Source organism: Canis lupus, chromosome 4 (genome assembly GCF_003254725.2).
Source record: "Canis lupus dingo isolate Sandy chromosome 4, ASM325472v2, whole genome shotgun sequence".
In the NCBI taxonomy this organism is placed as follows: Eukaryota; Metazoa; Chordata; class Mammalia; order Carnivora; family Canidae; genus Canis; species Canis lupus.
This window is the reverse complement of record NC_064246.1, coordinates 36,658,696-36,719,218: the sequence shown is the minus strand read 5'-3', so window position 1 is coordinate 36,719,218 and position 60,523 is coordinate 36,658,696. Positions and strand designations below refer to the sequence as shown.

The 60,523-nt window shown below is 41.4% G+C and overlaps 2 protein-coding genes across 6 annotated transcripts; one reads left to right on the top strand and one right to left on the bottom strand.

Annotated features, from left to right (window-relative positions):
* Positions 1-22,692: 22,692 nt before the first annotated feature.
* Positions 22,693-58,497, top strand: ZNF346 (zinc finger protein 346). Of its 5 annotated transcripts, XR_003130713.3 has the most exons (8): positions 22,693-22,920; positions 36,252-36,355; positions 37,569-37,661; positions 39,413-39,557; positions 43,845-44,078; positions 50,632-50,722; positions 51,743-51,836; positions 54,384-54,426. XR_003130713.3 is itself a non-coding variant. In XM_025434338.3 (7 exons), exons 1-7 carry the CDS (start codon positions 22,746-22,748, stop codon positions 54,469-54,471), a joined length of 885 nt encoding a protein of 294 aa, XP_025290123.1. In that variant the 5' UTR covers positions 22,695-22,745; the 3' UTR covers positions 54,472-58,497. The 5 variants fall into 5 exon arrangements, 4 of the variants coding, with proteins under 4 accessions (XP_025290125.1, XP_025290123.1, XP_025290122.1 ...); XM_025434338.3 differs by lacking the exon at positions 50,632-50,722 and having other exon boundaries at positions 22,695-22,920; positions 43,893-44,078; positions 54,384-58,497; XM_025434337.3 differs by lacking the exon at positions 50,632-50,722 and having other exon boundaries at positions 22,695-22,920; positions 54,384-58,497.
* Positions 46,824-50,505, bottom strand: LOC112651633 (normal mucosa of esophagus-specific gene 1 protein-like). The gene is made up of 2 exons (XM_035715421.2): positions 50,485-50,505; positions 46,824-47,468 (listed from the first exon to the last, which is right to left on the bottom strand). Exons 1-2 carry the CDS (start codon positions 50,503-50,505, stop codon positions 47,136-47,138), a joined length of 354 nt encoding a protein of 117 aa, XP_035571314.1. The 3' UTR covers positions 46,824-47,135.
* Positions 58,498-60,523: the final 2,026 nt, after the last annotated feature.

Below are 60,523 nucleotides of genomic sequence, written 5' to 3'. Positions count from 1 at the left end.
ACACACACACACGTATATATGTGTATTATATATCCCAAGTCTATATACTAGGAATATCTAGAAGCAATGACACCCCGATAGGAATGAGAACACCTAGATCGCAGATCTCGGTTTTTAAAACCATTCTCTACTATACAGAACTAGGACTCCTCAAAAAATTGGCTAACTCCAGAGAAAGAACAAGAGGAGTCTGATCATCTGTGCAAGAAAGTAAAGAAATGCTCAAAGAAAGATGAAAACATGTCAAACATATAGGACCAACTTGAAGCAGTTTCTAGGGTCAATATGGAACAATATAAAAAATCAAAATAAATAATGATAGTCATGGACTGTAGCTCATTAAATAAAATAATTCTTGAGTCTATATTGATATAAATACATAAATAAGGGAAAAGGGACAGCTCTTCCATTAGGTAGAATGTCAATTAATAAATGTAGAAGGAATGAAGGAATTAGAAAACCACCATTTGACAACCAACAGAGTAACAATTAAGGCACTGTCACATGTGAATACTAAAGCTAGTGGATACAAGGTTGATAACCAACAATATGTTTATGTAATCTCAAAGAATGTCCTCACAAAATCATAATTAATTACAAAGGGAAAAATAGTAACTTTACAGTGGAGAAAACTGGCAGGCACCACCTAATCAAGTAATCAGAGTTATCATCACTAGTAATGAGACACATCAATATCATGTACAATCTGATATGCCTGTGCTATTGCTGCCAAAATACATACATAGAGAAACTGAAACAAACCCAAACTGAGGGACAATGGCATGAAAGACAACAAATGAGGAATTCATCCAGATTAAAGGAAACTAAAGAGACATAAAAATTGAATGAAACATATGATCTAGAATTCTCTTCTGCTTTTATAAAGGAAATTATTGGGATCATTAGTGACATTTAAATACAGTCTATAGGGATCCCTGTGTGGCTCAGCGGTTTAGTGCCTGCCTTTGGCCCAGGGTGTGATCCTGGAGTTCGGGATTGAATCCCGCGTCGGGCTCCCGGCATTGACTCTACTTCTCCTTCCTGTGTCTCTGCCTCTCTCTATCATCATGAATAAATAAATTAAAAAAATTTTTTTTTAAATAAATAAATAAATACAGTCTATAGATTAAATAATACTATTGTGTCAATGTGATTTTTTTACAATGATAACTATACTGTGATTCTATATGAAAATGTCTTTGTTTTTAAGAAATGTACAAAGGGGCGCCTGGGTGGCTCAGTCAGTTAACCATCTGCCTTTGGCTCAGGTCATGATCTCAGCATTGTGAGATAGAGCTCCTCATCTGTCAGGTGGAGGTCCATCAGGTCCGGGCTTGACCGGGAGTTTGCCTAAAGTTTTCTCTCTCCCTCTGCCCCTCCCCCTGCTCATGCCCTCTCTCTCACTCTCTCTCTAAAGTAAACAAATAAATCTCTTTTTTTGGGATCCCTGGGTGGCGCAGCGGTTTGGCGCCTGCCTTTGGCCCAGGGCGCGATCCTGGAGACCCGGAATCGAATCCCACATCGGGCTCCTGGTGCATGGAGCCCGCTTCTCCCTCTGCCTGTGTCTCTGCCTCTCTCTCTCTCTCTCTGTGACTATCATAAATAAATAAAAATTTAAAAAAAACTTTAAAAAAAATAAATAAATAAATCTATTTTTTTAGTAAACAAATCTTAAAATAAATAAATAAATAAATAAATAAATAAATGTAGAGCATCATGAACAATTAAAGAAGTACAAAATAAAAGTTCCACAGCATATTTGTTAAATTAGCAAAAACAAAGCAGACAAAACTCAATGGTATCAAGACTGTGAGAAAATAAGTATATTTCTTCATTGTGAATGCACTGGAAACAGGTGTAATCTTTCCAGAGAGAAATTTGGCAATAGCTGTCAAGAATCATAAAAATGATCATACTCCCAACCTGAGTAATACCACATTGGGGAATACATCTTATGGAGAAGACTCAAAAGAGAGAAGCACACACTTGAACAAGGATGATTATAGCCAAACAGTATATTTGCTAAAAACTAGAAACAATCCAAATGCTCACCCATGGGAGAGAGGCTAAATTGAAACAGGCCATATTAGAGCAATATAATAACAGTTATTACATTCCCACAGGGAATATCAACAAGAGGACCTCATAGGAATATGGCAAGAACCGTACCAAATAAGGATAAGCTAAAAACAGTAGAATCCCAAGAGATTCATACACAATGCTGACAACTAACAGACAATGTGTATGTAGATGTCAAAGAGACAATTTGTAACAAGTAGATAATCTGGAGTTGAAATCTTTTTTAAAAAAATATTTTTATTATTTAATGAAATCCATGTATCCATGTACATGGGAGGGGTGACCGTGGCCAGAAGCCAGGGACTAGAACCCCTCAATCCTCATACACAATGTAACAGGTTCTCTCCCTTTTTCAAAATAATTTCATTGATACCCTATGATCCAGCAACTACAGTACTAGGTATTTACCCAAAGGACACAAAAATACAGATTTGAAGGGGTACATGCACCCTGATGTTTACAGCAGCATTATCAATAGTAGCCAAACTATGGAGAGAGCACAAATGTCCATTAACTGATGAATGGATAAAGAAGATGTGGGATATACATACAATGACTATTACTCAACCAACAAAAAGAATGAAATCTTGCCATTTGCAATGACATGGGTGGAGCTAGAGTATATTATGCTAAGCAAAATAAGTCAGACAAATACCATATGCTTTCACTCATACATGGAATTTAAGAAACAAAACAGATGAACATAGGGGAAGGGGGTAAAAAAGAGAGAGGGAAGCAAACCATAAGAGACCTTGTTTTTTTTTTAAGATTTTATTTACTTATTCAAGAGAGACAAAGAGAGAGGAGCAGGCTCCATGCAGGGAGCCTGATGTGGGACTTGATCCTGGGTCTCCAAAATCAAGCCCTGGGCTGAAGGCAGCGCTAAACCGCTGAGCCACCTGAGCTGCCTGAGTTGCCCCACCATAAGAGACTCTTAATGAGAGAGAACAATCTGAGGGATCAAGGAGGGAAGTGAGTGGGGGATGGGCTAAATGCGTGATGGGTATTAAGAAGAGCACTTATTATGATAAGCACCAGTGCTTGGGTGTTATGCTATATGTTGACAAATCAAACTCCAATAAAAAAATACAAAAAAAAAAAAAAGCACCAGTGCTATATGTATGTGATAAATATAACCAGTGTTTTATGTAAATGATGAATCACTAAATTCTACTCCTGAAACTATATGTTAATTAACTAGAATCTAAATAAAAACTTGAAAAGGGAAACAAAAAACTCATTTCTTGAGTATTGGCTTTTTGTTTTTTTTTTTTTTTTTTTTTTTTTTTTTTTTTTTTTATTTATGATAGTCACAGAGAGAGAGAGAGAGGCAGAGACACAGGAGGAGGGAGAAGCGGGCTCCATGCACCGGGAGCCCGACGTGGGATTCGATCCCGGGTCTCCAGGATCGCGCCCTGGGCCAAAGGCAGGCGCCAAACCGCTGCGCCACCCAGGGATCCCGAGTATTGGCTTTTTGAACTACAGGCAGCAGAACTTGGGTTTTTCAGTAATGGTTCCACATCAGGATAGACAAGCTAGGGATCCCTGGGTGGTGCAGCGGTTTGGTGCCTGCCTTTGGCCCAGGGCACGATCCTGGAGACCCGGAATCGAGTCCCACGTCGGGCTCCCGGTGCATGGAGCCTGCTTGTGTCTCTGCCTCTCTCTCTCTCTCTCTCTCTGTGACTATCATAAATAAATAAAAATTAAAAAAAAAAAAAAAGGATAGACAGGCTAAGAGATCCTCAGGTCTGAAAACCAAGTCCTCAGGCCCTAGAGTAGGAGTATCACTCAGAGAGAAGCTTGTCACTGGTCCCATTTTCTGCAGCTCCAGAGCCCTAGCTTAGATTTTGCTTCCAGGGAAAAGCAGGGAGGAGGAGAGAACAGGTAGCTCCTACTCTCTTCCCAAAGTAACTGAACTTGGGAGTTTAAAGTCATTTAAAACAAAGCTTGGACAAATTCAAGCCTAACAGTGCCCATAAGAAACACAGTGGCTGTAGTAAAAGTTATTTGGGAGAAGAATCAAGATGCAAGATAAATTACAGGCCAGCTAGTCCACAGGAAAGAGCCAAGGAATAATACAGCTGGGAGGAGCATTCTGACTGGAGTCAGAATAAATAAATGCTGACCTCAGGAACTATTATTTCAAAGGACCCAGATTTGATTGGATAAATTCACAGAGTAATTTATGCCCCAGTGCATTGTTGAAAACACAGCAATCCGCTGGCAATTAGGAAACTTTAACTGGGTAGGATCAAGAAAAGAGATGAATAATAGAGTCCTACCAAAGTCACTGTCATCCTAAAAATAAAAAATCAAAAGCTATGTCTCCCTGAGGTACAACATCAGAGGCTTAACACTGATATGGGGGGCTGGGAAATAGACTTTAAAGTAATCCAGCCAATCACTAAACAAATAAACAAGCGAATAACAATAAGTCCTGGAGGGTTGAAGGGACCAGTACTCAGAGTTGCTGTATTAGTCAAGTCATTTTAAGGAATTGGTCCACAAAATTAAAAAGGCAGACAACTCCCAAGTTCTTAAGGGGTAAGTCAGCAACCTAGAAACCTAGGAAAGCTAATGGCCCTAGTTCCATTTCAAGACCAAAAGCATCAAGAGAGCCAATGGTGTAGTTCTCATGCAAAGGATAGCAGAGGGCAGCCCGGATGGCTCAGCGGTTTAGCGCCGCCTTCAGTCCAAGGCGTGATCCTGGAATCTCAGGATCGAGTCCTGAATCAGGCTCCCTGCATGGAGCCTGCTTCTCCCTCTGCCTTTGTCTCTGCCTCTCTCTATGTCTCTCATGAATAAATAAATAAAATCTTTAAAAAAAAAGACTATTAGAACTAGTAATTGAGTTCAGTAAGGCTACAGAACACAAGATCAATAAACAAAACTAAATTATATTTCTATAAACTTGTAATGAGCAATCTGAAAATTAAGACAACAATTCCAGGATGGATGGATGGCTCGGTCAGTAGAATGTGTGACTCCAGATCTGGGAACCATGAGTTTGAGCCCCATGTTGGGTGTGGAGATTACTTAAATAAATAAAACTTGAAAAAAAAAGAAAAAGAAAACAGTTCCACTTACAATGGCATCATAAAGGAATAAAATACTTAGTGTGACTTTAATAAAAAGACATATGGAACGTATTCTGAAAACTACAAAACATTGTTGAAAGAAATTGAAGAGGATCTAAATAATTGGGAAAACATCCCAATTATTGTGGGATTGTGCCCAATGGGCACAATCAGAAGACTTAACACTGTTAATATGAAAATACCCCCAAACTGATCTACCAATTCAACACTATCTCTATCAGAACCCCAGTGGACTTCTTCATAGAAATTGACAAACTACTGCTAAAATTCGTATATAATTGCAAGAGAAGCAGAACAGCCAAAACAATACACTTCCCTATTTTAAAACTTATTATAAAGCAATGATAACCAACACAGTGTGGTACTGGGCAAAGGATAGACATACAGATCAATGGAATAGAATTGAGAGTCTAGAAATAAAATCAACTACTATGATCTAATGATTTCTTTTTTTTTTTTTTGATCTAATGATTTCAATCCAACAATCTTGCAACCAAAATTGGATCATCCCAAGACCATCCAATAGGGAAGAATAGTATTTTCAATAAATGGTGGTAGGACAACTGGATAACCACAAGAAAGAGAATGAAGTTGGACCTTACTTCACACAGCATACAAAACTTACCTCAAAAACAATTGAAGAGCTAAAACTATAAAAATTCTTAGAAGAAAACATGAAAGTAAATCTTCATGACCTTAGATTTGTCAATGATATCTTGAATATGACACCAAAAGCATAGGAAACAAAAAATAAACTGACTCCAAAATTTAAAACTTTTGTGCATCAAAGGACACTATCAAGAGAATGAAAAGACACCCCACAGAATGGGAGACAATTCTTGCAAGCCATATATCCAATAAGGGATTAATGTCTAAAATATTTTTTTAAAACTTTGAATCTCAACAACAACAAAACACAACCCAATTCAAAAGCAAAGGTCGGGGATCCCTGGGTGGCGCAGCGGTTTGGCGCCTGCCTTTGGCCCAGGGCGCGATCCTGGAGACCCGGGATCGAATCCCACATCAGGCTCCCGGTGCATGGAGCCTGCTTCTCCCTCTGCCTGTTGTGTCTCTGCCCCTCTCTCTCTCTCTCTCTCTCTGTATGACTATCATAAATAAATTAAAAAAAAAAAAAAAAAAAAAAAAAAAGCAAAGGTCTTGGGGATCCCTGGGTGGCGCAGCGGTTTGGCGCCTCCTTTGGCCCAGGGCACGATCCTGGAGACCCAGGATCGAATCCCACGTCAGGCTCCTGGTGCATGGAGCCTGCTTCTCCCTCTGCCTGTGTCTCTGCCCCCCCCCCCTCCCCTGTGTGATTATCATAAATAAATAAAAAAAATTAAAAAAAAAAACAAAAGCAAAGGTCTTGAATAGACATTTCTCCAAAGATGATATACAAAGGTCTAATATGGATATTAAAAGATGTCCAACATTATTAGTCACACCAAAATCACAATGAGATACCACTTCACATACATTAGGATGATTGTTATTTAAAAAATGGAAAATAACAAGTATTGTCCAGGATGTAGAGAAATTGGAACTCTATTACATTGCTAGTGGGAATGTAAAATGGTGTAGCACTGTGAAAAACAGGTTGGTAGTCCCTCTGAAAGAAACAAAATTAGCAGATAATCCAGCAAGTCCATTCCTTGGTATAGGTCCAAAAGAATTGAAACCAGGGTCTCATAATATCCAAAATATATAAAGAATTCAATAAAAAAGGGGGTGCCTGGGTGGCTCAGTAGTTAAGCATCCTACTCTTGATTTCAGCTCAGGTCACAACATCAGGGTTGTGAGATGGAGCCCCACATCAGGCTCCACATTGGGCATGGAGCCTGCTTAAGATTCTCTCTCACCCTTCTCTTGCTGACCCTTCCCCCTCTCTCCCTCTCTTAAAAAGAGCAAATAATCCTATTTTAAAATAACCTCTGGATTGTGTATAAGCTTCACCTAGCTAAAAAAAAAACCAAAAACAAAAATTTTTTAAAATCCCTTAAGTTGAGGGGCACCTGGGTGGCTCAGTGGTTGAACACCTACCTTTGGCTCAGGTCATGATCCCAGGATCCTGGAATCAAGTACCTCATCAGGCTCCCTGTCGGGATAAATGAAATCTTTTTTTTTTAAATGATAAATAAAAAAACAAAATAAAATAAAATAAAATAAAATAAAATAAAATAAAAAGATAAATAAAATCTTTTTTTTTAAAAATTCCCTAAGTTGAAAATAAATAGAAATAAGTTAACTAAACTGAGTATCAAATTGGTTGCCACATAAAGAAGTCCCAGATATACTTCGAGGACTTTAGAAAACAGTATTTTTGACTGCACATCCTAAGTGGGACACAATGAAAGAACAAAAAGATCTATAAAGAAATTTTAAACTTCCCTCTGCTCTTTTATTATTTGTAGTAATTTCAGATTTAACATTTTGACTTTTTTTATATTTTAGCTTAAAGCAAAGAAATAATTATGTTAATGAAATTAGGAATCAAGATTTTCTTTTTCTTTTTTTAATATTTATTTATTCATTCATTCATTCATTCATTCATAAGAGACACAGAGAAAAGCAGAGACAAAGGCAGAGGGTGAAGCAGGCTCCCCATGGGGAGCCCGATGTGGGACTCAGTCCCAGGACCCTAGGATCACAACCCAAGCCAAAGGCAGACACTCAACCACTGAGCCACCCAGGAATCAAGATTTTCAGTGAAAGACATTTATATGTATAATTTTGAAATCAAGGAAATGAAATGAAAACACCCTAATGTTAAACCTGAATGGAAAAATACAAACATGAACTAATTATTTTATTTTATTTTTTTTAACTAATTATTTTAATATGTATCTTTAAATGCTATCCACCAAAATGGACTAGAAGCAATGTCTCTCCATTAATAAGGGTTTTCTATCATCCAGATTGTAATGTCTAATTATCATTCCCCACTAAAAATGAACAAACAACACAAGGTTCTTTAGAGGAATGGCTGAATCAAAGTCTGGTATATGGAAAGTGTAAGGTGAGCCTAGGCTATCTTATTTGTGCCAGAAAGCAAAGATTTATAGAATATCAAAAAGATTTATAGAATATCAAATATCAAAGATTTACAGAATATCAAATATCAAAGATTTATATATCAATAAAGATTTATAGAATATCAAATATCAAAGATTTATAGAATATCAAATATCAAAGATTCATAGAATATCAATAAAGATTTATAGAATATCAAAAGGGCCAAACTTTAAAGAAAAACTATTGGAATGAAAGATCAATCAATAGCCAGAGTCAGGGATCCCTGGGTGGTGCAGCGGTTTGGTGCCTGCCTTTGGCCCAGGGCGCGATCCTGGAGACCCGGGATCGAATTCCACGTTGGGCTTCCGGTACATGGAACCTGTTTCTCCCTCTGCCTGTGTCTCTGCCTCTCTCTCTCTCTCTCTCTCTGTGTGACTATAAGTAATAAATTAAAAAAAAAATAGCCAGAGTCATAAAAATCCTAGGTTCAAAAAGAATAGTAATTCCTTTTCCCTTTGCCTTCTTCTATTCCCTCCAATTCTTTTCCCCTCCTTTCTTGAAAATTAAGTTCTAAAAAAAAAAAAAAAGAAAATTAAGTTCTAAAGCAATAAGGTGGTACAAAAAATATAGGCGTTTGTACCTGGGATGGGAAGAGCCAGTGGCTCAGAGCATAATAATGGAGCCCCAAGGGTAAGGAGAACATTTATGGAGGAGAGTTGCCAGGGTGGGGAGTAGAATCCAAGTGGGATAAAAAGAACATCCTGCAGAGCAGCCACCTAACATGGAGTATTATAGCCTGTGCGGTGTAAGGAGGTCAGCACAGTTTAGGGAGTCAGAGACTAAATGAGGTAAGAAAGCTTCATCCATGGAGGTATAACCTATTTGGGCATGTCAAGAGCCTGAACAGGGTAAGAAAAGGTGATCCACAATGGGATGCCATAGTATGTCTACTGAGAAGGGCAAAGAGCAGCACCACCCCAGTGATGATAAGCATACCTAGTGCCTAATCTATGGTTTCTAAATACCGTTGGAATAGCACTAAATAGCACTAAAATGCTCCAGGAAAAATGACTTTGGAAAAATGACTGATTCCATTCCATCATATGGCTGAGGCAGGTAAAGTGTGAAATGAGCCTGGAGTATCTTGTTCTTCCAGAAAGCAAAGAAGTATATAAAGGATGGTGAGAGGAGCACCTGAATGGTTCAGTTGGTCAAGTGTCTAACTCTTGATTTCAGCTCAGATCATGATCTTAAAGTTATGAATGGAGCCCACATCAGGCTCCATGCTCAGTGGGGAGTCTGCCTAACTCTCTCGCTCTCGCTCTCCCTGTCTCCCCATCTCTCCTTTGCCCTTTGTCTCTCGCCCAACTCACATCCAGGCACACATGCACATGCGCTCTCTCTCTCTCAAATAAATAAATAAATCTTGGGGCACCTGGGTGCCTCAGTGGTTGAGCATCTGCCTTTGGCTCAGGGTATAATCCCAGGGTCCTGGGATCAGGCTCCCCATGGGGAGCCTGCTTCTCCCTCTGCCTGTGTCTCTGCCTCTCTCTGTGTATCTCTCATGAATAAATAAATAAAATCTTTAATAAATAAATAAATAAATAAATAAATAAATAAATCTTAAAAAAAAAGAATGGGAAGAACCTGAAAAAAAGAAAATGGAAAATAAACAGGCGTTGGCAAAAATGTGGGAAAACTGTAACCCTCATGCATCGCTGGTGGGAATGTAAAATGGTAGAGCTGCTATAAAATATAAAAAAGTATGACAGTTCCTCAAAGAGTTAAACATCAAATTTACATATGGTTCAGCAATTCTACTTCTAGGTACATATCCAAAAGGAGTGAAAGCAGAGATTCAAACAGATATGAACACCAATGTTCATAATAGCATTATTCACAAAAGCCAAAAGTATCCATTGAATGATGAATGAATGGTAAACAAAATGTGGTACACATATACATTATATATACACATATACACATATATATATACACACACGAATGGAATTTTATTCAGCATTAAGAAGGAAATTCTGATGTACCATGGATGAACCTTAAAAACATTATGTTAAGTTCAATAAGCCAAACACAGAAGGACAAATATATGATTCGACTTACATGAAATACCTAGAATAATTAAAGTCATATAGACAGAAAATAGAATAGTAGTTATCAAGGGCTAAGGGAGTGGGTAATGGAGAGTTACCATTAAATGGGTACAGAGGGGATCCCTGGGTGATTCGGCGGTTTGGCGCCTGCCTTCGGCCCAGGGCGTGATCCTGGGTTCCCGGGATCGAGTCCCATGTCAGGCTCCCTGAATGGAGCCTGCTTCTCCCTCTGCCTGTGTCTCTGTCTCTCTCTCTCTCTCTCTGTGTCTCTCATGAATAAATAAATAAAATCTTTAAAAAAAAAATTTTTTTTAATGGGTAGAGTTTCAGTTTAAGATGATGAAAAAGTTCTAGAGACAGTGGATGATGGTGATAGTGATGGTAATTTTGTACAATAATATAAATTACTGAATGCCACTGAACACTTAATAATGGTTAAATTGATAAATTTTATGCTATGTGTATCTTTTTTTTTTTTTTTATGATAGTCACACACACACACAGAGAGAGAGAGAGAGAGAGAGAGGCAGAGACATAAGCAGGCTCCATGCACCGGGAGCCTGACGTGGGATTCGATCCCGGGTCTCCAGGATCCCGCCCTAGGCTAAAGGCAGGCGCCAAACCACTGCGCCACCCAGGGTTCCCTATGCTATGTATATCTTGCCAGCATTTTATTTTGTTTTAATATTTTATTTATTTATTTATTTATTTATTTATTTATTTATTTAAGAGAAAGAGAGAGAGCACACAAGCAGGGGTAGGGGCAGAGGGAGAGGGAGAAGCAGACTCCCCACTGAGCAGGGAGCCTGACTTGGGGCTGGATCCCAGGACCCTGGCTGGGATCATGACCTGAGCTGAAGACAGATGCTTAACCAATTAAGCTACCCCCAGTGCCCCACCAGAATTATTAAAAATTTTTAATAAGGGATGCCTGGGTGGCTCAGTGGTTGAGTGTCTGCCTTTGGCTCAGGGTGTGATCCCGGGTCTGGGGATCAAGTCCTGCATCGGGCTCCCTGCAGGGAATCAACTTCTCCCTCTGCCTATGTCTCTGCCTCTCTCTCTTTCTCTGGCTCTCATGAATAAATAAATAAAATCTTTTCTAAAATGTTCTCAATTGTAAAGTGTTAAAAATGTAAGATTACTATTAAAAAAAATTTAAATGAAGGCAAAACAGGGCATGTTTTGACAATCAAAAACTGAGAGAATTCATCATGAGCAGACCAATACTACAAGAAATACTAATGGAATCTTAGGTGAAGGAAAATGAGCCAGATGGAGACATGGGACTACAAAACAGAATGAAGAATATCTAAAAGGGTGACTAAATTGGTAAACACACTGACAATTTAAAACAAAAATAATGTCTTGTGGGATTTAAAACAATACATTGAAATAAAATATAGGACAACAAAACACAGTATGCAGAAAGTGTTAAACAATTTTAAAGTGCTAGCATTTTTCAGAAAGTGTGGAAAAAAACTAATTTTAGGGTAGACCATGATGAGTTAAGGATGATGAGTTAAGTCATGATGAGTTATATTATAACCTCTAGAACAACCACTGAAAGAATAATCAAATAATGATCAAATATCTGAATAGTTAAATAATAAAAAATAAAGGATAAAAAAATAGAATGAGGGATCCCTGGGTGGCGCAGCGGTTTGGCGCCTGCCTTTGGCCCAGGGCGCGATCCTGGAGACCCGGGATCGAATCCCACATCAGGCTCCCGGTGCATGGAGCCTGCTTCTCCCTCTGCCTATGTCTCTGTGCCTCTCTCTCTCTCTCTCTCTCTGTGACTATCATAAATAAATAAAAATTAAAAAAAAAATAGAATGATAAAATGTATTATCCAATCCAAGAGAAGGCAAAAAAAGAAGAGAATAAAGGAACAAAGAATAGATGGAGTGAACAGAAAACAGCAAAATGGTAAAAAATAAACTCACTATATCAGTAAACAGAAATAGACTAGACACTCATAAATAAAAGAAAAGGACTGTCATACTGGATTTTTTGTTGTTTATTTTATTTTATTTTGTCATACTGGGCTTTAAAAATTCAACTATATGCTATTCACAGAGATGCATTTTAAATATAATGTCATCAAGGTTAAAAGAACACATAGCAACAGGATAGAAAAATATGTACTATGTAAATACAAACAGAAAAGAGCTAGCTAAGCTAAATTAATATCAGATAAAGTAGACTTTAGAGGGCAGCCCCGGTGGTGCAGCGGTTTAGCGCCGCCTGCAGCCCGGGGTGTGATCCTGGGGACCTGGGATCGAGTCCCACGTCAGGCTCCCTGCATGGCGCCTGCTTCTCCTTCTGCCTGTGTCTCTGCCCCCCCCCCCCCCCTGAATAAATAAGCCTGTAATTAAAAAAAAAAAAAAGTAGACTTTAAGTATTACTAGAGATAAGGAAGAGCATTCCACACTGATAAGAGTCTAACTTTTATAGTTAGACTCTTTTTTATGTTTTTTACTTTTTTATGACGTTCCTATTATATATTCAGAAATAAAATAAATGGGATCCCTGGGTGGCGCAGCGGTTTGGCGCCTGCCTTTGGCCCAGGGCGCGATCCTGGAGACTCGGGATCGAATCCCACATCGGGCCCCCGGTGCATGGAGCCTGCTTCTCCCTCTGCCTGTGTCTCTGCCTCTCTCTCTCTCTCTGTGACTATCATGAATAAATAAATAAAAATCTTTAAAAAAAAAAAAGTAAAAAAAAAAGTAAAAAAAGCAGAAATAAAATAAATGAAGCAAAAAAACCCCAACAGACCAAAAAGTGAAGTAGAGGAATTCAGTCACAGTTGGAGATTTGAACACATGCACCCCACCTCAATAATCGATAGAACTAAAAAAATTTCAGTAAAGATATAGACTATCTGGGGATCCTCAGGGATGAGTGGCTCAGCGGTTGAGCCTCTGCTTTCGCCTGAGGGCGTGATCCTGGGATCTAGTCCCACATCAGGCTCCTTGCTCAGGCTCCTTGCAGGGAGCCTGCTTCTCCCCCTGCCTAAGTCTCTCTCTCTCTCTCTCTCTGTCTCTCATGAATAAATAAATAAAATCTTTAAAAAAAATTAAATTATGTCAACGTGGTTGATGCTGTATTCAGATAGTCTATATCTTTTTTTTTTTAAGATTTATTTATTTATTTATTTATTCATGAGAGACACAGAGAGAGAGAGGTAGAGACACAGGCAGAGGGAGAAGCAGGCTCCATGCAGGGAGCCCGACGCGGGACTCAATCCCAGGTCTTCAGGATCAGGCCCTGGGCTGAAGAGGGCACCAAACCGCTGAGCCACCAGGGCTGCCCGACATAATTGAATATTTATATAATGCTACACACAACTGCAAAATACACATTCTTTTCTTTTTTAAAGATTTTATGTATTTATTTATGAAAGACAGAGAGAGAGAGACAGAGACATAGGCAGAGGGAGAAACAGGCTTCCTGCAGGGAGCCCGATGTGGGACTAGATCCTGGCACCCAGGGATCACGCCCCAAGCCAAAGGCAGATACACTCAACCGCTGGGCCATCCAGGTGTCCCTACACATTCTTTTCAAATACAAATGGAATAGTCACCAAAAAGACCATACACTGAGCTATAAAACAAATCTTAAGATCTTGAAAGACTGCGCAGCCCCGGTGGCTCAGCGGTTTAGCGCCACCTTCAGCTTGGGGTGTGATCCTGGAGACCTGGGATTGAATCCCATGTTCGGTTCCCTGCATGGAGCCTACTTCTCTCTCTCTCTGCCATGAATAAATAAATAAAATATTTTATTTTTTATTTATTTATTTATGATAGTCACACACACAGAAAGAGAGGCAGAGACACAGGCAGAGGGAGAAGCAGGCTCCATGCACCGGGAGCCCAACGTGGGATTCGATCCCAAATTTCCAGAATCACGCCCTGGGCCAAAGGCAGGCGCTAAACCACTGCACCACCCAGGGATCCCAAATAAGTTCTTTTAAAAAATGTTTTCAGCTGAGTGAAGTAAGCCAGTCGGAGAAGGACAAACATTATATGTTCTCATTCATTTGGGGAATATAAATAATAGTGAAAGGGAATATAAGGGAAGGGGGAAGAAATGTGTGGGAAATATCAGAAAGGGAGACAGAACGTAAAGACTGCTAACTCTGGGAAACGAACTAGGGGTGGTGGAAGGGGAGGAGGGCGGGGGGTGGGAGTGAATGGGTGACGGGCACTGGGGGTTATTCTGTATGTTAGTAAATTGAACACCAATAAAAATAAATTTAAAAAAAATAAAATAAAAAAAATAAAAATAAAAAAATAAAAAATGTTTTCAAAAGCCTGAAGTCTTACAGAATATGTTCTGTGATCACAATGGATTAAATCAGAAATTAACAATAAGAAATCTAGAAAACCCCAAATATTTGGAAATGAGCAACTCATTTATACAAGGTTCAAGATTGGACAAAATGAATCTGTAACAATAGTATTCAGGATGATTCCCTTTGGCTGAAAAGAAGTATAGTGAGCATTCTGGGACTTGAAATGGTCTACATCTTAATATGGGTAGTGATTACACAGGTGTATTTATATATAAAAATTTATTCAATATTTGTACTTGTATCCTTTATTCCATGTAAGTTATACCTCAGTAAAAAAAAGTAAATCAGAGACACCTGGCTGGCTCAGCAGTTGGGCATCTGCCTTCTGCTAAGGGCGTGATCTTGGGGTTCCGAGATCTAGTCCCACATCAGGTTCCCTACATGGAGCCTGCTTCTCCCTCTGCCTTTGTCTCTGCCTCTCTCCCTCTCTGTCTCTCATGAATAAATAAGATCTTTTAAAAAATGTTTGAAAAAATAAAAATTAAAAAAAAATGTTTGATGAGTTAAAAAAAGGAAAGAGATTAAAAAAATAGAATAAAAAGACCTACCACACAGCTAATAGCATTTACACCCACTAGATTGGCAAAAGATAAAGAAGTCTGACAGTACGAAGTGGAGAGAATGAAAATCAATAGGATGGGATCCCTGGGTGGCGCAGCGGTTTGGCGCCTGCCTTTGGCCCAGGGCGCGATCCTGGAGACCCGGGATCGAATCCCACATCGGGCTCTCGGTGCATGGAGCCTGCTTCTCCCTCTGCCTATGTCTCTGCCTCTCCCTCTTTCTCTCTCTGTGACTATCATAAATAAATTTAAAAAAATTAAAAAAAAAAAAAGAAAATCAATAGGAACTCTTATACTTTGCTGATGAGAATATAAATTGATACAACCACTTGAGAAAACAATTTGGCATTAGCTTGTAAAGTACAACATTCATAAACCCTATCAACTAGCAATTCAATTCTTAGGTATATATTCTAAGAAACTGCTGTCCAAATGCACCAGGAGTTAAATATAAAAATGTTGGGGTACCTGGTATCTTGGTTGGTAGAGCATGCAACTCTTGGGGTTGTGAGTTTGAGCCCTACACTGGGTGTAGAGGTTACTTAGAAAAATTAAAAATCTTTTTAAAAATGTTAATAGTAGGGATCCCTGGGTGGCGCAGCGGTTTGGCGCCTGCCTTTGGCCCAGGGCGCGATCCTGGAGACCCGGGATCGAATCCCACGTCAGGCTCCCGGTGCATGGAACCTGCTTCTCCCTCTGCCTGTGTCTCTGCCTCTCTCTCTCTCTCTGTGACTATCATAAATAAATAAAAATTTAAAAAAAAATGTTAATAGTAACCTTGTTCATAATAGCAAAAATTGAAACATTTCAAATGTCCATCAACAGAACAGATAAATCAATTATGGTATACTCACATAACAGAATATTATCCCACAATGAAAAATGAATGAACTAGGGGTGCCAGGCCAGCTCAGTCAGTGGAGCAAGTGATTCTTAATCTCAGGGTTGTGAGTTCAAGCCCTAGGTTGAGTGTAGAGCCTACTTAAAAAAAAAAAAATTATAGGACGCCTGAGTGGCTCAGTGGTTGAACATCTGCTTTCAGCTCAGGGTGTGATCCTGGGGTCCCGGGATCAGGTCCTGCATCGGGCTCCCTGCATGGGGCCTGCTTCTCCCTCTGCCTGTGTCTCTGCCTCTCTCTCTCCGTGTCTCTCATGAATAAATAAATACAATCCTTTTTAAAAATTAATAAACTATACTTACTTGCAACAACATGGATATTAGAAACTTAATGTTGAGGGGCACCTAGGGTTAGTCAGTTAAGTGTCTACCTTCACCTCAGGTCATGATGCCGGGATCCTGGGATCAAGCCCTGCATTGGGTTCCCTGCTCAGCGGGGAGCCTGCTTCTCCCTTCCCTCTGCCTCTCCCCCCACTCTATCATGCTCTTTCTCTCTGTCAAATTAATTAATTAATTAATTAATTAATTAATTAAAAAATTTTAAAGAAACAATGTCGAGGGAAAAAGGGAAGTCACAGAAAAAATACAAGTAGTATGATACCATGTTGTGAAGATCAAATGTAAGCAAAATTAATATGTTGTTTAAGCATATACATAACTTTTTAAAGCAGAGCAATTAAAAACAGAAAATTCAGAATAGTGGTTAAGAATAGGTGGGGTGATGGGGCAACTGGGTGGCTTGGTCAATTAAGCATCTGCCTTAGGCTCAGGTCATGATCTCACGGGATCTGCTTCTCTCTCTACCTCTCCCCCTTCTCATGCACTCTCTCATGCTCTCTCTCTCTCTCAAATAAATAAATAAATCTAATCTTAAAAAAAAATAGGTAGGGTGAGGGGAACCTGGGTGGCTCACTTGGTTGAGCATCTGACTCTTGATTTCAGCTCAGGTCATGATCTCAGGATCTTGAGTATGCTTGAGGGTTCTCTCCCTCTGCCTCTACCCTTCCCCTAACTCATACATGCTCTGTCTCTAAGATAAACAAATCTTAAAAAAAAAACAAAAATCAGAGTCAGGGTTAGGCAAGGTGCCTGAGTGACTCTCAGTTAGGTGTCTGACTCAGTTTCAGCTTGGGTCATGATCTCATGGGTCATGAGATCAGGCTCCACGTCCAGATCCACACTCAACAGAGTCTGCTTGAAGATTCTCTCCCTCTGCCTCACCCCCCACTCTCTCCTTCTCTCTAAAACAAATAAACCTTAAAAAAAAAAAAAAAAGAATGCATGGGGTGATATGGGGTGCCTGAGTGGCACCGTCTATTAAAGGTCCAATTCTTGGTTTTGGCTCAAGTCATCATCTAAGGGTCATGAGATCAAGTCACATGCTCAGCTGGCATTTGCTTAAGACTCTCTCTCTGCCCCTTCCCACTCCCAATCCACCCCTGCTCACATGCATGTGCTCTTACCCTCTCTCTCAAATAAATAAATAAATAAATAAATCCTAAAAAAAAAAAAAAAAGAATAGGAGCAGTGATAATGTTCTAGTCAGACTGGATGATGAATTCATGAGTTTCATTATACTATTACTCTTTATAAGTTATATCTAATGTATATGCATTAAATATGATGATTTAAATTTTTTTAAATAAGGAAAAAGCAGTAGAAAGTGTTATAGAAGCACAGAGAAAGGAGTTGGTTACTTCTTCCTAGAAGAAGAGGAAAAGTTAAGGAGAATTTCATTTAGTAGGTGTGTCAGGGATCCCCATGATCACCCAGGTTTGATGACTGACTCAAGGACTCATAGGATTCAGTATACAGCTGCACTTATGGTTATGATACATTACAGCCAAAAAATACAAAGCAAAATCAACAAAGTATATCAAGTGTACAAGACAAGATAGTGTAAGGGCATTAAATGCAGTATGAAGAGGGATCCCTGGGTGGCTCAGCGGTTTGGCGCCTGCCTTTGGCCCGGGGCGTGATCCTGGAGTCCTGCGACGGGCTCCCCGCATGGAGCCTGCTTCTCCCTCTGCCTGTGTCTCTGCCTCTCTCTCTCTCTCTCTCTCTATGTCTATCATGAATAAATAAATAAATCTTTTTTTAAAAAATGCAGTATGAACAGTACATGCACAGGCAAAGAGCAGAGCTATGAAAGGATGCCCCAGCCAGGAAACAACCCACAAGGCTGAAAAGCTCTCAGTATGGCTGGAACACAAGGTGCTTGCGAGAGTATCAGAAGAAGGGAATGGATAGGGCACTAGGTGGCTCTGTCAGTTAAGTATCTCCCCTTAACTCCGGTCATGATCTCAGGGTCCTGGGATCAAGCCCTATGTCCAGCTCCCTGATCAGTAGGGAGTCTGCTTTTCCCTCTCCCCTGCCCCTCTCCTTCTGTTCCTTCCACTCCTCCTCTGACCCTCCCCTCCCCCTGCTTGTGCTTTTTCTCTCTCTCAAATAAATAAATAAAATGAAGAAGAAGAAGAAAAAGGAGGAGGAGGAGGGAGTGGAGAAGGAAGGAGTCAGACTTTACAATGGGCCTCTTATTCCACAGTAGGACATTTTAACTTTCTCCTATGAGCAATAGGAAAACATTAAGTATTGTTGGTAAGGGAGTATAGTACAGTGCCTGGATGTAATAGGCACCTTATGTTCTCCAAAAATTAAGATGTTGAAGTCCTAACCCCCAATGTGATGCTATTAGGAGGTAGGGCTTTGGGAACTGATTGGGTGCCTTTATGAAAGAGACCCTAGGGAACTCTCTCACCCCTTCTGCCACGTTAGGATAGAGGGAGAAGATGGCTATCTATAAATCAGGAAGACAGCTCCCACCAGACACCAGATCTGCCAGGACATTGATCTTGGACCTTCAAGCCTCCAGAACTGCGAGAAATAAACTGATATTTAAGCCATTTGGGCTATGGTATTTTGTTACAGTAGTTCAAATGGACACAAATACTGACATAGTATATAGTAGGCCCAAAATAAAGTCTGTTGATTTGATATTACTATGCCAGTTGAAGATCTATATCAATTTCTTAGCAATCTGTCAGTAGAGATGACAGAGCTTCACTGTATCATTTAAAGCCACCCTAGGGGCGCCTGGCTGGCTCAGTCAGTTAAGCCTTTGGCTCAGGTCATGATCCCAGGGTCTGAGATCCAGCCCCACCTCAGGATCTCAGCTCAGCGGGGAGCCTGCTGATCCCTCTCCCTGCCACTCCCCCTGCTTGTACTCTCTCTCTCTCTCTCTGTCAACTAAATAAAATCTTTTTTAAAAATTAAAATTAAAAAATAAACTAATTCACTCTGATCCATAGTCAAATGCACAATTAATTGAAATAGGTTCTAAAAATTATGGGATCTAAAACTCTAGATCTAGAAAAGTAGGGTTTAGGTTCATGGAGATGGAGACTAGAACCTAATATTAGTTTGTAAAATTATCAGAAAAATATAGTTTTCAGAATAGACTGATAACAGCTACCATTTATTTTGTGCTAGGCAATGTGGTAAGTAGTTTATGGAAATTATTTTGGTTTATCTTTACAACCACCTTTAAAGCAGATGTCATTTCCTCATTTTACAGATGAAAAAGCTAATTTACAAATATTAAATGATTTACCTAATATTGCATAGGTCAAGACTGCAGAATGGAGCTGTTGATATCAAGCTGAGTATCTCATGGCTTTAACTGATGGCCTGTTTATATCTCAGAGATTATTGGAATTAATCCCAATCCTGCTGGCTCAGACATTGTCAGAGTACAAGACATCATGGCCATCCATTGTACCTCACATGGCTCTGAACATCCACTCCTCCTGTCCCAAGGGGGAGCTCAGCAGGGCCTGGAATAGTTGGGAGTCCCAGGACCACCAGTGGGGTAATGAGAAAAGCTGCCTTATCTGTTTAGTCTAACTTGCCATACAGATATGCTCATTTTCTAAGTGGGCTGTGACATGGAAAAAGTTGGAAAGCTCTACTTGAATCTAATTCTCCTCCTTTCCCTTCTAAAAACCATCTGGAAATCCCAAACCAGTAATCAACAAACATCCCTACATCTTCAATCTGTTCTTGGAAAGTCACTGATTTAAAATTTGGCAAGTCCTGAAGACAATGCTTCCCTGCAGCCTTGAAGATACTATAAAATGACCCATCCTGAGCCATGGACTAGGATTGCAGCAAAGATGGGGGGGTGGATGTCATCATCACCCTCCTTCCCCCAGCCAACGTCAGCATAGCTTTGTCACTGTTTTCCTCAAGAACAAACCCTGCTGTTCAGACCAATTTCAGATTCTGAGTCAAATAATGTTTGTACACATCCTGTTAGTAAAACTTAATTTATGGTCACTTCTAACAACTAGAGATGTGTTCACAGAGCTGAGAAGTAGAAAGCCTCATGGTAGTGTTCACTAGAGAATAAATCTAAATTGTTTTGAGCATCTAATCAGATTGAGAATGAGGGGAAAGGGACTATTTTTTGCTCCATTTTGTCAAATATACATGCTTGAATTCTGGGAATTTTACAAAAATGTCCTTCATACCTTTGGATTTCTAGCTGAATAACTCTGCTATGGAAATGTGGGCAACTAGAAACTTTCTATGAGATAAATAAGTAATGTATAGTCATTGTTTTTTAGGCTAGTCATCTGGTATTGGCAAAAGGACACAGATTTGCAGCCTGAGGACTGGTGTTCAAGCATAAGCTCTAATATTAACTAGCTGTGTGACCCTGATAAAACCCTTACCTCTCCCAGTCTGTTTCTTTATTGTCGAATAAGAAAGAATCCTTCATAGGAGAACTACCCTGGGGATTAAATGTTAAAGGTGCTTTGTAAACTATAACACTACACAATTATCAACCATCTATTGCATTGTAATAGATGAGTCAGGCATGAGGTCTGACACAGAGCTGATGCACAATATTTATAGTATAAATAAGTAAACCCCACTGGTGAGCTGGGTGATCTCAGGCAAGAAACATCTCAGTTTCTCTCTTTTGCCTTCTCTGATAACCACCTCCCCCTAGTTCATTGGGCTCCAGACATATAGTCCTTTTTCCTGTTCTTCCAGCAGAGCAAGCTCACCCCTGCCGCAGGTCCTTTGGACCTGCTGTTCCCTCTTCCTGAAACATTCTTCCCCAGCTCTTTGCATGACTTTCCAGTTCTCATCAATCCAGTCTTAGATAAAATGTCATTTATTCAGAGGCTTTATTATTCAGTGAGTAATATTCCTTCCACGTCATTCACCCAATATATATTCCTGTTTTATTTTCTCCTTAGCACTTATTACTATCTGTTGACTTATTACACTCTCCTCCACTAGAAAAAAAAAAAAAAAAAAACACTATACTAGAGCTTCCCTGTCCACAACTGTATTCCAATGCCCAAGATAACATCTAACTCATAGTAAACTCTCAATAAGCATTTGAATAAATGAAGTTGAAATATGATAATTATATTAAAAGTTTCATTTTCATTCATTCAACAAATATTTTGTATGTACCTATGAGAGCCCAGGTTCTATTTCAAGATGCTGGGGATTCAACTGAGAACAAAATAGACAAAAATCTCTTTCTTGGGGTATGACTACTAGTGGGGAAACAAAGAAAAAACAAGGTTAAAAAGTAAAAACATACTATATCTGATAATGTTAAGTGTTAAGAAGGAAAAAAATAATAAAGCAGGAAAGAAGGACATGAAATATGTGTGGAGGTGTTAAATTTTAGATAGGGTAATCAGAGAATGAAATGAGAGGCTGAGCCCTGAGGATATACGGGGGAAATGCATTCCAGGTCATGGTAACTGGCACAATAATGAAGGTGTTGGAGAGTAACACAATAAAGGATGAGACAGGGAGGTTAGGGGAGTTGGACTGTATAGAGCCCTTTGGCTAGACTAAGACTTTGGCTTTTACCAAGAGCGAGATGGTAAACTGTTGAAGAATAGGAGCATCAGGGTATCATGATGCGGCTTGTTTTAAGAGGATTGCTGGGGCTGCTGTGCTTCGAATACCTGAAGGGCAAGGGAAAGGACCAGTGAAGACGCTACAATAACCTTGGCAAGAGATGATGGCTCCCCAAGACTCGGGGAGGAGGAGTTGTGGGGATGGAAGATGAAATTTTGGATCCGACAGTCACATTGGGAGAGTTTAAGGGGGAGGTCTGCTCTGGGAGTTAGAACTTGAAACTCAAATGGTATTATTTATTATCAGCAGTAAACCTATCATGCAGATGGAGTCCTGACTCTACCACATCCTGGTAGCAAACTGTTGAGTCGACTATTTCTAGGTTCTGGGCCTCAGTTTCCCTAAGTAAAACGGAGAAAGTGTTCCCACATAACAAGGGCCTTCAAGAGAATGAAATGAGAAGTGTTGAAGGCTGACAGTGAGCAAGGTGAAAACCTTTGGCTTAAGACTGCACGAACCTGTACCAGAGGGAGGGGGCTGCTGTTAAACCAGAAACTGACTTTCAATTCCACAGCACACACTCCGAGAACCCCCAGCAGCGACCAAAGAGAAGCGTGTGGGCCCCCTACCGCAAGGCGGTCCGCAGAGCCCAAACCTCGCGAGATTTGTTGGCCGGGCAACGTCCCACATCTCGCGAGACCAAGGTTTATGAGTGACTATCGGCCGGTTAGGGCTTGCTGGAAAGATGGAGTATCGCGGGTTGGGCACCGTAGAGGCCGCGGACAGTGGAGGGGCCCGGCCATACAACAGCTCCGAGGAACGAGAAGGACGGGAACCGGACGGGCTGCGCTTCGACCGCGAGAGGGCGCGCCGCCTCTGGGAAGCAGTGTCCGGGGCCCAACCAGTGGGGAGGGAGGAAGGTGAGTCCGGGGACCTCAGAGGCAGCGAGTCCAACCGCCCGCTCATTTCACGGGGAGGGGCGGGAGCGCGGGGCGGGAGCACGGACAGCCCCCGGGTCTCCGGTCACACCCCCTGGCGCCCGGCCCGCCCCCTTGCGTGACGCGCCCCGGGACTCCTGGACTCGTGCACCCCAGCAGGGCCTGGGTACCATGGGCCAGGCACCCCGAAAATTGAGGCCGCAGCACCACAGGAATGAGGTCTCCGGGCTTAAATGGTCAAGGCCCCTCTCGTACTCCGGTCCCTCCATTCTCACCCACCAGAGCGCAGCTCTTCTTCAACTCTTCTTAAACGACTTTCATTCCTATCCATCCCTTCTCGGAGACCCACGGAGCCTTCCCCGCCAGACTACTAGCCCCCCACCATTTCTCACAGACTCCATCGTCCCAGTCCACAGGTTCCCCCACCCCTATGTCCCTTGCCTCCTTTGCATCCTTTCTCTCATACCCCACACTGCCAAGGACTCCAGAAGGTCTTCTTTTTTTTTTTTTTTAAACATTTAAGATTTTTTTTTTTTTAAGATTTATTTATTCATGAGAGACACAGAGAGAGAGGGGTAGAGAGAGAAGCAGGCTCCACGCAGGGACCCCGACGTGGGACTCGATCCCAGGTCTCCAGGATCACACCTTGGGCTGCAGGCGGCACTAAACCGCTGAGCCACCCGGGCTGCCCGTCCAGAAGGTCTTCTTAACCCTATGTTCCTCCTGGCCTTGGTGTCTTGAACCTGATTTACCCCTGTTTCTAGGTGTCTGGTCTCTACTGCCTGGGTCCTTTTTATGAGGTGAGGGCCGGGAGACTGAGAAACTGGCCAGAGTATACTTTGGCTCCAGCTTCTTTGTATCCCATGCTTGTGCCAAAGTTGTGGAGAACAGGATACAGGAGAGGCCACTTCTGGGCTGAAAGCTTCCCAGCTTGCTCTGCATTTGACCTGGCACTGGGTAAAGTGGAGATAGAGGAGGATGGTAAAAGCTGGCCTGACTTGGTTGTGTGACCTCTTTCATAGTCCTTAGCAGTTAGCTGCTTAACTCTTAGCCAGAAGTACAAGAACTGTTTGGCCTGTGCTAATCCTGTCAAGTAATCTATAGGGAAATCAGATAATTTGTTTACTTGGTGAGCAGACTAATCTTGGAAAGTTTAATGTATTGCTTGTGAACTGATTACCCTGGAATAAAATGGAATTTTGGCCACATCCAAGGAAGGTATGTTTACATTTGGGGTGGTACACAGACCTATGCCCTTTTGTATGCTTCTCCAATTTAAAAACTAGTCTAGTCTGACTCCTAAATTAATATGGGCCCTCTTTCTGCCTCATAATTTCAAACTTGTTTGATACAAATCCTCCCCCAAACACACCCCAATTTTCCTTTCACTAATTTGACAAACATTCATTGATACCTGCTCAGTACCCAGGATGGCTGGGCATCAGAGCTACAGAGATGAGGAAGATACTGTCCTTGTCCTGAAGGGATTTTATAGTTCTAGTCCAGGAAGCAGACACCAAAACAGTTTCAGCTTAATGTAATGGGTGCAGTGAAGAAGAATGTATAAGAATTGGTTGTGCACAAAGAGGGAGTGACCTTTGTCCTTGAGGGATAAGAAGGGATCGCTTGATCTTGAAGCAGAGAACACAACAGCTGTGCTCTAAAAAGTGAATTGCTTATGTGTCTATGAATGTACAGTGTCACTTAGGACCCAGCTCATTTTTCCTACTCTCCTCACTTTCCAATAATTATATGAGGCCTAAGTAGATACCTGTAACCCCAAGTTCTACTCCTCTTTGTTTTGTTTTTCTCTTAGCAACTTTTTTTTTTTTTTTAACATTTATTTATTTATGAGAGAGAGAGACAGAGAGGGAGAAGCAGGCTCCATGTCGGGAGCTCGATGTGGGACTCGATCCCAGGACTCCAGGATCGCGCCCTGGGCCAAAGGCAGGCGCCAAACCACTGAGCCACCCAGGGATCCCCTCTCTTAGCAACTTTTATTGATAATTTATATACCATAAAATTCACCCATTGTAACTGCACAATGCAATGATTTTTTAAGTAAAAGTACAGAATTGCGTTTTAGAATATTTCCATCACTCCTGTTAATTCCTTTGTGCTTCTTTTTTTTTTTTAATTTTTATTTATTTATGATAGTCACACAGAGAGAGAGAGAAAGAGAGAGAGAGAGGCAGAGACACAGGCAGAGGGAGAAGCAGGCTCCATGCACCGGGAGCCTGACATGGGATTCGATCCCAGGTCTCCAGGATCGCGCCCTGGGCCAAAGGCAGGCGCCAAACCGCTGCGCCACCCAGGGATCCCCCTTTGTGCTTCTTTACATTAAACCTCCACTCTTACCTTCTGCCCTAGGCAACCACTGTACTCTATAAATTTACCTATTCTGAACATTTCATATAAACAAAATCATACAATATGTAGCCTTTTGCATTTGGCTTCTCAACATGTTTTTGAGGTTCAGCCAAGTCGTACTGTGTATTAGTACTTAATTACTTTTTGTTGCTAAATAGAATCCCCATTGTATAGATCTTGCTTTTTTTTTTTTCTTATTTTTATTTTTTTTTTAATTTTTATTTATTTATGATAGTCACACAGAGAGAGAGAGAGAGAGGCAGAGATACAGGCAGAGAGAGAAGCAGGCTCCATGCACCGGGAGCCCGACGTAGGATTCGATCCTGGGTCTCCAGGATCACGCCCTGGGCCAAAGGCAGGCGCCAAACCGCTGCGCCACCCAGGGATCCCGATCTTACGTTTTTAAATTTTTTTTTTAAGATTTTATTTATTTATTCATGAAAGACACAGAGAGAGAAAGGCAGAGACATAGGCAGAGGGAGAAGCAGGCTCCATGCAGGGAGCCTGACGTGGGACTCGATCCTGGGACCCCAGGATCAGGCCCTGGACTGAAGGCGGCGCTAAACCGCTGAGCCACCTGGGCTGCCCTAGATCTTGCTTTTTTATCCTTTGACAGTCTCTGCCTTTTGAGTGGGCTCTTTAGACTATTCACATTTAATTTCATTATTGATATGGCTAGATTTACATTTTCTACTTTGCTGTTTATCTCCTTTACATTTTTTTTTTCTCTCCTTTACATTTTGTTCTTCCCTTTCTCCTTTACTGACTTCTTTTAAGTATTTTTTAGTGGACCATTTTAATTTCTGTTAATATTTTTTATACTTTTTTTTAATTTTACTTTTTAATTTTATTTTCTTAGTACCCAAGGGACTACAGGATGCATCTTAACTCATCACAGTCTACTTCAAATTAATACTAACTTAATTCTGATAAAATATAAAAACATTCTTCTAATAGTGGTCCATTCCTCCCCCTCCTTTGTACTATTATTGTCATATATATTACATTGATATGTTATAAGCCTAATTATTCAGTGTCATAATTATTGATTTATACAATATGTCCTTTTTTCTTTTTTTTTAAGATTTTACTTATTTATTCGTAAGAGAAACAGAGAGAGGGATCCCTGGGTGGCGCAGTGGTTTGGCACCTGCCTTTGGCCCAGGGCGCGATCCTGGAGACCCGGGATCGAATCCCACATCGGGCTCCCGGTGCATGGAGCCTGCTTCTCCCTCTGCCTGTGTCTCTGCCTCTCTTTCTCTCTCTGTGTGACTATCATAAAATGAACAAAAAAAATAATTAAAAAAAAAAGAGAGAGAGAAACAGAGAGAGAGAGGCAGAGACACAGGCAGAGGGAGAAGCAGAAGCAGGCTCCATGCAGGAAGCCTGACATGGGACTCGATCCCAGGTCTCCAGGATCACACCCTGGGCTGAAGGCGGCGCTAAACTGCTGAGCCACCTGGGCCACCCAGTATGTCCTTTTTAAAAAGATTTATTTATTTATTTATTTATTTGGAGGGGCAGGCAATGGGGAGGGGCAGAGGGAGATGAGGAGAGAATCTCAAGCAGACTCCACTGCTGAGTATGGAGTTATATGCAAGTCTCACTGTCACAACCCTGAGCTCACAACCTAAGCCAAAACCGAGATCAGGTGCCCAACTGACTGTGCTACCCAGGCACCCCTATACAATATGTCTTTTAAAGAAGTTAACAGAAGTAATTAGGAAAACAATATTTATAATATCTTTTATATTAACCCACATATTTACCATTTCTGATGTTCTTTTTTTCTTCCTCTGGATTCAAGTTATACTTACTACCACTTCCTTTTGGCCAAAAGGGCTTCCTTGGGATCCCTGGGTGGTGCAGCGGTTTGGCACCTGCCTTTGGCTCAGGGCGCGATCCTGGAGACCCGGGATCGAATCCCACATCGGGCTCCTGGTGCATGGAGCCTGCTTCTCCCTCTGCCTGTGTCTCTGCCTCTCTCTCTCTGTGACTATCATAAATAAATAAAACTTAAAAAAAAAAAAAAAAACACAAAAGGGCTTCCTTTACTATTTCTTGCAAACCAAACCTGCTAGCAGTGAATTCTCTCAGTCTTTATCTGGGAATGTCTTTATTTTGCTTTTAGTCTTAATAATTTTTTAAAATAATATCTTTTTGTCATCTCATGGGTTGTGAGATTGAGCCCCGTGTCGGGATCCACATTCAGTAGGGAGTCTGCTTGAGGATTCTCTCTCTCTGCCCCTCCACCTGCTTGTGCTGTCTCTCTAAAATCAATCAATCAATCAATCAATCAATCAATTGCTTTTTTTTTTTTTTTTTTTTTTTTAAGAAAGATAAAGACAGGAACTCTTTAAAGTAACAAGAGAGTGGGATGCCTGGGTGGCTCAGCAGTTGAGCATCTGCCTTTGGCTCAGGGCATGATCCTGGAGTCCTGGGATCAAGTCCCATATCCAGCTCCCTGCATGGAGCCTGCTTCTCCCTTTGCCTGTGTCTCTGCCTCTCTCTCCCTGTGTCTCTCATGAATAAATAAATAAAATCTTAAAAAAAAATAAAGTAGCAAGAGAAAAATGACTCATCATGTATAGAGAAATAATTTGATTAATGACTTAACTTCTCATCTGTAACAATGAAGACCAGAGGGCAATGGAATAACATATCCAAAATAGTGAGAAGATCAAAACTGTCAACCAACCGCTCCATGTCCAGCAAAACTATCCTTCAAATATTATGCTAAATGACAGAAGCTAGTCACAAAAGGCCACATATTATACAATTCAATTTATACAAAACATCCAGAATAGGCACATCTATAGAAACAGAAAGGGGATAAGTAGTTGCAAGAGGTAACTAGTAGTGGGTATATGGTTTCTTTCTGGGGTGATGAAAATGTTCTACAATTAGACAGTGGTGGTGATTGCACAATTCTGTGAATATACTAAAAACTACAATTGTATATTCCACAAGGGTGAATTTTATGGTATAGGAATTATGTATCAATAAATATGTTATTTTTAAAATTTTTTTATTTATTCATGAGAGACACAGAGAGAGAGGCAGAGACACAGGCAAAGGGAGAAGCAGGCTCCATGCCGGGAGCTGGATATGGGACTTGATCCCAGGACTCCAGGATCATGCCCTGAGCCAAAGGCAGATGCTCAACCGCTGAGCCACCCAGGCGTCCCACTCTCTTGTTACTTTAAAGGGTTCCTGTCTTTATCTTTCCTTTTTTAAAAAAAGTTATTTATTTATTTATTTTAGAGAGACAGCACAAGCAGGTGGAAGGGCAGAGAGAAAGAATCCTCAAGCAGACTCCCCACTGAATGTGGATCCCGACATGGGGCTCAGTCTAACCCATGAGATGACAACCTGAGCTGAAACCAAGGGTTGAACACTTAACCAACTGAGCCACCGAGGTGCTCCTATCTTTTTATCTTTCAACAATTTGACTATGATGTATCTGGGTGTAGGTCTCTTGGTATTTGAGACTTTTGGCTATATGGATTAATGTTTTTTTCTTTAATCAAATATAGAGAGTTTTCAGACATTGTTTCTTCAAGTATTTTTTTTTCTACTCCTTTCTCTCCTGAGATTCCCCATGTATATTTGTTTAGTATGCTTGATGTATCCACAGGTCTCTGAGGCTCTATTCATTATTCTTCCATTTTTTTCTCTTTCCTTCAGATTGGATATTTCTGTTGATCTATCTGCAAGTTCATTGATTCGTTCTACCACTTTGAAACTGATGTTGATTTTCTCATGAATTTTTCATTTAATTTATTGTACTTTCAGCTCAACTCTGCTTTTTTGTTTTGTTTGTATTTTGGTTTTTGTTTTTAAGAGAGAGAGAGAAAGCAGTGGGCAAAGGGGGAGGAGGAGAGAGAGAATCTCAATCAGATTGCATGCCCAGAATGGAACCCAACTCAAGACTCAATCCCATTACCCTGAGATCACAACCTGAGCCGAAATCAAGAGTCAGATGCTTAACTAACTGAGCCACCTAGGCGCCCCTCAACTCTATATTATACGTAGTCTAAGTGAAAAAGTTTTTAACACCACTTCATCAATACCATTATATTTGCTTTCTTTATGCCTTTTTTGTATGTTAAAATCTGAGCTTTTTCAGACCATCAACAATATGGATTCACAAAATAGATAGAAGCACCGAGGCTAAGTAATCTTAATGGAGCTAACTGGCCAATTCATTCTTGTAGACCACCCTGCCAGTTAGACTATACTGATTAACAAATCTGACCCACTGGTGGATTATATCCAACCTGCTTTTACTAGGATCTTTTGTTTTTCGTGGTTACTAACTATAGCTGTAGCTAGAAATCCACTATCTCCCAACAAGTCATAATAAGCACGCTACTAAATAGGTTATATCTCTCTCTGAGGACCAACTTCAAACAACCGATGAATTTCTGTGGAGCTGAGTTGAAGACTCTAAGGCCACATATGGGCCCAAGGAATAGCAAGTCATTATAGATTAGCAGTGTTCACCATTAATTGGAATATAGGAGGTAGTTAAGTCCTGCAGTGACCAGCTGTTCTGACCCTAAGTATCCTAAGGCAACTTAAGGCACATTAAGTCACCCAAAGACAGTTGTAACTTGAATTGAGGTGTCATGATCATTTTGTCTCCCAAATACTACTTCTACATTCCTTAAGTTTATGAATTATCTTGCTTCCCTACGCTACCTGTGTCCATACTTCACTGACCCTGTGAAAATCAGCCCTGTGCTAGTTTCTGCCCTACACATTTTCTGGTTGGCTACAATATGGATACAAATCCAATCTGCCAATCATGTCATAAGATTTGGAAGACAAATGCAGCGAAGACCATATCCCTATGGCTTTTGACTATTGTTACTATCAAGAAAAGTCATGGAACTATGAGATCGTCCTACATCAGTGTTCCAGCATCCATTATCCAGCTTCACAGGCTGAGATGTAGGTTCATTGACAATGGAAGCTTCTTACTTTCAGCAAGGTTACAATGAAAGCCTCAAACTATAGCTCTTCTGTCATATATAGTTCCTAGAGACATTTGTGGAGGCCCAACCAAGTACCTCCAGCCTCTCCAATGGTTTTCTAAGCATCTAATTTCTTATATCAAACCTATCCCATTCTGGGGAGATGGTTAGTAATTGGATTAAAGTTGTATATGGATATCAGGGCAACAGAGATGTACATTTAGGCCACCTTCTCAGAATTCTCTCTTTTTTTTTTTTAAGATTTTATTTACTTATTCATGAGAGACACAGGCAGAGGGAGAAGCAGGCTCCATACAGGGAGCCTGATGTGGGATTCAATCCCAGGACTCCAGAATCATGCCCTGGGCCGAAGGCAGGCACTTTAACTGCTGAGCCACCCAGGTATCCCCGAATTCTGATAATTTATGTAAGTTCTTTTTCCCAATGTGGATCTTAGCTTCCTCCAACCTTGTAAACTTCTCATGGTTTGTATGGGTCAGGAATTTAGGAAGGGCTTTGCTGGACAGTTCTGTCTCAGGGCAGAGGGCTCCAAGACTCAGTCCCAGGACCTCTTTCCTTTTCCGTCTACACTAGGCATTTTCTTTTAGTCCGTAGCCTAAAGTATGATTGATATACTGATGATTCTCAATTTATAATCTCCAGCTCTGACCTCTCCCTTGAGCTTCAGACTTGAATCTCCATTTGACTATTGATATCTCTACCCATATATCTGATAGACCACTCATGTTTAATAGCCAAAGAAAAATCTTAAGTTCTTCTCCAAGCTTATCGTCCTCCAGTTTTCATCTCATCTGTTCAGTTGCTCAAGCTCAAAACCTAGGAGTATCCTTGACTCCTTCCCCTCACTCCCCTATATCCAATCGAAGAAATTGCGTATCAGATCTACTTCTAGAATATAATTCCAAATCCACACACTTTCTCTGTCTCCATTGCCAACTTCCATTGCCATCCCCATACAGTCTGCTGACATAATGACCAGAGTAATCATTTTGAAACATAAGCCAGACCTTGTTGCCTCTCATGGCATAAAAACAAAATCCATAGTTGAAACCATAGCTTTTGAGGTGTTATATTCATTCAATGTGATCCGGTAGGCCTCACACTACCTCTCCAACTTTATTTCCCACCACTTTTGTCTCCTTCACCATACTCTAGCCACACTGACTTCCTTTCTATTCCGAATATGCCGAACTAATCCCTGCCTCAGAGACCTGGCACTGTCTCAGGCTAGAACACTATTTCCCCCAGACCTTGTGGCTGATGCCTCCTAAGATGATCTTCACTGACTATACTGCCCCCATCATTCTCTACCACTCACTTTGTTTTCATAGCATTTCTTCCTCTCTGTCATTATTTTGCTTTTTACTTAACTTTGTGTTCTGTCTTACTTGTTGATATGGCTCCAGTGCTGGCACAGAGAAGACATTCCAAATACATGTTTATGGACTATGTGGATATACTCTCTGGGCCAGAGAGGTGCATTTCATTCATTCAGTGGGTACTCACCAAGGCCCTGCTATGGGTCAGATATCATACGAGATACTGGAATACAAAGTCATAAATGACATGGTCCCTGTCCTGTTCAGTGTTTGAAGGTCAGATTCTGAATATCTTTAAAAAAGAACCTCATCTTCTTTAATTTACCTCATCTTCTTTAAAGAATTTTTTTTAAAAATCCAGCATCTCCAGGTCAGAAGAGGATGACTGGACTCTGACTCCTGGGTACCACCTCCCCCCTTATAGGCTTTGCATTCTGAGGAATCTCTCATCCTTCCTTTAAAATAAAAGCTCTGAAAAAAATAAAAATAAAAATAAAAAATAAAAAATAAAATAAAATAAAAGCTCTGGCCCAGGTGTGTTCACAGACCCCCTTCCCTTGGTTTCTCTGAACTCAGCTGAGGCTAGCAAGGTCTTTCACAAAAACTTATTGACCACTGTAGGAGAAAAATGGGGAAATAAACAGGGACACCAAGGAGCAGAAATATAGCTAGATAGCAAGCCTTTCTCCCCAAAAGGGCTGGCATAAATAAACTTTAGATTTTGTAGTAGAGTAGGGAAAGTCACCTTAAAAGTTTCCTACCAAGAAGGGCACCTGAGTGGTTCAGTCAGTTAGGCATCCGACCCTTGGTTTCAGCTCAGGTAATGATCTCATAGGTTATGGAATCAAGCCCCATATCAAACTCTCTGCTTAGCAGGGAATCTACTTGAAGATTCTCTCCCTCTGCTCGTCTCCCCATTCAAATAAATAAATCTTAAAAAAAAAAAAAAAAAAGTTTCCTACCAAGAACCTCCCTCCTGGGCATCTTGACCATGTTTTGGTCCAGAGTAGAAGATAAAAAATGTGAGCTTGCTATCCCCTCACAGTTTTCTGGACTCTGCCCCTGCCTCAGATTATTGGTGTCATGATAGAACTTATGCCTTATGTGAAATGTTGCTTCCTCCCCAAAGGTAAGGCTTAGTTCCCCAGGCCCAACAATTAAGAACAGGTTAAGCTCATACTTTCCTACAGTGTAGAACTTGTGTAATATGTTAGGTGAATTTAGATGTTTCAACGTCAGATTAAGAACAGTGAGAAAAAACTTAACGCTTATCAAGTTCTAGAACAAGAAACATTTATCAAGTTCTAGAATAAGAAATACCGGGCAGCCCCGGTGGCTTGGCGGTTTAGCGCCACCTTCAGCCCAGGGCCTGATCCTGGAGACCCGGGATGGAGTCCCACGTCCGGCTCCCTGCATGGAGCCTGCTTCTCCCTCTGCCTGTTTCTGCCTCTCTCTCTCTCTCTCTCTCTTTCTCTCTCTCTCTCATAAATAAATAAAATCTAAAATATCTTGGGGCACTTGGCTGGCTGAGTCCATGAAGCATGAGACTCTTGATCTTGGAGTTGTGAGCTCAAGCCCCATGTTGGGCGTAGAGATTACTTAAAATCCATATTTTAAAATATATATATTCACGGGTACAATATAGAAAATAATTAATTTGCTCAGAAGCATAGTACCCAAGGGGCACCTGGGTGGCTCAGTGGTTGAGTGTTTGCCTTTGGGTCAGGTCATGATCCTGGGGTCCTGGGATCGAGTCCCAACATCAGGCTACCCATGAGGAGCCTACTTCTCCCTCTGCCTATGTCTCTGACACTCTCTCTCTGTCTCTCATGAATAAATAAATAAAATCTTAAAGAGAGAGAGAGAGAGAGAAACATAGTACCCAAAAAAGAATTGGCATTAGGTGCAGCCCTGGTGGCGCAGCAGTTTGACGCAGCTTGCAGCCTGGGGTGTGATCCTGGAGACCCGGGATCGAGTCCCACATCGGGCTCCCTGCATGGAGCCTGCTTCTCCCTCTGTCTGTGTCTCTGCCTCTCTCTGTGTGTCTATGAATAAATAAATAAAATCTTTAAAAAAAAAAAAAAAAGAATTGACATTGGGATGCCTGGGTGGCCCAGCGGTTGAACGTTTTGCCTTCAGCTCAGGGCGTGATCCCGGAGTCCCGGAATCGAGTCCCACATCTGGCTCCCTGCATGAAGCCTGCTTCTCCCTCTGTCTCTGTCTCTCTCTCTCTCTGTCTCTCTCTCTCTCTCTGTCTCATGAATAAATAAATAAATAATCTTTAAAAAAAAGAATTTGACATATAACATTGACAATGAGCATGTACTAAGCTAGACACTGTACCAGATGCTTTGTGTGGAAAATCACAAGGATAATACATTCTATGAGATACATGTTATCAGTAGTTCCCCTTATTCATGGGGAATATATTCCAAGATCCCTACTGAATGCCTTAAACCACAGATTGTATTGAACCCTATATATATACTATGTTTTTTCTTATATATACATTCCTGTGATAAAGTTTTATTTAGAAACTAAGCACTGTAAGAGACTGACAATAACAACTATTAATAAAATAGAACAATTTTAACAATATGTAGTAAAAGTTATGTGAAAGTGGTATCTCTTTTTATCTCTCAAAATATCTGACTGCACTGTACCCACCTTGTGGTAATGTGAAATGGTAAAATACCTACGTGATGAGATAAAGTGAAGTGAATGATGTAGGCATTCTGACATAACATTAGGCTACTGTTGACCTTCTGAAGATATGTGAAAAGGAATATTATCTGCTTTCAGACTAGTTGATCATGGGTAACTGAAATCACAGAAAGTGAGACTGCCAGATAAGGGAGGACCCCCATTGGAAACAGAGGAAAACTACAGGATAGAGATTAAGTAATCTTATAAAATCACACATAGAGGGGATCCCTGGGTGGCTCAGCAGTTTAGCACCTGCCTTTGGCCCAGGGCGCGATCCTGGAGTCCCAGGATCGAGTCCCACGTCGAGCTCTCAGCATGAAGCCTGCTTCTCCCTCCTCCTGTGTCTCTGCCTCTCTCTCTCTCTCTCTATCATAAATCAATCAATCAATCAATCAATCAATCAATCTTAAAAAAAAAAATCACACATAGAAACAGCAGTAGGATATGGACCCAAGTCAGCGTGCCTGGGGAGCCCAATCATGCATGATTTGTACCATACATACTTGACTGGTATTAGATAATAGTTTGTGTTTACTGTATGATAACAGAATTAATTTACCTTTTCTCATGAAGGTAAAAGATCATCCAGCAGCATCTTCTAATTGATACTTATCCTCCGAAATTGCTTTTCAAATATTCTGATTTATTCTGAAGAAACCAACTTTTAATATTCCTTAATAAACTCACAGGGGCACCTGGGTGGCTCAGTGGTTGAGTGTCTGCCTTTGGCTCAGGTCATGATCTCAGGATCCTGGGATCAAGGCCCACATCAGGCTCCCAGCAGGGAGCCTTGCCTCTCCCTGTGCCTATGTCTCTGCCTCTCTCTCTGTGTCTCTCATTGAAAGATGAGAACATTTATTTTGTATGAAAGAATATGAGCTTTTTTTTAAAGATTTTCTTTATTTATTCATAACTAAACCCCAATACGATTTTCTAACCAAAATAGTGTATATAGTTATTATACCAATGTAAATTCTTAAAATCAGAACGTGCACAGCTCCTGGCTGGCCCAATCAGTAGAACATGCAACTTTTTATCTCAGGATTGTGAATTTGAGCCCCACATTGGGTATAGAGATTACATGAAAATAAAATTAATAAAATAATAAAATAAAAATAAATAATAAAATGCTATTGATTTTTTCATGGAATAAATGTGGGAGTTGCTTTATTTTTAATTTGACAGAAAATGTTCACAAATAATTAAAAAGCTACAGAATTTATTACAATTTCTTTTAATGAGTGATAAAATGATTCTTTTTTGAAGTCTTTCAATCTTTCTGATGCTATCTAGGAAGAATAATTTAGATGCTGTCATGTTTTAATACCTTTCTTCACAGTTGCCGCTCTCTTATTTTTCATAGGAAGAGCTCCAAGCTTCTGACACCAGTGTCTGTCTAGTATTATTTCATTTTTATTGGTATCTATTTAAGTTAATGATCTAAAGATTTATTTTTAAAAGAATATCATGGTGTTTATAGTTAATAATGCTGTATTGTATATTTGAAAGTTGCTGAGAGAGTAAATCTGGCAAGTTTTCATCACCAGAAAAAAAATATGTAACTATATATGATGAAAAATGTTAACTAAAGTCATCATGGTAACCATTTTGCAATATATACAACTACCAAATCATTATACTGTACACCTGAAACTAATATAATGTCACATGTCAATTATAACTCAAAAAATGTACTTAGTAAAAATTGGCTTGCACAAAATTGTAAAGTATGTAATTGTATAGGTGATATGAGAACATAGCATGAATCATGAAAGCATAGGGAAGGAGTAACTAACGTGTCCTGAGATGTAATAGCATGGCATTCCATTACTCAGTCCCTACGTTTGAGACAGGATTCAAAGACAGTGCTGTTGAGGCAGGTTTTTAACTCAAATATTTTTTATTTTCCTCTCTATAGTGGAACACATGATCCAGAAGAACCAGTGTCTCTTTACCAATACCCAGTGTAAGGTTTGCTGCGCCCTGCTCATTTCTGAATCCCAGAAGTTGGCACACTACCAGGTATGCCATTATACCTTTAGAAATACTTTACTTTCTAAAAATGAAAAAAAGGGATCCCTGGGTGGCGCAGCGGTTTGGCGCCTGCCTTTGGCCCAGGGCACGATCCTGGAGACCCGGGATCGAATCCCACGTCGGGCTCCCGGTGCATGGAGCCTGCTTCTCCCTCTGCCTGTGTCTCTGCGCCTCTCTCTCTCTCTCTCTGTGACTATCATAAATAAATAAAAATTAAAAAAAATATTTAAAAAAAAAATATTAAAAATGAAAAAAAGAGGAGATCCCTGGGTGGCTCAGCGGTTTAGTGCCTGCCTTCAGCCCAGGGCATGATCCTGGAGACCTGGGATCGAGTCCCACATCAGGCTCCCTGCGTGGTGCTTGCTTCTCCCTCTGCCTGTGTCTCTGCTCCTCTCTGTCTCTGTATCTCTCTTGATAAAATAAATAAAATCTGAAAGAAAAGAAAGAAAAGAAAAGAAAAGAAAAGAAAAAAGACTTTACTTGCCACACTCAGTGCCAAGTCCTCACTTCTCCATGGCTTACACAATGAAGTGTATGTAATTCCTTCTTAGCCCCCCAGACATTATATCCAATAATGTTGACTGTAACTTGAAGGTTGATTTAATTTTTCTGTATCTCGTTTCTCCCATCTAAATCAGGATCATCATACTTAGATCTCAGTGTAGTATAGTTAGAAAGTATGCGGTTTGCCTTTAAATACACCTGAGTTATAATCACAACTGTGCTGCTCATTTTGGGCAAGAAACCTCACCATATTCAGCCTTAGTTTCCTTATCTGTAAGATAGAGATAATGGTAATTTTCGGGATCCCTGGGTGGCGCAGCGGTTTAGCGCCTGCCTTTGGCCCAGGGCGCGATCCTGGAGACCCGGGATCGAATCCCACATCAGGCTCCCGGTGCATGGAGCCTGCCTCTCCCTCTGCCTATGTCTCTGCCTCTCTCCCTTTCTCTCTCTGTGACTATCATAAATAAAAAAAATTTTTAATGGTAATTTTCTCATAGATTACTATGAAGGTTAGATTTGATAGCATGTAAAGTGCTTTGAACAGAGTAGGAACTCAATAAACTAGGTTTTTTCCCCCTACCTTTTCCTCCTCAAAAGTTTTTGTGAGGATAAATCAGATGAAAATCTAGTATTTTTGAGTGCCTTGGATATGAAATGGCATTTGGCGATCTTTGATCTTTTTCCTGTGTTCTTGCAGAGCAAAAAACATGCCAATAAAGTAAAGAGATACCTAGCAATCCATGGAATGGAGACATTAAAAGGGGAAACGAAGAAGCTAGACTCAGAACAGGTAATCCAGCTGCCATGTTGAGACTACTCGCTTCCTGATGAAGCCAGCAGTCAGGTTGGTGTGGTGGAAAGAAGGTAGGCTTTGAGTCAAACTGAATTGGCTTCAAATCCTGGCCATGTTGTGTGACTTTCAAGTCTTGTTACTTTGAGCCTTGATTTCTTTTTCCCTAAAAATAAGAATGCTGACATCAGTTATCTTTTAGAATTTTTCCAAACTAAAATGAGGGAAGGTTTATCAAAAGCCCCCAAAACAGAACCTGGCACATAATAGGGGCTCGGTAAATGAAACCATTGTTATGCATTACTACTCAGTGGTTTATTGGAGTAGGACTAGAAGCTACCCATTCACTACTCAAGGAGAAAAAGGGGAAGGAAGCCAAGCTACTTGCTTTCTTGAAATGGGAGGGAAAGAGCTGAGTTCAGCACTGAATGTTTTGAATAAACAAGTGGAAGAAACACCTTTCCAAATGCCTGCTCCAGTGAGGTTGTAAATGCATTTGCTTTTTGGCTGAGAAATACTGTGAGAATTATGCTGGAACAATCCTAGTCCCTCAAGGGTACCATTTTTTTTTGTTCCATGGGAGGTTGTTCAAATGTAATGGGATGAGAAGTCCGCTGACTAGGGCCCAATACTAGCTCTGCAAATTACTGGTTTGGTGACTTTGAGCAAATCACTTCACCTCTCTGTACTTTACTCATAAAATGGAGGTAATTCCTACCTTTTAAAGGAATTGTGAAGTAAAATTCCAATTCCTAGTGGATGCTCAGTGAATGAAAATTTACTGATTGCCTCCAATTATAGAGGTCACAAGTTTAGAAGGGCCTTTACTTATCCCTTCTTCAAACTCCCATCCCTAGTTGCCCTATTGCTTTATGATTTAGAGTTCAGAAAGACAAGACAAACTCTGAGACTCTAGACAAGTTATTTCACCTCGTTGTATCTTGATTACTTCATCTCTCAGGATGATCCAGTAGTTCAAATGAGGTGACTGACATTCCCTTCCTCTACAACAAAGGAGTAACTAGTCCAAAATGTCGATAGTGCCAATATTGAAAAATACTCTTGTAATGAATACTTTATTCAGAGATCAGACCCAAGAGAGAGGCCGGGAGCTCTTAACATAGGCTTGAAATGCAATTGTTTTCTGGCCTAATCACAATCAACAAATAAAACTCAGTTATCTGCTTGTTCTGCAAACCCCAAATAACTGTTGTGTGCTAGACTCCAACATGGTGCTAAGGATAGGAAACAAAGATGAGTCCAATGGTCCATGCCCAATGTCTCCTAAGATGTGACACTGTCAGTTTGGGTGACAAGTGGTATGATAAAAGTCTGTTTAATGTACTCTGGGCATGCAGAGAAGGAACAGGATTGTTTCTGAATATTCACACAAAGCAGCTCGGTAATTGTGTACTGAATGATTTTCTTGAGTAACAGTCTCCCAGAAGAAGTGATAGATAGATATATGGGCCTTGAAGCCTATGGAGATACATGCCAGGCAGGTAAAAAGGAAGATCATTCTAGGTATCAGGAATGGCCCAAGCAAAGCAAGAAAACAAAAGAGAATAAAGTGGGAAATGGTGATTTAGAGCATAAAATGAAGTAGCTGGAGAAAGATCCAGAAAGGTAGGTTGGGGTTAGTGTATGAAGGGGGCCTTGAATGCCCATTCTTCTATGGGCAGTGGGGAACCATTGAAGACTTTCTGGCTGGGCAGTGGCTTGATCAGACCTGTGTTCTTTCTCCCAACCAGAAGAGCAGCAGAAGCAAAGACAAGAACCAGTGCTGCCCCATCTGTAACATGACCTTTTCCTCCCCTGTCGTGGCCCAGTCGCACTACCTGGGGAAGACCCACGCAAAGAACTTAAAGCTGAAGCAGCAATCCACTAAGGTGGAAGGTACTGGTTTTCCTGAGTAGTGCTATATTGGTACCCCTCCCATCCTCAGGGCACCAATGCCTGGTGCTCCCAGAAATGCTCACTGGGGCCACAGACTTGGAGAGGTTGAACTGCTTTTGAGAGGCCTTACAAATATCAGAGTAACCCAGCTGCAGTGAAATGCAGCCTCAGAGTTCTGTTCACCTAACCTCCCTTTCTTTGGTTACATCAGTTTCTTTTTTTCTCTCTCTTTTTTTGGTTACATCAGTTTCTATAGAAGCATCTTAGCCCTGAGCTTTTGTCCTGACAGATAATTGTAATTAGGAATGCCAGTGTCCTCCAGGCCATCCATACCACGAGCGCATTCTATCTCCTACCTCTCCCATTTAGATTTTTTCCCCTCCCAGTATCCACCTGCCCTTATTACCATGTGTTCCAAATTGAAAGCTAAATCCTTGTCTTTTTCGTGTGCTCAGGTTATGCCCTGCTCACTCTAATCCTCAAATCTGCCTCTTCTCAAGACAGGGACTTGCTTTTCAAAGCTGAATACTCTAGTGCTGCCACTAATGCCCAGCAAGCCTTGTTTGCAACTGCCATGAATTCCTTCCCAGTGCAGTGACTTCTAAAATAGTCCCCTTTATCTTGTCACCACTGGTACTCAACCCTTATTTTCATCTCATTAACTCCTGACTTTCTGGGATTTTTAACCTGTGCTGACTGCAGTTAGTCAAGAATGAAAGTTCCTTGATTTTTATTTCATTTTTTTTCTTGGTAATTTTTGCTGCTTTCTTTATTTTGGACCAAGAAGTAGACTAACTACTATTTATAATACTTATTTTTTAATACTGTATTATGAAAAAAGACAAGATTTGGAAGATTTTGAAGATAAGGTGAAAAGTCACTTAAAATCATACCCTCTTGGGATCCCTGGGTGGCTCAGTGGTTTAGCGCCTGCCTTCGGGCCATGGCCTGATTCTAGAGTCCCAGGATTGAGTCCCGCATCAGGTCCCCTATATGGAGCCTGCTTCTCCCTATGCCTGTGTCTCTGCCTTTCTGTCTGTGTCTCTCATGAATAAATAAAATCTTTTAAAAAAAAATCATACCCTCTTAACACACCCAAATCTAGTTCATGCTGTGAAACTACAGAATATGGACTCTAGGTTACAGATATGCAGGTTTAAATCCTGGTGCTGCTATTTACCATCTATATGACTTAGCTTCTTTGTACCTGAGTTTCCTCACCTATGAAATGTTAATATCTACTTTATAGGTTGTGAGGATGAAATAATGTATATAATGAAACTAGGACATAATAGATGCTCAGTAAATTATAGTTTCTGCGAGTAATATCACCATCATCAAGATAGTGAGTAGAATCCCTTTATAAAATGTAGTATTTGGTCAGGCATCCACCACCTGGAGTATGTCATTGGCTTTACTTATTGGTTTGTTCATCATTAAGTTATACTAGTACTACTTGCTTTTGTTTAAAGTTGGTGTTGGGAAGCACCTGGCTGGCTCAGTCAGCGAAGCATGCAACTCTTGATCTCAGGATCAGGAGTTTGAGCCCCACCTTCTATGTAGGGATTAATAAAAAAAATAGATAAACTTAAAAAAAGTCAGTACCATTCATAATACCAAAAGGATTAAAACATTATGCCAGGGGAAACTACCTCTAGAACAGAACTTTATAGGTCATTTATCTTTATATGGATTGATCTTTTCCATAAATGGGAAAATTCCCTGGAATATGCCAGGCCCCAAAGATTCCATACAAAGAGGTTATCTTCCATATTCATTTTTAGCCTTCGCCACATATAGATATGTTTTTATACAGTTGTAATCATCGCGCATCTACCATTTGTATCCTGCTTTTACTTTTTACTGAATTTTATAGTTTAAGCACTTTCCAAGTTATTATGTGAGTGTAGAACTCTATTTCTGAAATTAAACATTTTTCTAATGTAAAAGTATTAGAAGCATGTTGTAAAAAATATGGAAAATATTAGCTATATGAAAAGAAAAAGTACCTGTAATTTTGCCATTCAGAGATAACCACTGTTAACATTTTGGAATACTGTTTCCCCTATAATCTTTTGTTATGTGTATATGTGTATATCTGTGTGTATAGTTGTTTTATGTATATCCAGATTAAACCCATATATATACGTGCATATAAACATAGAATACTTTAAATAACCTTATTGTTTTTATAAAAATGATACTACATGTTCTCTCTCTGAGTGATTCTAGAGTAAACAATGCAAAAAGAAGAAAGTAAAATATCCCTCAAATCCTACCACCAAAAGAGAAACATTGATATATTGATGTCATTTCAAATGCCAGTACATACATAAAGATTGTGCCTATATCTTTTAACAATAATAAGATCATATTCTGTGTATAATTCCCTTTATACACTTTCTGTTTAATATAACATTTGTACTTCCTCATGTTATTAAAAGCTTTTTTCATAAACATTTTAATGGCTGTATAATAGCCCATCATACCACATGTAACCAATGTTGAACATTTTCCCCTTCCCCTTTTTTGATATTTATAAATAACAGTACAGCAAACATCCCTATAGAATACTCTTTCCATATTTCAAGCTGTTTCCTAAGAGAAGACTCCCTTAGTTGTTATTTTTTGGATGTCCTGAAGCAGTTCCTCCAACTTGACTTTTAACTATTCACCTCTGATGTTTCTCTTCAGTATCTTTTAAAGAATGACCTTTTCATGCCTTAATAGAGAGACCATTATTGTCTCTCTTTTCTGATTTGAAAAATCTACATTCATTGTAGAAAAGTTGGAAAATACTGAAAAGCACCCTTTTATTCTATGCCTTTGGCCTTTTTTCCATGTATCACAAGTATGTTTTTTCATTTGTTTATTTGATAAAACTGAAGACATAAGCAGGTTGCTGTATAACCTGCTTTCTTAACATAACACCACATTGAATATTTTCTCATATATTAAATATTCTACAACATGTGCATTACTTTTTAAATGACTTACTGAAACAATGGACAGGGAAAGTCAGTGGTCAAGGAAATTGAGATTCCTATGCTGGAAAACCATTGTGAGAAAAGCCAGCAAGTTTCCTCTGGCTTGCCAAAAATCCTCAAAATTTCCCCCATTGAAGTAGTCCAGAGATGAACAAGCATCTGAGCCATCTATCTGAGTGCTGCTAAGCTCCACTTGTCTTCCACCATTGATGGGGGTTCTAGGCCACATTTTTAAAGCAGTAGTTACAAGGCTGACACCATTCTAGCCATGTGGACTTATTAGTGAGTCTTGGCATCCACTTCATAAAGCAGCAGTCTGGCCTGTCATTGGTACCATGACATTTGTTCTGGTAACAATTCTGGTTAACCCACAGGAGGCTTATGCATATGTCTATAACAGATTCTGGTTGACAGTCTGGCCTGTCATTGGTACCATGACATTTGTTGACCCACAGGAGGCTTATGCATATGTCTATAACAGATTCTGGTTAACAATGAATACATTGACCAAAGCCAGGGATGTTTTCTGAAGGTGAAAGCATAAACTGTCACCCTCAGGTTACCCTACCACATTCTGGCAGCCTAGCATACAAAGACAGCATAGTCTTTATAGTGTCACACAGACAGCAGGGTGATCTTGGACAAGTCACTTTACTTATCAGAGCCCTGGTTTTTCTCTCTATTGTGGCAAAATAATATCTATCTCATGGGGTAGTTCTGCGGACCAAAGGAGGAAATATATGTACAAAGCATGTAACTAAATGTTATATGCTCTCTACTCTCCTCTAGCAGCCTAGAAGGCATTGTAACCCAAAAGGCCTCCCTAGTACAGTTGCCTTTTCTAAATGACCTCCAGGTCCTCAGGCCCTCAGTTGCTACATCTGTGCATTGGTTCCCAGTTCTGTAACTAGGGCACTTTGAGGATGGGAATGACACCCTAGTTTCTTACCCCACTTGCTGTGATGTTCTCGGGAATTCTGAGGGGTAAAAAGACTACAAACATGTACATTTCTAGTCTGTTGTAATTTGACAACTTGATAGTAGAAGCCTCCTCCGACTATGAGAAAATCAGCATTCATGTACCTAATGCAGTGAGAGCTGCTGACCAAGTAGCTGGTCATTGAGCTCCCCCTAATCTTCCCAGTTTTCACATTTAGAGAAGGTTTTCCCTGTGTGATTCACACAGGCAGTGCCACATCTACAAGTGTGATTAGTGACCCAGCCTTTCCTTTCTGCATATTAGAAAGCTTGGCACCTTCTGGGTCTTTTCATTGTTTCTGTTTGAACTCTCTCACCGCAGCTCTGTCGAAACGCCTTACAAACCCTTTCCTTGTGGCCTCCACCTTAGCCTTGCACCAGAATAGAGAGATGATAGACCCAGACAAGTTCTGCAGCCTCTGCCATGCGACTTTCAACGACCCTGTCATGGCTCAACAACATTATGTGGGCAAGAAACACAGGAAACAGGAAACCAAGCTCAAACTCATGGCACACTATGGGCGGCTGGCAGACCCTGCTGTCACTGACTCATCAGGTAAGGGACCCAGCTCACACCCAGAGCTGGATCAGATCCTGACCCGTGGAGTTCCCCAAACAACCAAGGCTATGCCCTTTCCTCCTTACATCTCTTAAAGAAGGCGTTGCAAACTCAAATGCCTGCAGAAACCAAACAGGAGATTTAAATAAGTTGAAGAGCCAAGAGGGGATATGATTAGCTGAAGAGTATATGCCTCTCCCAGGCAGCTCCAGTTAGTTACTATCATATCATCAGTTTTCCAAAAGAATCTAGAAAGTCAGATTTTTAAAAAGATTTTATTTATTTATTCATGAGAGACACACAGAGAAAGAGAGAGAGGCAGAGACACAGGCAGGAGCCCAATACGGGACTCAATCCCGGATCCCAGGATCATATACCATGAGCCGAAGGCAGACGCTCACCCGCTTGAGCCACCCAGGCATCCCTAAAAAGATTTAAGAATTCCCCTCATTTTTAGGGGTGCCTGGCTGGCTCAGTCAGTAGAGCATGCAACTCTTGGTCTTGGGATTGAGTTTAAGCCTCATGTTGGCTGTAGAGATTACTTAAAGATAAAATCTTAAGGGCAGCCCGGGTGGCTCAGTGGTTTAGCACCACCTTTGGCCTAGGGCGTGAGCCTGGAAACCTGGGATTGAGTCCCGCATCAGGCTCCCTGCATGGAGCCTGCTTCTCCCTCTGCCTGTGTCTCTGCACCTCTCTCTCTGTGTGTCTCTCATGAATAAATAAAATCTTAAGAAAAATTATGATATATAAAAAAAAAAGATAAAATCTTAAAAAAAAATTCCCCTCAGGTTTTAAAAATTTTAAACCCTGTGTGAATCAAACCTGTCTGCAAGCCAGATTTGGGCCAAGGGCCACTGGTCTGCAATCTCTCATTTAATCTCCCTGTCATCCACATTCCTATATGAAGGCCTCAGCAGTCTCTGTCAGATTAGTGTCCTCAGGGCCCCTCATCTCAGCAGCTGAGACCTGCCTATATCCCTGGAATAGCATAGTGAAGGACACCACTCTGACTCAGAGAATACTAGTTTTTCCCTAACTTCACAGAAGTAAGCATTCATGAAGAGTTTGGAGCCCTTCCCATTATGGTAACTACTCACGGCTTATCATTAGAGTGGGGTGGGAGGAGATTATTATTTTCTCTTTCACTCAGTCTAAATGTTTATTGAGTACCTACTGTGTTCCCTATTGAGGTACAGTAGTGACCAAGACTGACATAGTCCCTGTCTTGTGGAGTCTACATGAGCATTCATGTGGATTCTCAGGGTTTCCACTCAGGCTGTGGAGATGCAGCACCAGTCAACACTGGAGGCCCTCATGGCATCCAAGTACAAACAACTTGGCCTCAGGGAACCGGCTGCTCAGAGCCTTCTGTGCTCTTGCCACAATCCTGGAAAGGTGAACACCCAGTTGCTATAGATGTTCCAGACCACATATGAGCAAGGGAAGAGATCATGCCTCTCTAACAACCCCCAAACCCAGAACAGTCATACAACACAGGTCATCATTGAGCAGTACTGACAAGATGAGATGGGCATGAAACAATGGCTTCAACAGGGTGCCAAGGAGCACTCTTCCAATGCCACAGAAGGACCCTGCTTTATAAACCTCTTCAAAATTGGATGTATTTTTTTTAAAGATTTTATTTATTTATTCATGAAAAACACAGGCAGAGACAGAGGCAGAGGGAGAAACAGGCTCCATGCAGGGAGCCCAATGCAGGACTCGATCCCGGTACTCTGGGATCACCCCCTGAGCCGAAGGCAGAGGCTCAACCACTGAGCCACCCAGGCATCCCCAAAATTGTATATTTACTGTAGTGTTCCCACATACAAACAGAGCCTTCCCCTTTAACAGAAGCCAGCCCTATATGCTGAAGAAATCTGGAAAATTCAGAACCAAGCTCCTTAGAACCCTCTTCCTGTGACTCTCCTATTTTGTCCTAAGACTGATAGCATCCAACCAGCATTACCCACGGTTCTCTTGCAGCTGACCCTTCTGTGTTTCAGCTCCCGGCCTGCCTTTATTTGGCCCTGCCCTGGTTATTTCCTCATCATCTCTTGTCCACTGTCAGGACTCAGGCACTGCTGTGTTTTAAGCTGCTTATCTTAACTTGTATCCATTCTTTTCTTTTATCTTAAACCAAAGTTTCCTTCCTATATCTATTCCTCCATTTGTCTAAGGCTAATTACCATACTTAATCCTAGAATTATATCCTATGTCTTTTCTTCTTGCTGAGGCATCTGACTGCTTTATAGATCAGCCAAAATTTTTCATGAAAACCTAGGCAGGGGGTGGGGGTATCACACCCCCTTTGATATAACCTATACATTATAATTTAATTCCCACAGCATTCCTAAAAATAGCTACGATTTTCCCATTTCACAGATAAAGAAGTTGAGACTCAAAGTGACTTGCTCAAGGTCACATAGCTGATAGGACCCGATGTTGATAAGTGACAGTATCAGTATGTGTCTCTAGCTCTGTCTGGCTCCAAAAGTTACTTTTTTTTTTTTAATTGCACAAATAGTATTTTATTTTATTTTATTTTATTTTATTTTTTTAATTTTTATTTATTTATGATAGCCACACAGAGAGAGAGAGAGAGAGAGAGGCAGAGACACAGGCAGAGGGAGAAGCAGGCTCCATGCACCGGGAGCCCGACGTGGGATTCGATCCCAGGTCTCCAGGATCGCGCCCTGGGCCAAAGGCAGGCGCTAAACCGCTGCGCCACCCAGGGATCCCAGTATTTTATTATAGACAATTCAGTTTATAAATCTCTATACACTTTAAGGAAACCATTTGGGCATCATAAACATTAAAATTTCAATATGCAAAATTAAATTTACAACAAGAAAATAAACACAAAATTATTTTTGAACTATGTGGTCATTGCTGTACTACCTTCATAATTCCTATCCCGAGTCCGAAAATGTAGTCAAGCCCTAAAAATGTAGCAGAAGCATTTCCGCACCCTGGTATCCATAATCTAGTTTGTGCAGCAATGTTTCCACTAGATTCATAGAGTACTCTTTGAAAGAAAGAAGCAAAGGCTGGTCATTTAGTGGCTCTTCGGACCTTCCGCAACTCTTCAATGGGCTTCCATTCTTGGTTGATTGTTATAAGCTTGCTAGGTACACTAGGGTCCATGGTTTCCCAAGGTTCTGGATTTCTTTTCCGATCTAGGATCACATCAGATTTTTGAAGGGAATATACATCGAAAGACGAAGCTCCGCCTGCCGCTGTGGCCATGAACAGCACCAAAGGAATAAGTTCCTTCTTTTTCATCAGGAGTTGGAAAAAGTTAATGATGACCTCAGCGCAGGTCTGAGGTCTGACTCCCTTCCTTCTGTCTTCGGCTCTGAGTATACGTGGCAGGAGGCTTTCCAACTACAAAATATCAGCAGAGGCACTGAATCCACTCTGACTCCCTTCTTACCCACAGAGGTGGGATGCTAATCTAGAATATGTATTCTAGATGACAGGGGTTCCACCTTAGCAAAGGTCTTAGGTTTGGTTTTGGTTTTGGGGTTTTTTTGTTTTTTGTTTTTAGATTTTATTATTTATTCATGAGAGAAGCAGAGACACAGGCAGAGGGAGAAGCAGGCTCCAAGCAGGGAGCCCAATGTGGGACTGGATCCCAGGACCGTGGGATCACGCCCTGAGCTGAAGGCAGATGCTCAATCACTGAGCCACCCAGGTGTCCCAGATTTTAGGTTTGTTAGCAGCTTGACTTTTCCCTCCTGGCCTCTGTCAAAGCTTGTTTGTTCATTCAGTCAGTCATCTATACTTAACTGTGGCTGCTGCAGTTCAGGCCTTAAGCTACATGCTCTCACCCATAATCATGTAATTTAATTCTCACAGCAGCTCTGTTGTGCAAGTTTGATTATCCCTATTTTACAAATGAAGTCATTTGGATTAGAAAGATGAGGTGATTTGTACTGAGTCCCACACTAGGCGGCAGCAGAGGCGGCATTGAAACTTAGGTCAAGTTCTGTGTTGGGTCCAGAGAATAGTTTCCATGGGGCTCTTGTCAAAGTGTCTTATGGCAAGTATGGGTCAAATGTTGGATGACCCAGAGTGTCCACATCTCTCCCCCGCAAGAAGATGCAGCATCCACCAAGCAGAGCAAGGACTTGGAGTTTGCTTTGTACTCTAGGCTCACATTTCTCTTATTTATCCAAGAATACCAAAGCTAAAGCCTGCATATCATACAGGCAACCAAATCCTTCCAACAGCCAGAGCATTAAACATCCCCCCGACCTCCCCAACTCAAGTTACTGGAATCCTCCTCTGCTTTACCCCACTGTTTTCTCTCCCTACTTAGGGCCTTTCCTCCTATATAGAACAGGTCTGCTTTCTCTGCCCTATATGGATCCCCCCAGTTTCTTCAGCCACTACATAGAACAGGTTTTCAGGTCTTGTTAAATTCATATGTAGTCAAGAAATATTTGTTGAGTTCTTCCCTAATATATGCCACTTTATATATGGTAGTAAACAAGACAGATATTCCATGTTCTCGTGGAGCTTAGAGTTTAGTGGAGAGAAAATAGGCATTAATCAAATAACTACAAATGTGACAAGCTTTAGAAAAGGAAACAAATGCGGTACCTGGTTGGCTCAGTCAGTATAGAATGTGCAACTCTTGATCTCAGGGTTGTTAAGTTTGAACCCATTTTGGGTGTAGAGATTACTTAAAAATAAGATATTAAGAAAAAGAAAGAAAATGAGGCAACTGGGTGGAGCAGTCAGTTAAGCATTGGACTCTTGGTTTCAGCTAAAGTCATGATCTCAGGGTTGTGAGATCGAAACCCCCATCAGGCTCTGTGCTCTGCATGGAGTCTGCTTAAGATGCTCTCTGCCCCTCTCCCCTGCTCTCTCTCAAATAAATAAATACATCTTCTTTAAGGGTGAGGGGTGGCAGGACACCTGGGTGGCTCAGTGGTTGAGTGTCTGCCTTCAGCTCAGGTCATGATCCCAGGGTCCTGGGATCAAGTCCCACATCAGGCTCCCCAGAGGGAGCCTGCTTCTCCCACTGCCTATGCCTCTGCCTCTCTCTCAGTGTCTCTCATGAATAAATAAATAAAATCTTTTAAAAAAAATAATAAATAAAAAGTGGGGGGCCCCTGGGTGGCTCAGTTGGTTAAGCAACCAGTTCTTGATTTCTGCTCAGGTCATGATCTCAGGGTCCTGGAATTGAGCCCCACATCTGGCTCCATGCTCAGTGGGGTGTCTGCTTGGGATTCTTTCCCTCATTCTCCCTCTGCCTGTCCCCCACTCTGCTTGTGCACACATGTATGTGCATGCTCTCTCTCTCTAAAATAAATATACAAATCTTTTGGGAAAAAAAAAAAAAGAAATGAAATAAATGGAATAAACTAAGATAGGGGAGCAAGGATCAATGAAGACTTCCCAGAGCATAAGGATTATAGTGTTGGGCAAAATTATCCTGGGGAGATTATCCAGTCATGGTGTTGATCATGTTAAGGTTTTGATCCTTTATCCTAAGAGTGTTGGGAAGCCACTGACAGTTTAAGTTTAAGCATTACTAGATTATTCTGCTTACAAAGTGGAGAATGTTTTGGAACAGGGAGGAAGAAGGGTGGGAAGACCCCAGCAATGGGGATATTGTAGTAATTTCATACTGGAGAAGAGCTTGGATTAAGATAGCAGTGGAGAAGATAGACAGAAGTAGATGGATTCAAGAGTTATTTGGAAGTAGAATTGTCAGGATTTGGCCATCAAATGTAGGAGGTAAGGGCTGGCTGTCAGTAGAGTGTGAAATTCTTGATCTCAGAGTTGTGAGTTCAAGCCCCATGTTGGGTGTAGAGATTACATATAAATAAAATCTTTACCAAAAAAAAAAAAAAAATGTGGGAAGTAAAGGAAAGGGACTAGTCAAAATTAGGCAACCAGATAGATAACCAGGTTTCGTCAGCTTGAGTTTAAGATGCCCATGAGATATCCAAGTAGACAGTTGGATATATAGGTCTAGACCTCAGGGGAGTTCTAGGTTAGACATACTTCCATTTAGTAGGTCAGAAACTGTTAAATATTGGTAATTTCATATGTTTTAGGTGGTAATTGAAGTCAGGGGAATGAATGAGACCCCTTAGAGAGTTTAGAGAGAGAAGAGCTGAGGGTCTAAGATTAAGCCTTCTGGAAATCCTGGCCATAAATGTCTAAAAAGGACCTGAATTCTGATTGCAGTAATTTTCCCCTTAAGTTTTTTTAAGGATATATCTTCTGGGAAATACCCGAAGATACAAAGGAAACAAATGTCACTGGGAGCATTGGCTAGCGTATTAGAATAGAGATCATTGGTGTTCACAGTAGCAACAGCTGTGTTGGAAGGCTATTTAAAAGATACTCTCAAAAAAAAAAAAAAAAAAAAAGATACTCTCACCTCTTTATGCACTGAACCCATAAGAGTAAAATTATATTAGTGATTAAAGCTCTCATTTGTTGAGCACTTCCTATGTGTCAAATGCTTTTACTTAAATCATTACAATAACCTTATGAGGTTGATACTAATATTAACCTCATTTTATAGGTAAGGAACCTGAGTCTCAGAGAAGCCCCACTTTTACAAATGAGGAAACCAAATCTCAGAGAGGTTAAGTAACTGGCCTGTGGTCCTACAGGTAAGAAATGATAGAGCTGGGATTTGAGCCGAGGTGATCTCACTCCAGAATTGTGAAACTTTAGGATGGCAGATGATTAGAAAAGTATCAGAACTAGACAGCTCTTAAAGTTATGTGTACAGCTGCCTTTTTTGTATAGCTAATGTTTGGCATGCTAGAATAAGTACACCCTTTATGGCCTGTCAAGCCTAAGTTTGTCACTTCCTAACTCTGTGTTCTTAGGCATGTGACTATGCCTTATTTTCCTCATCTATAAAATAATGGTAATGATTCTCACAAGATTGTCATGGGGGCCAGACAAAATTATATAGCATACATGGCCTATATCAGGTACTTGGTTAATAATATGCTTTTTATTATTATAAGTGTTATGGTTATAAGTTATGGTGTAATTGGCTTATAGTTGAGAAAAGCTGAGAATCAGAAAGTGGAAGGGATTTAGCCAAGATCACATGAAAGCAGAGCCAGGAGTCCAGCTCCAACCATATCTTGGTTCCTGACCCATGCTCTCTACTAGACCACATGAACAAAGACCACTTTGTCATTGAATCAGCCCTGGTAGTAAGGGTGTCTGTGAGCCCCAAGGTAGAAAGTCAGATTAATTTTCATAGTAGGCATTCTCATTAATTACGGTTATTGCAAGCGCGAGGAGAGTGGAAATTTCCCAGAGATTTCTCAGTGAGGGGAATCCTTAATGAGACCACTTAGCACAGTCAAGGTAGAAAAGACAGTTATACCAAATGTCACCTCTTTGTTCTGTCAATCATTTATTTACTCAGCAGACAGCTACTCTGGACCAGGTTCAATGCTGGGCATGCAGCAGGATGCTTCCCAACCCCAGGAAGCACATAGGCACCCTGTGCCCCCTGAGCATTGAGGCCTCTGGGATTCTCCTCAGGGCCAACCACCTAACCTTACCCCACCATCCATCCTCAGAAGGACATTTACTGCCAAAAGCAGTAGTCCCCAGGTCCCTTCTTATTGGATAACTAAGCATCTTGATTTTTATGTGTGTTTCAGCTGGGAAGGGCTACCCCTGCAAGACGTGTAAGATAATGCTGAACTCCATAGAACAGTATCAAGCTCATGTCAGCGGCTTCAAACACAAGAACCAGTGAGTAATTGTCCTTTGAAATTCAAGGATCTGCAACAAGAACTCAGGGCTTCTAAATCAAAACAGATATTCCTTTGTGAAAATGGAATCCTGGCAGCCTTTTCTCAGTTAACATGAAGAAGTGTCTCCACTAAGTTTTTCTCCCATCAGCTTCCCTGCAGCCTTTGGACCTACTGGGCTGAAGGTTTTAGTAGAGAAGCATAGACAATTTCCTTGATGGTTTCCTAAAATACTTAGATTTCTTGCCCTTGAGCAGTCTCACTAGGGAAGCTTTTTTTTCCCCCACCACTGGCCTAAAGAACCTAGTCTTGACTGCCATCAATTCTATGGCAAGAGCTCCCTCTATGGGTTATTACCAAATATGACCAGGTTTGCACATTGATCAAAAATTTATTGAACACCAAGACAGATCCAGTCCCTGCTCTCATGACTGACCATACGTTCTGATGGAAGGAGACAAACAATAAACAAGTAAACAACCAATAATTATAAATTATGATAAGTGCTTTGAAGGGAAGAGATAAAAAGAATCAGTCATCTGTTCATGATAACCTTGAAAATGACTAACATTCTTTGCACCCCTGTTCTGTTACAGGGCACATGCCAAGCAAATTCTGTCTAGTAATCCTTCAACAGCCCTAGGAAGAAGGGGTTATTATAACAGACAGAATAGTGATTTCAAGTGATAGTATGAGGCAGAGCCTATAATTCAAACTAATTCAAGTCTTGTCTGGCTCACAGGACACTCCTCCAGGGCATCATGCTTATAAGGAGGTTGTAGCACCATATAACATAAGGTTCTATGGTCTGACCGGGGAGGACTCACATGGTTCTGTCCCTTCCTCTCAGAAGGGAACTGGATAGTGTGGACAGTGTGCTACTATGTAACTTTCTGAGATGGGAATATCCCCATTTTACAGATGAGGAAACAGTTTCAAGCAAGCAAGTCTGAAATGATTTCTTTGACTTTGGTGATATGTTCTGCATTGCTCACAGAGCTGAATGAATTAAAGATGGTGGAAACAGAATATTAGAGTCAAAATGTCCTTGGTCCTCTTTGCCTGAAGTTTCCCCTCCCGTATTGCAGCAGATCTTCTTATTTATTTATATATATTTTTTAAATTGGGAGGACTCATTAGGCTTATTTTAGATATGGACTTGACACAAGCCTGTGCAATCTAGCCTGGGCTCACTCCCATTTCAGCATACTTTCCTTGCATCTTGAGTGGTGGCAATTTCAGTAGACCAGCCAGTAGACCAGCCAGAGCCCTTCCCTGGGGCTACCCCACCTTGAGAATGCTGGTGTTTACTGTTTTCTTTCTACACTTTCAGCTATGTGACTTTGGGTGAGTTAGTAAACCTCTCTGAACCTCCACTTTTTTTTCTGTGAGATTATAGCTACAATTTGTTGAATTGCAATAGTAGCTGTGAACTATAGACATACAAACCCCCTTTTTCCAACCCAAGGAAACCTAATGTCAGATGGGTTAAGTGACTTCCCAAGATTGCTAGTCACATGGAGATGAACCCAGAATTCAAATCTTTTAATTCCAAAGCACATTCATTTTGCTCTGCCATTCCAAATGGAGCTCATTATCCTCACCCTACAAGATAACATGAAAGTTAGAGATAATATATGTATTCTGCTAGTACCAAAAAGGGCAACTATTAAAGATAAGCTTTCATTCACTCAAATATTTATTGAGTACCTATTTTGTGCCAGGCCCTGTTTGGGGCACTAGGACTACAGTAAGATCCAAGACCAGTAGTGTTCCCTGATTTTTTGGATCCCCGTCTAATGATAGAAGCAGATCCTAAGCAAATTCATAAACAAATAAGATAATAACAGGTGTTGCTAGATGCCCAGAGAGTGGGATAAGAGTGACAGAAGAGCTACTTTTGACTTAGTATGAGGCGGGAAATGGTCAGTCTGTACTATCCAGGTCATATAGGGCCCTGTAATCAGAATAAATGGCTTGGTAGAGTGGAGATATGGGCTGCCGTCCGGAATCAACCACACTTTTAAAAAGCATACTGGGGGGATGCCTGGGTGGCTCAGTGGTTGAGCATCTGCCTTCAATTCAGGGCATGATCCCAGGGTCCTAGAATCAAGTCTTGCATCAGGCCCCCTGCAGGGAGCCTGCTTCTGTCTCTGCCTAATGTCTCTGCCTCTCTCTGTGTCTCTCATGAATGAACAAATAAAATCTTTTAAGTAAATAAATAAAAAGCTTACTAGGAGGAAACATTTTGGGAAAAAAAAAAAAGCTTACTGGAGGCAGATGACTTATACTTTCTGAACTTTAGTTTCCTCATATATAAAAGGGGTGCTATCTCCTTGTAGAGTTGCCTTGAAGATGAAATATGATGCTGGAAGCAAAGCACCCATCATTGTGCCTAGCATGCAGTGGCCCTCAGTAAACGAGAGCTGCCCTCCTTATTACTCTTAGGGCCCTGGAAGAGCTGTACTATCCTTAGAATAAACTACCTGGAACACCTTCACAACCACCATAAACTGATCCTGTGCATTTATTCCTTCTCAAATTACAGGTCACCAAAAACAGTGGCATCACCCCTGGGCCAGATTCCAATGCAAAGGCAGCCCATTGAGAAAGACTCAGCCACCTTGGAAGACTAGAGATGTTTCTGTCCAGCACCCCAGGTTGAACCAGCCATGAGCCAGCTTCCCGTTACCATGGTCAGCTCTTGGCTCCCTCTTCCTCGTTTCTTATACCTGGAGAACACATAGACCTAAGGCAGGAGTGGGCCACAGATAGCCTCTGATTGGTCCAGGCAAATACACCCCTGCTCTTCCCTTTTTGGATGGACCCTGTAGGTCAGGACAAGGGAAGGGGGTGGATCTTGAGAGGACTCGGGGCCTCACAAGATAGTAGTTTGGAGGCCTTTCCCCTTCCCCAGTCCCCTTGGGCCACATGTCATGAGCCCCAGGCCTGTCTGTCATCTGCAGGTCAGTTTTGAACCAGTCTCTGCAGCTAAAGAACTGAGCTCTCCCTGGGCTCTAGGCAGCTCCAATAAAACCTGGAGCTTTCACACCAGACCTTGGCCTAGGTGGCAAAGGGTAGATGGAAGTGGCTACCCCATGGAAGTTTGGAGCTAATATGACACTCCATATTGCCCCCAAAAGTACAGGCTTTCCTGAACCTGGGACCAGATACTGGCCAGTTATACAGCTGTCTGCCCACTGTGAAGTTTCCTCCTGGAGCAATGACACAGTCCTGGCAGAGCAGTGCTGTCCTTCTTGCCCCTTCTCCACAGTTCCTGAATGGTGCTAAGGATCTGCAGCAACTGGGGAAAAGCTAGAGCTGGAGGAGGCTTCAGTACCCTGTGGGCTCACAGAAAGCTTCAAGGGGGAGCCTTTCCCCTCCTCTATCAGAGAGGTGCTCTGACCCAGGGTCATGTGGGGAAGTCCCCACATGGAAGTTCCCTTGATGGTTCTGTGCCCTTAAAGGCAAATTGCCTCATGCCAGCCAGCTCAAAGGTTCATTGCTGCTCCTTGGCTCTACTAGCCCTCTCCTCCTTATGCAGCAAATCACCTGCCCAGGTTGCTGTGGTGCTAGCCCTCTCCCATCATCCACCAGGAGATTCCTGGGTACCAAGGAACAGAATAGGACCCCCAGGAAAAGAAAGGAGAACTGGTACAGATTTCTGCAATGAGGAAAAAGATGTTCCCCAGGCCCCAAACTTAGACTTTTCCAACTCTGCTGTGTTTTTATGGCCTGGGACTTCACTGGGAGTGGGTTTTTCCTTGTAGCTTTTAAGCAGCAATTCCAAGAAATGATAACCATTGTAGGCCCCTAGCTGCTCTCGTGGCTTCTTCCCCCCATTGCCTATCCCTTTGCCTGTGAAATGCCTTTACATATTTGTGTGTGTGTGTGTGTGTGTGTGTGTGTGTACGCGCACGCACGCGTGTTTATGCTCTGTCTCTTGGTCTAAATAAAGAATTTATCCATGAGCCAGACTGCAGCTTGACAGACCTGAGATTTGGTGCCATAATGCCATTGGATCTAATATGTGTGTCTTGACCACTTACCCTCACCCCTCTCAGATTCCTGGGGCTTTAAATAGTGATCTTAAGAGGTGGAACAGAGATAAACATCTGAATTGCTTGGCAACCTTGTGGAAGCCTTCCCAGGCTTAGTACAACCTCATCCACTTATCTGCCTCCCCCTGTACAGAGGGTCTCATGGGAGTCTTTAAGGGGTTTCAGCCGAGAATCTACTTTCTTTGAGAGGATCATTCTGGCTGGCTGTTAAGTGGAAAAGAGATGCAGGGGAGAAGAACAAGAGACCAACAAGAAAGCCAAAATGGAGGCTATGTCCAATATGGCTCTCTCCAGGCTAATCCCTTCAGAACTGAGCCTTAACCTCTTTCATCTCCACTTCTCTAATGTGGAGTGGTGTGTCCTGAACTATTTGTTGAATGAATGCACAAATGCATGAATGAGGGTATAGGTAAGAAAGATGGCCTTTTCCTACACAGCTCTTACTCAGAACTAGGTTTGTTCCATCAACTTTTGGCCTAGAGATTCTTACAGGAAGCTTTTCTATGACCCAGAAATGAGCTAGGGAAGTGTGATGGCCTTAGGAGCCCTTTGTCCAACATTTGTTTCAGATAGCCAGATCTGAGGAGGGTACCCAGGCAGCCTCAGCCCCCATTCTTCACTCAGCAAACTGTTCCTGAGCACCTGCTTTTGACCAGCTGGGAAAGGCCCCACATAGCCCCCATGGTGGGTTCTCAGCTCCCAGCATCCAAAGCTTAGACTGTCTCAGCAATTTCCCTGGAGTCCTTCTACCTTATCCAGGATGTCAGAATCAGCCTCATATATCAGGCAAGGAAATGAAGGGGAAAAGGGTGGGTAGGCTGCCAGATAATGAGCCCCTAGCCCATAAGACTTCTTAGTCTAGATTCAGGAGTCTCTACTAGCTGTGTGCCCAGCTCTGTTGGCAAGAGGGTACAGGAATGAATACTTTCTTGCCCTTGGGGAGAAATACTATAAAGATTATTATCAAAAGAAGAAAAAAAGATTATTATGGCAATAGAGGGTCATACAGGGTGCAGCAAGAATGCCCAGGATGCAGGCACTAACTCACCTAAGGGGATGAAAAAGCTGCATTTGATCTGCCTAACTGCCTTTTGAGCAAGGTAATGATATTCCATTTTATAGAAAAGACTCAAAGATGTATATAGTATTTTGCCCAAGGACCTGCCACCAAGAAGCAACAAAATGGAGAGTAGAATCCAGTTCTCTAGATTCCTAGTCCAGAACCCTTTCCAAACAAGGATGAAAATACCTTCCCAAAAAAAAAAAAAAAAAAAAAAGAAAATACCTTCCCACAGGACCCCTGGGCCTGCCCCCGCCCAACTTCTAACAGGGCTGTGGTCTCACAGAGCAAGCAACCATAAAATAGACTGGACAAGGCTCAGTGGTTATTTTATCTTCCAAACTCCCCCTCATACTTCTCAATATTTTATCCAAGATTTCCAGTATATTAGACTCCAGTTATAACTGTAAGAAACTGAAATCAAAGTGATTAGGTAAAAAGGGAAATTTATTGATTCACCTAATGAAAAATTTCGATACAGGGATGGATAGATCCAGGTTCTGACAGTATCTTCAGGGAGAATTTTTTTCTTTAAGATTTTATTTAATCACAAGAGACACAGAGAGTGAGGCAGAGACATAGAGGGAGAAGTAGGTGCCATGCAGGGAGCCCGATGCGGGACTCGATCCCGGGACTCAGGATCAAGCCCTGAGCCAAAAGCAGATGCTCAACCACTGAGCTACCCAGGTGTCCCTTCAGGAAGAATTTAGTCTTACTCAGCTTTCCTCTGTGTGGCCTCTTTCTCTGGAAGTTAGCAAGATGGCCACTGGCAGCTCCAGGCTTGTATCCAGGATAGATAGGCAACTATAGTACAGAAAGAACATCTTTACCTACTAGTTCCCCAAAAAAATTCTGGATTGATTCATTAGCTAGTTTGGCCCTATTCTGATTCCTAAACTAATGACTGCAACTAGGGGAAATGGTGTCCTGGTTTGGGGCCCTGGGAAAGAGTGAGCTCTACTTAAAACACGTTGACTGGAAGAGAAAAGAAGAAAGTGTGGGGCTCCTTCCAGGAGACTAAGGGAGAAGAATGGATGGGGATGGGCAAAAGTAACTGCTTGTGTAAGCCGTATCCAGAAACTGTCTTTATTTGAAATACCGCTCTTTCCCTAACTTTCTGAGCTACATTTCATAATGTGCTCCAATTTTTCAAGTACAGTTTGATGAATCCTTACATATGTGTATACATCTGGGCAGTCACCCTCCAGATCAAGATACAGAACATTGCCAGCTCCTCAGAAGTTTCTGTCATTCCCCTTCCTAGTTACTATCTCCCAGAAGTAAACACTGTTTTGACCTCTATCACCGTAGACTAGTTTTGCTTGCTCTTGAGTTTTATAAAAATGGAATCACATCCTCTTTTGCTCAGTATTATGCCTGCGAGATTCATCCATGTTTTTGTGTGTGTCAGAAGTTCATTTTTGTTCATGCTGTGTAGTAGTATTCCATTGTATGAATATACCACAATTAAACCATTCTGTTGATGGACAATTGGGTTATTTCAGTTTTGAACTATTATAAATAAAATTCTTTTGAAAATTTTTGCTTGTGTCATTTGGTGTGCACATGCACACATAGACCCGGGAGTGGCATTGCTGCGTTATAGAATAAATGTGTGTTTAGCTTGTCTAGATACTACTGAATGGTTTTCCACTGTGATTCTATCAACTCACCAACTTGCCAGCACTTGGTATTGTCAGTCTTTCTAATTTTGAACATTGTTGTGGCACATGGGAATTTGAGCCCAAGGGTTCATATCAACTTAATATCAGGGCCCCTCTTACTCTGAGCATCCCTGAGATCAGGTTTGAATTTCTCTATCCTGGAATGGTCTCTCATGTCAGTGCCCAGGACCCACAATGCCCAATCCAACAGATAAACATCAGAGGGAACTCCTGCCCATGTAGCTAAGGAAGGTCTCACAGAAGGAGAGGCATAAGCCCTGGTAGCTAAGGAAGGTCTCACAGAAGGAGAGGCATAAGCCCTGGAGAGGCAGTCTAGTGTAGCAGCAAAAACTCAGGCTCTGGAATTGGGCAGCCAGGGTTCAGATTTTAGCTCTGCAGGGCTGTGTGATCTCAGTGAGCTGACCTGTACCTAAAGGTGGAACATTAATATCTACCTTATAGGATTATTTGAGGAATTAAAAGAATAGATACATATGAACATTAAAGTATCTGACATATGATAGATACTATGTAAATGTTACTTATGTTATTGGCCTTAAGTAAGTTCTGGGTCTCCCTGGGGATGTGAGGCCACAGGCAAATGGCATCTGGCACAACGATTTATGAAATGCTGGAAACCTAATTCAGTCTGATTGGGGTGCAGCAGGGAGGGAAGCATGCTGGCCAGAGGTGGTTCTTCCTTGGGCTCCCAACAAGAAATCACCTTTCACTGCTAGGGAACCTCAGCTTATCCCAGGCACCTCAGAGACCTCAGGTTCTGCAGCCAATGACACCTAAGGAGAAGACAATGGAATCGTGTGTAAAGCTCTTAACCCAGAGCTGGATGAAAAGCAAGTTGGGATGTAATAACCCCTCAGTGCAGACACAGAGCTGTGTATGCTATAGAGCAGCCATGAAGCATGTCATGGGGGACACTGGTCTAGAATTCAGTGCCTGGGGTATTGGTCTAAGCCCTGCCACCAACTTCATATGACCCAAAGCTATCTTCTGTCAGGTGGAAGTTGGAAGAAATCACAGTTTGAGCCCAAGTCCTGAAGAGATAATAGTGTATCGTTAAGAGTTCTTCCCAAAGCAGATAACAAAAAAAGCTCTTGGCTCACAGGGGTCCCTACCAGATGAGCTGTTCCCATCCCTAACCAGACCTTCCTTCTGTTTAGCTGCCATTGGTGTCAAATAGAAGAAAAACAATTTCTCCCTCTGGCCATCTGTCCACCTAACAACCTCACCTACTCTGCCCTGTGCCCAGCCCACATTACGGAGAAGGCAAGCATGTCCCTGTTCTGGCACTCCCAGGCTCACTGTCCTCCGCAAAAACTGCTTCATCTGTCCATAGGCTCCAATACTCAGAAGAAACCTGAGGCGGTTCTGTAAATGCGTCAATCCTACAGTGCAATGACCCTGGTGGCTACTGGGTGGAGAACGCTCCTTTTTTGCAAAGTACATCAGCCCTGAGACCTTACTATTTGATTAAAGACTGAAGAGAGTAGGATGACTTTTCCTGAGCCCCTGTATTTGATCTTTCATTTAGCCTTCAAGACAACTCAAAAAGGCTTGATTTCACAGTAGAAGCTCTGAGGCAAAATCTCAAAGAGCTTACACAGCCAAGAAGTAGCCATGGAGGGATTTGACCCCCATGTTTTCAAGTCTTTGTTAGCATGTCTGCTATCATTCTTGATACTTTGGAAGACTCTACTGCTATCTCCACCTCCCACCCTTCATTCCCAAAAGATACTGTTTGAAGGCTGTAATTTACTCACCTGCCTAGGAGGACACTTAATGGCCACCCTACTCATCAGACTTTCTTTTACTCTTTTCCCTTGGGTAACATCGCTCTTCCATTCTTACACCTGTAGTTCTGTAGTCCTGAGAGACTGACCCCACT

Bases quoted from the DNA above. Each gene is read 5' to 3' on its own strand.
- ZNF346 (XM_025434337.3), top strand. From the start codon at position 22,746: ATGGAGTATCGCGGGTTGGGCACCGTAGAGGCCGCGGACAGTGGAGGG. The intron at 22,921-36,251 runs GTGAGTCCGGGG...TCCTCTCTATAG, and splicing joins ACCAGTGGGGAGGGAGGAAG to TGGAACACATGATCCAGAAG. The intron at 37,662-39,412 runs GTAATCCAGCTG...TCTCCCAACCAG, and splicing joins AGAAGCTAGACTCAGAACAG to AAGAGCAGCAGAAGCAAAGA.
- LOC112651633 (XM_035715421.2), bottom strand. From the start codon at position 50,505: ATGGGTTCAGTGCATAAAGAG. The intron at 47,469-50,484 runs GTGAGAGTATCT...GATATTTTGTAG, and splicing joins TGGGTTCAGTGCATAAAGAG to TTGGAAAGCCTCCTGCCACG.